We start from the raw sequence: 72089 nt of genomic DNA, 5'->3' as shown, positions 1-72089 counted from the left end.
CTTTGGTTCCCAACATACACGGGAAGAACTAGAACGGCTTTGGTCGCGCACGGCCAAAAACCAGAACAGAACAGGATAGCAGCGAAATATGACATGCTGGCCTGGACCGGGTTAAGTGTGTTGGACCGGGTTAAATGGGATGAACCGTACCGGGTTAGGTGGGCTGAACCGGAACGGGTTTGGTTTTCCCTTCCTGACCTAATTTCCTCTTCCTCATTCCCCGAGGATCCCACAGTTAATCAATCGCCGCACAACACCAAAAAAAAACAATGTACAACAGGCAAGCACAGATTGCAAGAATCTTCACCCACAAACAAACAAAAATGAATGAATATGCTATTTTATCTTTTTTTATGATCACGGTATAGAACAGGGAATTAAAAAAAAAAAGACGAAACAGTTCCAGATTAAATAATTCTTCATCATTACTACATGCCCGATATAGTACGAAAATGAATGGAAAATGAATTCCTCATCAGCAACAATTAATTAAAATAATTCCTTATTTCTGATCAAATCAATTTTCATGGCATATTTAATGTATTCAAAATTCAAATCACAAAACAGGGTAGATTCCAAAAATGAAATCAAAAATAGGGAAAAAGGAGGAAGAAAAATATAATATACGGGATAAAACAGATCCAACTTATCTGATTTGACAATGACGATTCCATTGATTCCAACGCAGTGTATTTGATAGCAACCCAAAAGAAAAAAAAATCAAAATCCATTGCATGGTAGAGCTCGTGCCTGATAACGTTTTGCATTGGATTATGGAGAAGAAGATAAATAGACATTTAAGGAGAAGGATATCTTTTTGATATGAGTAACCCTATTACGTATCTATAGTATCATTTATATACAATAGGAATAGAATCCTAGCTATTATATTGGGTTGCACACCCGTGGGATAAATCCCTACAACAGTACATTAATTTACCTGACAGATAAAACAAACCAATATCCTCTGCGCAGAGATACGCAAGGGAGAGGCCTAGGAAGTGTGATAATCTAAGAGCAATTCCTATGGGATGAACAAACTCAGAGTTTTTTCATTTTTCTCCCACTATGGAATGAACAAACATGAAAAATGGATGTTCAAATCAACAGATCTGTTGGTTTGAACATCGAGTCGTAACATCCGGCGCGCATCTGTGGTAAGGACGCGCGCCATCTCTACTAACGCTGGCGTCAAACAGAAAAACGCCAGCATTTTCTCTACCAACGTGAGTTTTTACGTACAGTGCCAGAGTCCTTACTAGAAATGCCAGCGTCTGACCCAATGGCGCTGACGGCTCCATCTGAACGGCTGAAAAATCTGGTGATCCAACGGCTACATTTTTTGAATTCTATAAATACTTCTCATTTCAACTCTAAATCCACACATTCTTCTCTTCACTCTCAATTCTTGATTGAACATATCTCGGTCCAGGTTAGTTCGGCGAGTTCCGTATGCTAAAGAAGAAGATGAATCTATTTGCAGAAACTATGTTTTTGTATCTACTCATCTTGCTTCGGAAAACTATCCATGGATGAATTTCTGGGCGATTATTCACGATGGGTTCTGCAGTGACACTCGTAATTCGAGTCGTCGTTCAATATGCAACATAGAACATCGTTTTGGTACAATTAAGAAAGAAAGTAAGTGAGTTTGTAGCTTTAACCATACAAGTAAATCGATATCGACTGAGAGGTGAAACTGATGCTAAGATGGTAACAAGATCTTTGGCTGAATGGCGAAGATGGAAAAATGTAGGTTTTCCTTTCGAAAAATGTTTTGAAATCCTTAAGGTGTTGAACAGTTTCAACCCCTTCTTTGTAATACCTAGTACTTCTTCTCATTAGTGAAGTTAATGTAATGTAGTCCGTCGTAATTTAGTGAAGCCAATGTAAAACGCTTACTTTTAAAACATATGTAATTTTATTTAATTAAAGTCTGGCGTACTTTCAAAACTAAAACTACAAATGTAGCAGAATTAAAAATTACAATAATCCCTCTAACGTCGCTCATCTCTAGCTCCCCCATTGTTATTTTCTGGAGCCAATAATTCAGAAAGTCCTGGGGATAGACTTGGAGATAGACCTGGGAAATCACCCAAAGCCAACATAGTTTGTAAATTTTCAAATGGGGATAAACCTGATAGACCTGGATGACCTGGCTTAACAAAATTAGGCGATTGGTAAGCACTCTGTGTACTCGGACCTCGAAGCATATAAGAGGTTTGTTGTTGTGGTGGTGTTGGTGTGTAGCATTCATTTGGGTTGTAGGACGAGAATGATGATGAAATGCGCCTAGGTTTAAGCCGAAGTGCCTGAGCTAGAGATACTGGCACAATTTGTGGTGAAGTAGTTGTAAGGGCCCTCAAGCTCGTCAACGCTATTAGACCAGTCAAGAGACGATTTAGCCGCTAATGACTCGATTAATTAAATACGAACGTTAATTAATATATATTAATCTAACAACGAAATTAGTACAGTTAGATATATCTCGAAAAGTTATGCGGAATGGACTACTCGAACGTGTCATTCGGACGTTGGACGAAGAAGATATATTCTATTTGATGTGACAACCGACCTGGCTGCCCTTAACTTTTGGGTGGGTGCCTTTATCATGGGTCGTTGGACTTCTCACCAAGACGTGTCGAAGAGAAACTCATTCTTTTTTATTCTTTCTCTTTCTTCTCCTCCTCGTTTCTTCTTTCTTTCCCCTGTTCTTCAATGCTGCTGATTCTGAGAGAGATGTGAGAATCAATTTAAGAGGGTTAAGGGATGAAGATATTCTGATGATGTAGTTTTTGGTGGTGTTCTTGTTGTTTGATCGTGATAAGAAGGTGAGATGACGATTTGTAGATAAAGCTGAAAGTTGAGGTTTTCATATGAGTTTATGATATGGAGGAATTGATTAATTGAATGAGGATTTGATTAGTTGGTGATGGAGAATCATGGGTTAAGTCTCAATTGAAATTCTGAACTTGTATTGGAGATGAATTGAGCTAGGGTTTCTGAATCTGGTCTCGAGATTCGATTGAAGATGAATTAGTATTCTATGATGTTGATTAGAGATGGTTTTATTATTAATTTAAGTTTAAATGGGTGAATTGAGTTTGATTTCAGTTGCTATACGAATTGAATCAGAGATAGGGTTTTATCCGAAATTAGGGTTAGTTGATATGGAATTGGATTTTTGGTAAAGAAGAATGGAATTGATGTGCTGATAATTAAAAAGGAGAAGATGAAGATGGGTTGTGCACATCCATTTCAGAGAATATGGTGTAGATAGAAAGAGTGATGAAGATCGAGAAAGTTAGGGTTCTGTGAAGAAGAATTGGGTTTGTTAAATTGGGATTAGAATTTAATTGGAGAAATAGTTGTTCAGAGGAAGCTGATGTTTGGGTAAGACCTCAATTTCATTTAAGTTTGGTAATTCAATTTAAATTATTTAGATTATTGAATTTCTACGTTTGTGGATGAAGCTGAAGTTGAGTTTGAGTTTAGTATAGAGTTCTGGTTGTTGTTTTACTGATTTCAGAGTGTTGGGGTTGTTGGGTTTGAATTATTGTTGGAGTTGTTGAGTTTGGATTATTGTTTGAGATGAATACAGGGTTTGAATATGTTTTCTGGATGGTTGGTATGGTTGAAATGGAACTGTTGTTGTAGAATAGGTTTGTATATGTGACTGGAATGTGAAGTTCTTCTTGAATTGAATGTATGGGTGCTGGAACTGGGAAGGCTATGGATTGCAGTTGTATATGTGAAGTGGCTGCAACTTGTGATGTTGCCGAATTTAGGTCACAATGGATGTGACTGAGATAAATAGAACATAATGGAGATGGTGGTATGCAGTGACAGTGGTGTTGCATGTTGCAGATGTATTGATTTGGTTAATTGGTATGAATATGATGAGTTAAGTAATGCAGAGCCTTATTATAAGGAAGATTGATACAGGGGAGGTTAGAGATTGTGGTTAATATGGTGAATGATGTGGTCTGCCTGAGTTAATGATGATATTGTTGTTGAGAGTGGAGTGATTATGTATGAGTAATTGGGAATGGAATTGTCAGTTGCAGGAAAGAGTTGAGTTGAATCCTTTCAGTAGAAGCTTGTATCTGTAATTGCAGGTAAACTGAGTTTAGTTTTGTAAATGAGTTATGAATCGTTGGTTTGAATGAATGTGTTATGATTATGTTGTAGAAATATAATTTGAGTAACTATGTAAAGAAGAGTATGTTGAAGTTGAACTAAGATGCAGGCTTAAAATAGATTAGTGAGAAATGATGTTGCAATTGTGTTGGCCTGAGCAAAGGCTCATGCCTTGAGATTATGTGACTGATCTGACTTAGCTGACCTAAGTGAGTTGAATCGGTTTGACTCAGTTGACCTTGACTGAGTTGATTTCTTCTACCATTGACCTTGGACCTTGACCATGACTTACGTTGACTGTTAATTGACCTTGTTGACTGTTATAGACCGTTAGCTGACCAGATGGACCAGGCCTTAGTTTATGGAGATGGTTTGTTGGGCTTGTGATTATAGTTAGTTTCCTATTTTGACGTATTGGACCCTTATGGTCTGATTTAGCATTTGATTCCTCTACAAAGTTTTAGATAGTCATAAGACTTAGTTAATGAACTATATAACCAACCTAATTGAATGAGTAAACCTTAGATATGTTAAAGATAGATAATAAAAAGGTGTAAAATCATAAATGGGCTTAGAACCATTAGATAGAACTATGTGATTCTTGTGTGAGCCATTTTGCCTAGATTCTTAGAGTTCTTGTGTGATTAACAGTTAGTCTATATTAACAACGATCGATTCAAAGGATGAACCAGTAGATCGTGGATCTCGAGGTAGGCGTGGCTTGTCATCAAAAGAGGTGGGAATTTATATTTGACTTTTTTGTGAATATTGTTATTTTCTTTACAAAAATTTATATTTAACAAATTCATGCATTGTCTGATTGTGCTTTTCATGCATTGTTTAACTTTGAATTGCGAAAGTTTTGTTATTTCTTTTGATCTTTCCATTGCTTGGAAAGGAATCGTAATGCTTTGTTCGTCTTTATGAATTGTTTGGTGCTTGGAAAATGAGATTTTCCATCTGTGGCATATAGGATACTGCTCCTTCATTTATACCTATTTCCTGCAATAACTAGGTGCGGCTTGAGTCACCATATAGCTATCTAGGTGCAGAACGACCGAACGAGTCACCATATTATATATACTGTTTGGAAGGAGTTAGTTCAATATACATGATTGTTTATCTATATGAATTGGTTGTGTTTAATGTTTAGGGAAAAAAAGAATTGTTTTCAAATAATTTCCAATGATTGCATGAAAGTTAAATGTTATTCCTACGGGGCACCCCTTTTAGGGATGATTTGCTCACCCATTCCCACTTTCAGTTTGAGAGACAGATCAGAGTTGCGGAGCGGAAGCTTCTAGGACTTGAGTCCGCAGTTGGTTAACTTATGTTATGTTTATTATGTTGTTTATCATATTTGTAAACCATATGACTATTGTATATGTATCATTTGAGAGGAGTTTCTTGTATACATATGATTTAGAGTGGGGCTAGTTTTGGGTTAAGTTTTGAAGTAGATTTCTTAATCGAATGATTAAGTGTATGATTTAGATTCTTAGTGCCTCCTTATTTAGTTAATCTCTTGGATTAGTCAGCTGCTAGCTTTGGGGGCGCTACAGTGTTGGTATCAGAGCTCACTATTAGGTCTTAAATGGGAAACAATAGATAATAGCCAGTGCCAGATATATTAATAGAATAGTTTAGAACTGGGTTGGGTATGTGAAATAAATCTTAATCACTAAAAACAATCAAGAACTAAAATATTTTTGAATTGATTTGTTTGATTAGTTCAGCATGATGATTGCTTGTTTCTTGTTTTGTGTGTATATCCTTATGAAGTAAAAATTGTAGGTTGAAACCAGATACTTTATAGTTTAGAAATTTCAAATAGAAAACTAGAGATTTGTTAGTCTTATTGAAATGACATTTAATTAATCTAGCACTGGAGAATAGTGAGGTTGGAAATTCTGCTGTGTTTGTGTTGTCTTTGTTCGTAAGAAACCATCGTCGGGTCTTGCTAACCTGGACAGGCCAACTACAAGCATGGATTACTATTCATATTAGGAAGACTTGCTTCTGTTAGTGAACTGATAGATCCTAAATTTTATTTAGAAACTAATAGAGTACATTTTCCTGTAATTAGGGATGTTAATCTATTAAAGTAGAGATAAAGTTAAATTGTAAAAGTAGTTAAGATAATAGTTCGACCATTAAAATTAGTTATAATAGATGATAATAAGATCACTAATGATCATAACGATAAAAATAATAATTTGGATCAAGTAGCTACGCAAAATTATTAGTAATTACCCACGGTCAGATTTTTTAGACTAATCAAAATTAGAAATACATTCTTTGGCATTGAAACCAGATAGATAATATCGGACTTATTATTAGACCTAAGAACGTGCAGATAGTTTGCATAAAATAGAAAGACTAAATTTCTTAATAATCTTACACTTAAATTATTTTTAGTTCAATAACTGATTTAGTAAATCATTAGAAATTAAATAAATACACATGAAGTAGTAATGATATTTGGATGCTTAGTACAACAATAGACTTGAAAGAAAATAAATTCGTATATTAATAAGATATTTTAGATTAAACACTATTAGAATACATTATAATTTTATGCAGATTCAAATTAAAATAATATTAAGTTACCAACGCTAATATCTAATAAGATACATACAGTATACAAACTCGATATGAATAGGTAAAATCAATTATAGTAATCTTTACGTGAATGTAAAATCATACTTAGGAAATTAAGATTCAGTGTACCAACGGGACTATAAACAAACCTATAAAGATAATAATAAATATATGAAAAATAGTAACACTGCCGATAATAGTATTTCAATAGCTATGCTAATAGAAAATTTAAAGTAGATAATATATGGAAAACTTATAGATTGTATAATAGTAAAGTTAAAATATCAGATATTATAGATTTACGTGAAATCAAATTTGGAATTAGTTATATGGATAAATTACATCAAATTAATAAATTATTAAATACTAGATTATAAATTTTAGCGCAGAGAACTTAGACATACTTATCTGTTAGAATCAAATTTACCATAGTGAACTTAGAGACAATCCTTATGAAATAGGAAAGTTAGTTTATTGAACTTAGAGCTACAAGTTATATAGATTTTAGTTGTAGAGAACCATATAAGTTTGTGTTTTGTTTCTTGTTGTTTGCCCTTAGTTGAGAGATATGATTATTCATAAGGTGGGGAGTTTTGAAGACCAGAAGGATGGTTTGATTTTCGAGGACGAAAATGATATATGGTGGGGAGAATGTAAGGACCCTCAAGCTCGCCAACGCTATTAGACCAGTCAAGAGACGATTTAGCCGCTAATGACTCGATTAATTAAATACGAACGTTAATTAATAGATATTAATCTAACAATGAAATTAGTACAGTTAGATATATCTCGAAAAGTTACGCGGAATGGACTACTCGAACGTGTCATTCGGACGTTGGACGAAAAAGATATCTTCTATTTGATGTGGAAGGTAAATTGAAGCTTGACCGACCTGGCTGCCCTTAAATTTTGGGTGGGTGCCTTTATCATTGGTCGTTGGCCTAGTCACCAAGACGTGTCGAAGAGAAACTCATTCTCTTTCTTCTCCTCCCCGTTTCTTCTTTCTTTCCCCTGTTCTTCACGGCTGCTGATTCTGAGAGAGATGTGAGAATCAATTTAAGAGGGTTAAGCGATGAAGATGTTCTGATGATGTAGTTGTTGGTGGTGTTCTTGTTATTTGATCGTGATAAGGAGAGATGACGATTTGTAGATAAAGCAGAAAGTTGAGGTTTTCATATGAGTTTATGATATGGAGGAATTGATTAATTGAAGGAGGATTTGATTAGTTGGTGATGGAGAATCATGGGTTAAGTCTCAATTGAAGTTCTGAACTTATATTGGAGATGAACTGAGCTAGGGTTTCTGAATCTGGTCTCGAGATTCGATTGAAGATGAAATTAGTGTTCTATGATGTTGATTAGAGATGGGTTTATTATTAATTGAAGTTTAAATGGGTGAATTGGGTTTGATTTCAGTTGTTATACGAATTGAATCAGAGATAGGGTTTCATCCGAAATTAGGGTTAGTTGATATGGAATTGGATTTGTGGTAAAGAAGAATGGAATTGATGTGCTGATAATTAACAAGGAGAAGATGAAGATGGGTTGTGCACATCCATTTCAGAAAATATGGTGTAGATACAAAGAGTGATGAAGATCGAGAAAGTTAGGGTTCTGTGAAGAAGAATTGGGTTTGTGAAATTGGGATCAGAGTTGAATTGGGGAAATAGCTGTTCAGAGGAAGCTGTTGTTTGGATAAGACCTCAATTTCATTTAAGTTTGGTAATTCAATTTAAATTATTTAGATTATTGAATTTCTGCGTTTGTGGATGAAGCTGAGGTTGAGTTTGAGTTTAGTATAGAGCTGTGGTTGTTGTTTTACTGATTTCAGAGTGTTGGGGTTGTTGGGTTTGAATTATTGTTGTAGTTGTTGAGTTTGGATTATTGTTTGAGATGAATACATGGTTTGAATGTGTTTTCTGGATAGTTGGTATGGTTGAAATGGAACTGTTGTTGTAGAATAGGTTTGTATATGTGACTGGAATGTGAAGTTCTTCTTGAATTGAATGTATGGGTGCTGGAACTGGAAGGATATGGATTGCAGTTGTATATGTGAAGTGGCTGCAACTTGTGATGTTGCCGAAGTTAGGTCACAATGGATGTGACTGAGATAAATAGAACATAATGGAGATGGTGGTATGCAGTGACAGTGGTGTTGCAGATGTATTGATTTGGTTAATTGGTATGAATATGATGAGTTAAGTAATGCAGAGCCTTATTATAAGGAAGATTGATACAGGGGAGGTTACAGATTGTGGTTAGTATGGTGAATGATGTGGTCTGCCTGAGTTAATGATGATATTGCTGTTGAGAGTGGAGTGATTATGTATGAGTAATTGGGAATGGAATTGTCAGTTGCAGGAAAGAGTTGAGTTGAATCCTTTCAGTAGAAGCTTGTATCTGCAATTGCAGGTAAACTGAGTTTAGTTTTGTAAATGAGTTATGAATCGTTGCTTTGAATGAATGTGTTATGATAATGTTGTAGAAATAGAATTTGAGTAACTATGTAAAGAAGAGTATGTTGAAGTTGAACTAAGATGCAGGCTTGAAATAGATTAGTGAGAAATGATGTTGCAATTGTGTTGGGCTCATACCTTGAGATTATCTGACTTAGCTGACCTAACTGAGTTGAATCGGTTTGACTCAGTTGACCTTGTCTGAGTTGGTTTCTTTGACCATTGACCTTGGACCATGACTATGACTACGTTGACTGTTAATTGACCTCGTTGACCGTTATAGACCGTTAACTGACCAGATAGACCGGGCCTTAGTTTATGGAGATGGTTTGTTGGGCTTGTGATTATAGTTAGTTTCATATTTTGACGTATTGGACCCTTATGGTCTGATTTAGCATTTAATCTCTCTACAAAGTTGTAGATAGTCATAAGACTTAGTTAATGAACTATATAACCAACCTAATTGAATTAGTAAACCTTAGATATGTTAAAGATAGATAATAAAAAGGTGTAAAATCATAAATGGGCTTAGAACCATTAGATAGAACTATGTGATTCTTGTGTGAGCCATTTTGGCTAGATTCTTAGAGTTCTTGTGTGATTAACAGTTGGTCTATATTAACAACGATCGATTCAAAGGATGAACCAGTGGATCGCGGATCTCGAGGTAGGCGTGGCTTGTCATCAAAAGAGGTGGAAATTTATATTTGACTCTTTTGTGAATATTGTTGTTTTCTTTACAAAAGTTTATGTTTAACAAATTCATGCATTGTCTGGTTGTGCTTTTCATGCATTGTTTAATTTTGAATTGCGAAAGTTCTGTTATTTCTTTTGATCTTTCCATTGCTTGGAAAGGAATCATAATGCTTTGTTCGTTTCTATGAATTGTTTGGGAAAAATAAGAATTTCCATTGATTGCTTGGAAAATGAGATTTTCCATCTGTGGTATATAGGATACTGCTCCTTCATTTATACCTATTTCCTGCAATAACTAGATGCGGCTTGAGTCACCATATAGCTATCTAGGTGCGGAACGACTGAACGAGTCACCATATTATATATATTGTTTGGAAGGAGTTAGTTCCATATACATGATTGTTTACCTATATGAATTGGTTGTGTTTAGTGTTTAGGAAAAACAAGAATTGTTTTCAAATCATTTCCAATGATTGCATGAAAGTTAAATGTTATTCCTACGGGGCACCCTTTTTAGGGATGATGTGCTCACAGAGTTGCGCAGCGGAAGCTTCGAGGAGTTGAGTCCGCAGTTGGTAAACTTATGTTATGTTTATTATGTTGTTTATCATATTTGTAAACCATATGACTATTGTATATGTATCATTTGAGAGAAGTTTCTTGTATACATATGATTCAGAGCGGGGCTAGTTTTGGGTTAAGTTTTGAAGTAGATTTCTGAATCGAATCCTTAAATGTATGATTTAGATTCTTAGTGCCTCCTTATTTAGTTAATCTCTTGGATTAGTCAGCTACTAGTTTTGGGGGCGCTACAGTAGTATTGTGTTGTGTTTCTTGCACCACATTGTGTTGTGTTTCTCGTACCTGTGTTTCTTCACTTTCGTGCCATGATGATCTGTTGCTCCTAGTGGAATCGGAAGAATGTGACCGCTGCCCATCATTTGGACTTACAGTTGGAGTCAATCTAAACATTGTATCTGTATGCCATTTTCGTACTTGTTCCAAGTGCATCGCCTCTACTTGCCGATTCCGCCAATGCAAATCGTTGATTTGAATCCGCAACTCCTCCTCGCTGGCAGGGACATTGGAGTAAGGATTATCACGATCCATACCTTGGGAAACAATGGGGATCGTGGTTGGCTCACCTTGTGAAGTAATACTTTGCAGCTCACAACGAATTTCGGGCATACTGAACGGGGAAGATGAAGAACTTGCACCCGTTCTGGGATAAGTCATAAAGCTTGGATCTTCTGGAGGTGGTTGGCCAGGAACGTTACTTAGATTATGGGACAAGTTTGATAACCCTAAGAAATCAAGCCCATAGACATGCATGTTCTGTGTCCCAATCACAGGCTTCGTAATTGACGTGTACCAGTTGACATACTGCGCTTCACTAACCAACTGTGTATTTAGTTCATACCTCTCCCAACCGGTTATTCCAGCCGATAAAAATCTGATGCAGGGGTTTGCATCTGTTGTAGCGGGTTAATTGCAATTACAAATATACCTTGTATTTGGTACTGCACTCTTTCTCCCAGATACCAAACCCCTCGGTTTGATTCTGGACTGAAAAAAAAAACTTTGCGCTTAGAATAATCAACAATACTTACTCCAGCATCATCACTATACTGAGGTAAACAAGCGTAAGGGCGAACAACTACGTTGTTGTGGCTCCGAGTCATCTGATGTAACCTGTAAACAAAACTGCAACTCAAGACGTCGCTGCCAGTGTTCTTCTCTAAGTTGGTCTTTATATACATGTCCAACATTGGAAATCTTATTGTCCCGTCTTTTAGGATTGGTTTACCAACACGGAAGTAGGTATACCATCAATACTGCAAATTATACTCCATAATTTTAGTATATTAACTAAATAATCTACATTTTTTCATAAAAATTATTTAAATTTAGTAATAATAATAATTTTGATATTTACCTCTATGATGTTCCAGAAACCAGTGAAGTTTTTATCACCCATGAACGTTTTATCCAGCGCACAATACAATTCTGCTAAAATTGCAGATCCTCAGTCATAATATGGTGCTTTGTCGAGATCTTCTAACGCTTCAAGAAGATCCACCTCTCATGATCCTCAGACTGTTTATGATGCCCCGACACATGACCCGGGACTAATAACGGAGCAGCAACTATATTTGGCGAAGCAAATTCTGCTTCTCGATTTTGAGTATAATCTACATTTGTGTGAGGCAACGGTGCCGATTCATTGCTCCGATCTCTTTCTTCTTTATATTATTCACCGCTCTTCTCATTATGTTCATATTGTATAGAATTTTTTGATTCAGAAGAGTTTTAGAAGAAGGAAATGGTAGTGGTGTGACTGAAAATGAAATCAAAACAACGAATTTATAGTGTTGAAATTTGACCGTTGGAAATATAGGCGTTGGAGAGTCGACCGTCATCACACCGAGTGCCCGCATCAGCACACCGAGCGCCCGTGTCGGGCTTTCCAACGCCCGTGTTTTGTCTGCAAACACCGGAGTCTGTTCTTCGGTCGCGCGCCTGGTTCTCCAACGCCCTATGCTTTACCATAGTGGAAAACCCAGTTTGGACATCCACGTGGCTTAACAAATATTTGAGTTTGTCCATTGCCATAGGAATTGCCCTAACGACCAAGTGTTGTTCATCAACTGTATCCGACGGTTGCTAACACTAATATCAGCTTGTGAAGATAAACATGTGACAAACAAAAACAGTTGTAATAAGTATAATCGTTTTCTTCTTTACCATACTCAGGGACGGACCCAGAAATCTTTCATGGATAGGGCTGGAACATCATCGGTTGGCAGTGCGGCCGGAGGTCGCAAATTTCTTTTTGGAACGAATCGAATAATATTCGAGATTTGCCTATCAAATACTAGATAGTTAGGCCGCAATTTTTTTTTTGGAACGGATCGAATAATATTCGAGATTTGCCTATCAAATACTAGATAGATAGGCCAATGAAAGACGAAAATAACTAGAATCCATATAACAACTCAGATGGGATAATAAAAATATGATTTAGCGAAGAAAAATGGAAAATAATTATGTCTTAAAGAAGATATTAGTATTATTTCTTTAATAACATGGACTAAATTTATTTGGGCAAAGAAAATACATTATCTAGGTATAACCATGGGAGGGCTAACCACTAATTTTCAAAAAAATTACATATCTAATTTTTTGTTTGCCAAATATAGGGACGAGCTATAGTCCGGGTTAGTCCCTTACTAGGCCCGTCCCTGACCATACTACTGGTGGTTAATGGTTAGAGTCACAGCCGTTAAATCACTCTTAACCTGGGTCAGTACTGTATAAAATGGAATACTGAATAGTCTCTCACTCTCTCCCAAACACAAACAATTAGCTAGAGAGAGAATCATCGAAACTGATTCCAACTCCAATTATTACTTTCACTAGAGAAGATAACGTATAACGGGAAGGTGAATAAAGAAATCAACAGTAAAAGTAGATGAATAGTTGAGAAATCTCAATATTGATTTTTAATAATAACATGTTTAATACAAATTATTTACCATTTTATTGCAAATATCATTTTTTTTTTGACATTTTTCATTCGGTGGATTTCACTTGCAATTCCTGTAATAAAATATCTAAAATAATGTTGTCAGCAAAATAACGAATCATAAGTGGTAATAAAATTTGCAAGGTTGCTAATGGGGGTACCGTTTTGTTTGGGGTGTACCAATTTACATGTAGGACAAAATAGAAATGCCTTTGGGTTGGTACCCATTAGCAGCGTTGAAAATTTGGGTGCATATTACCCTATTTACGTGCTCATCACCCGTCGATTAAATTGGATACAAAATTAGTCAAATAAAACCAAGGTGACCAAACATGTGGTACAAAAAATCCAGCCATATTATTTTTAATAAATGAAAACCATTTAATTAAAAAGTGACACAAAAACCCCAGGTCAAATAATAATGTGTAAATTTAGTTTTTATTACTTTAAAAAAAGCCAAACATATCCTTTTTACCTTGGCTTGTTCTTCTTCTTCTTCTTCTTCTCTCCTTTCTTTTTTCTATTTTTGCGGTCTTCATCTCCCCACCACCATTAACACCAGCAGCAACAAATATCTCTCCATGAACACCACCGCAACGCCTCCGTCACCACCACCACCAACACCTCCGTCACCACCAGCAGCAACACCTTCGTCTCCTCCACGAAACCTTCGTCTCTTTTTCGTCTATTTCTATTCACATCTATCACCAACAGTAGCTCCGCCACCATCAAACCAACCGATGTGTCCAGATCCGCCACCAACAGAACCTCTGTCTCCTCCATTAACACTATCATCACCTCCCTCTCCTCCATTAGCACCATCATCACCTTCTTCTTCTCCGTCTACTGATTTTCCATCAACAACACCGCCTCCTCTTATTTTTGTTTTTCCCACCAGTACATCAGATCCACCACCAACACTAGTTCTACCTCCTCCTTTTATCATCTAAAACCACCACCAATACCTTCAAATCGGCCACCAACAACACCTCATCTACAATCAACACCAGTACTTGCAGATCCGCTCCCAACAACACCTCCACCTCCTCGTTCAATCCTCTACAATCACCACCACCACCACCACCTTATGATGTTTTCATCACCAGCAAATGATGATACATCTTCAAAGTAGAAATCAATATTGTATTGGGAAATGACAGATTTATGATGAAACCAAAATTGGTTTTATCAAATTCTGACAGTTTTGGTTGGTGAAAACAGTAAACTAATGATGAAACCAAATAAACTTGCCTATTTTCTGTCATGAAATCAAAGATTTCAATGATGAAAATTAAGTTTATGATGAAACCAAATTTTGGTTTCACCTGATTTTTGTCTAGTTTATTCGGCCTGAGTTGGAAGACAGCGTGTTTGGTTTCATCATTGAAGTTATGCTGGTGAAATGACAATATGTGGTTTCGATTATATGTACAATGGTGTTTTTGATTATATGTGTGTATGAATTGGGAGAATGTGTATAACAGGATCGGGTACTGGTACTCCAGGTATTAATGAAGAAGTTCTGTTGGTAGTGGTGGCCTTAACTGAAGTTATAGAAGTGATAAAGAATGGATTAACTGAGTAAGGGTGGTGCTAATGCAATGAGAGTTGTAGTTGAGCTTCAGGTGTTGCATAAAGGACTGGTATGGGTTACAATTAAAGAGGTGTATGTCTGGATTGTTAAAAGTGCAATGAATTGGCTGAAGTTGATGAAACCTAATTAGGTTTCATCGTATTTTTTTCATTTTGTTGAATATTAATATCTGTGAAGCCAATTTTTTATGGTGAGATACAGGTGTATTATTTTTTGTTGAAACTGGTTGTAGTTGAGGGGGTAATGGTAGTTGTGGTGTTGGTGGTTGTGGCAGCGATGGGGGTGGTGCAGTTGACGGTGGTGGTAGGTTTCATCTTATTGTGGATTGTTTTTTGTTGAAAGTAGTCTTAGTTAAGGAGGTAATGGTAGTGGTGGTTGTGGTGATTATGGTTGTGGTGGCGATGGGGCGGTGCAGTTGACGGTAGTGGAAGATTTCATCTTATTGTGTTTCATTTTTTCTTCTTCTTCTTTCTCCTTTCTTTTATGATGAAACCAAAATTTGGTTTCATCTTATTTTGGTGAAACCAATTTTTGGTTTCATCATTTTTCTGGTGGTGACGCGGTGGTTGTCGGTGGAGGCGGCGGTGGTCGGTGGCGGCGACGTCGAAGGTGGTCTGTGGCGGTGGTGGTTGCTCGGTGGTGGTGTTGTTGGTGGTGGGTTGTTGTTCATGGTGATAACATAATAAAATTTAAAGATGGGGTTGATTTTTATTTTTGTTGGGGTGATTTAAATAATAGAAGGGGATAATATAGACAGTTTATGTTAAATGGGGTTTTCGTGAACATTTTATTTTGGTGGAGTTTTTGTGCATGGATGTGACATCTTTGGGGTTATAACTCGCAGACCAAATTGGATAGAACAAAATTTTGAAGCTACAAATAACGTTAAAAGATGAGAGTGGAGCTTTTGGCAAGATTACAGCGGAGAAAAATATTACCGAAGCCTAATCAAATATGGAAATGTCATAAAACCTGTGAGCTTGCATTCACAGCGCACATTCTGATTTACCACTTAACTAGTGCGCAATACTCATTTTAAGCAAATTTGTTCTTATTATGTGTTCTCTGTGTTAACAGGCTAATGCTTCACTTAAGGACCCATATGTCGAGATTTTAGGGATTTACTCATCTCCATCATTCCATCTATGAGCCATATAACTATATACGGACAATACGGTCAAGTCCCTCCTTAGATGATGTCGCTCGCATCTTCATCATCCAGTGGTTGTGATGCTGATCACATTTTCATCCAATGTGTGCATAATACATCGCGGAAAAAAAGAAAATTCGGGCCCTCCGTTGGAAGGCACACCTGTAAATAGGATTGCGGCCTTTTGAATAACTGAGGTCTACTCCGAAATATTTAGGAAAAAAAAACGGTTTAGTCCAAAAACGCATCAAAAAGTACAGATTAGTCCATCCCGAGTTAATTAGGTACAATTTAGTCTAAAAGTCATTTAACATAAAAAAAATACACATATAACCTTCCTCCTTTACAATTTAGTCCAAAAATTTATTATTCAGTCCAAGGTGACTCATGATGATGTCAGCCATTTTAAATAGTGAAAAATACTAGAACCCCATACTATATGGGTTCAAACATATAGAAGGCCCACTAAATGGATCATCCACTGTCAACTCCATACTTTAAGAAAGAATGATTTTTTAGGGACCATGGTTTTTTTGAGGGGACCATGGTTTTATTAGGCCACCTTCCCTATAGTGATAAGGGGTGTCCTAAAACGTTGAAATGACTAACCTACCCTTAACTTAATTTAATTTAAAACCAACCTAATAACCACCTATATATATATAACCACCACCTCCTCCCACACCACCGCCCACCACCGCTGATTACCACCACCACCACCTCCGATTATCACCACCACCAACCACCGATTACCACCACCACCTCCTCCCACCACCACCACCACCGCCTATTTAAGAAATGTAACAACATCAATGCAATCACAATTAAGTTCTGTTACGTGATAATTTTATCGAGTATAAAAGACGCCAGCCGCAGCCTGATTCTGCCATGGGACCACTCCGGAGGTATTTTCCAACAAACCCTTCACTTTAATTTGATTTTGATTGCTTCAATCGAATAGAAATCATCAAAATAGGATTTTAGTAGGAGTTACAGAGCCATGTTCGGTTAGGCCAATTTTCAAAAAAACCCTAATTTACTAACCGAACTTCTTGAAAATGAAGAACACAAAGAACAGTTCGGTTCTATTGGATTTAAAACTAAGTCACCGAACTCTCTGTTCGGTTGTTTCGCAAAAAATTTTAAAACTACAAAGTAACCGAACTCCACCCTTAGAACCGAAAAAAAAACAAATTCAGTCTAACCGAACTGTGTTGTTGTGGCCACTATCTTGAGTTCCAAAATAACCGAACTTAGCCAATAGAGTTCGGTTTTTCGCAAAAAATTATAAAACTACAAAGTAACCGAACTTAGCCAATAGAGTTCGGTTGATTCGCAAAAAATACTTTTAACCGAACTCCTTGTATTAGAACAACAGAAGTCCATAAGTTCGGTTCCTTCGCAAAATAAGGATATCACCGAACTTTAGTTTACGAAAATAATGAGAAGTCCACAAGTTCGGTTCGTTCGCAAAAATGTTAAGTTTTCTTTGTAACCGAACTCTACCTTTGAAACTTCGTAACCGAACTCTACCTAATTCGCCAAGAAATAAATTTCCTAGTAACCGAACGTTTGCCTAATTGCATATATGCATATATAAGCCCAGTTCGGTTGATTCGCAAAATATGTTGAAGTTTGCGAACCAACCGAACTTCTAACACTAGTTTACTTTTAACCTGCAGTTCGGTTGGGAACTTGGTTGCGTTGAAGTTTGCGAACTAACCGAACACACAAGATGTACCCAAATAAATTGTTAAGTTCAAAGTTCGGTTACCTACCATTTTATCCTAGGTAACCGAACATTACACTGTACGACCAAAACCTCCATTAACGAGCGAGTTCGGTAACCTGCGTGTTTGGAAAACGTAACCGAACTACACTTTCAGGTGTGTTCGGTTACATGTTCTTGACATATGGTAACCGAAATGACTCAAATCTACATAAAAAATTTCATTTTTTTTTGAAAGTTTGAAGCAATTCAACCAACATTATCTAAGTTTGAAGCACACCTGGGTACCCGAATACCCTTTCTCCGGTTGTGGTTGGTAAAATCCATCGTTTTTCATGTTTTCCTTCTTCATCTTCTCTAGCTTTACTCTCTCAATAATTCTACTTCTTTAAAAAAAAAACCATCTGATTTTTTAATCTCACTAATTATCTTTAACTTAATCATCTCACTAATCATTACACTAACTATTATTAACACTAACTAATCATCACCCAAAATTAATCAGGAGGGTAATTTAGGTATTAATATAAATATCCAGATAAGGGGTGACCTAGATTTACTTCTAATGTCTTTACCCAAAATAAAACCATGGTCCCCCAAAAAAAACTATGGTCCCCAAAAAAACGTTCTTAAGAAAATGATATTACTAGGCCCAAAAAATCAAATTTTCTTCAGATCTGGCCCATAATTAATTATTACGAATTTTAATAATACCAAGACTACCCTTTAGTATTTATACAAGAGGAATATCAGAAGATATTTTCATTTTCTATTTCATTTTCTCTCTCCGTCTAAAACCAGAGCTGCTCTCATAGATTCATTTTCTAGGGTTTTATCTATTCGGTTGTACAAGATCTAATCTTCTGATTTGATTTCACATCAACAATTTGCAAGAAAATCGATCTGTGATTAGAAAGAATCAATTATGTATAGAGATTTTTGTTCTACTATATCTTCTGCTAAAAGAATTTAGTGATTTTCGATCTATGTCATCTATGGCTTCCGATGTACGACGAAGAGGAAAAAATGACATCGATCTCTATTTCTGTATCTGTATCTACTGATGATGTTTCTAGATCATCAGTTGTTTGTGAATAAGTCGAAATCGAGATGCAGAGACAATGGAATTCGTCATCAACTATTAGATCTGAAGATTCAACAACAAAAAGCTGAGAAAGATAAGTTTCTCCCTTCTAATCCTGTTTAATTCAATTAAAATTCCTAGTTATGTGATTCGAAAATAAAATTGACTCTAATTTGTTGTTTCGAAGCTACTTCAGGTATGGTTTTCTATTTGATTCAATAGGTTTTCCTGATTTAGTAGTTCTACTTTCTTAGTTTGATAAGGTTCTGATTTTTGTTTCGTTGACTTTATTCAGATCGGAGAACAACATTATTTTTATTGAATCAACAGGTTTTGAATCTAGGTATGTTTATGTTTTTTGTTTGTTTCTGCCGATTTGTTGATAATACTAGTTAAATTCTCCATTTAATAAAAACGTTGATCTCTCATAATTCTAACGGAGCTAGTTGTGGACTCTTGTTGGTGTTTTTATGTTGCTTATCTTGACTACACATGTTGAGTTTGGTTAACGAATCTATGGTGGTGTTGATGGTGGAGATGCAGGTTCTGGAGGAGGATGTGGTGGTAGAGGTGGTGGTATTGGAGCAGGTTTGAAGGAGGATTTTGAAGTCAGTGGTGGTGTTTTTCAGAATTGATGAATTGAAGGAGATGATGAGAAGATAAAGGATGAACTATTTTAAGTTTCTACTACTGGTGCTAGTGGTGACAGGTAATTAGCTGATTTCACAAGGTTCTCTTCTTTTTTTAAATGTTTATGTTTTTGTTGTGATCAAGTTTAACTTGTTCTGATAAATTTACTACGGTAGCATCCCTGTCAATGATTGGTTTTTACTGTTGACTTATGCATCCTTATAAAGGTAGTATATGGATTCTGCAATGTATATCAAAGGGGTCAATGCTTTCCGTTGAATGAATGTATATCAAAAGGTAGTATATAGATATAGGTCTGCACATTACATCTGTTTAACTGCACATTAGACAAGCCATATGCATGACAGTTTGCACATTTAACTAGCATCGGCAGACTATATATGTGTAACTAGTAGTTACACATCTAATCAAATGTGTAACTTCTAGGTAAACAAGCTAAATGAATGTGTATCTACTAGTTACACATGCAAATTAGATGTGTAACTTATAGTTACACATGTTAATTTGATGTGATATGCATATGTAACCTAATATGAAACTTCTATCTAACTGTAACATTTTTAATTTTACCTTTTTTTTTGTAGAGTCTGTAACTCTGTAAGGGTGAACTATTAAGTTTTGTATACTTGCTCTAGTTTATTCAGTTATGAGATACATTTGACTATTCTGTGTCCATTCGTTTTTGATTTTTGGATGTCCTGTTTTGTTCATTTGTATGAGAAGTGTTCTAGATGCTATGGTACTGATATCATTTGTTTGTCATGTAGTTACTAAGAAGGCTGACCCCAAGGTGCTGGCTAACAAAGCTTCCAAGGCTGTCAAAGCTGGAGCATCAACCATTAAGACGAAGGCTAAGAACATCTGCACATCAGTCACATTTCACAGGCCAAAGACATTGCAGAAGGAAAGGAATCCCAAGTACCCATGTATTAATGCACTACCAAGGAACAAGCTTGACCATTACCAGATCCTGAAATACCCACTGACCACCGAGTCCGTAATGAAGAAGATTGAAGACAACAACAAGAAGAAAACAAGGATGCTTTCAAGAAGATGTACAACATCCAGACAGATAAAGTGAACACCGTTAACAAGTAAGCCTTCCTGATTACTTACGAATAGCTACTTCTTTTTCTTGAAAGGTAGTATATGGATATAGGTCTGGAATGGTTTCACTTAACTCATACATCTGTTTAACTGCACATTACACAAGCCATATGCATGACAGTTTGCACGTTTAACTAACATTGGCAGACTATGGATGTGTAACTAGTAGTTACACATGCTAATTAAATATGTAACTTCTAGGTACACAAGCCAAATGAATGTGTATCTACTAGTTACACATGCAAATTAGATGTGTAACTTATAGTTACACATCCAATTTGATGGTATATGCATATGTAACCTAATGATGAAACTTCTATCTGTTATAGTGGTTATATTTATGAAATTGAGGAAAGAACATCAAGTCCTAGTAGTAGGGAGTAGTAGTGGATGCAGATTAGACTAATTAGATGCAGGTTATACTTATAGTTACACATGCTAATTAGATGTGTAACTTCTAGTTACACATGATAATTGTATGTGTAACTTATGCTAATATGCATGTGTAACTATTGTTTACATATGACATATGCATGTGTAACTACTGATTACACATGCATTTTGTTTTCCTGGGTTCATATCTATACCCTGCTGAATCAGTTGTGTGATCATTTTTTGTGATATTAATGTGCTAGCACAAGGTTCTCATGTGTTTGTATTATTCTGCCAGTATAATTACTGTCTGAAGCTTTACTTTCTGTTGCTTAAAATGTCCGTCGTCATCGATAATATGAAAATGGCTTAGGTACATCTAGACTAGCGTTGTAAAACGTCTTTCTGTTAATACAGTGCTAACAACGTCTTTCTGCTGAAGCAGTCGTATCTTAATTAAGAGCTTCTCATTCACTTGCAAGGTTAACTGTATTATTTATGACTGGTAATTGCTTGATAGTCACCTCTCGTTTTTGCTAGTGTTATTCATTTAGAGATGGATTTGCTGATTTTATGTTGACATATCCAAGTCTGATGCATGTGTAACTCCTAATTACATAATTCAGATGCATGTGTATTTGCAAGTTACACATGCTAATTAGATGTGTAACTTTTACTTACACATACTGATTTTGGGTACACATACCAATATGCATATGTAACTCCTAGTTACACTAGTCATATGCATGTATAACTTCTAGCTACACTAGCCAGATGAATGTGTATCTCCTAGTTACACATGTTATATGCATGTGTAACTCTCAGTTACACAATTCAGATGCATATGTAACCGCTAGCTACACTAGTCAAATGCTTGTGAAACTAAAATATACATTGTTTTATGTACTGTTCATTTTAATCGTATAAATACTGATTGCTTGTTGTTATATTTCAGGTTTTAGATAACTTCATAAAAGATAATTGCTTAAACGTGGTAATGGTCTCGCTGGAACTGGAGTTGACGCTGAATACACAAGTCAGATGCATGTGTAACTCTCAGTTACACTAGATAGACACATATTTAACTCTCAATTACACTAAACAGATGTGTGTGTAACTTCTAGTTACACATGCTAAGAAATTATTGTAAATGAATATTAAAGTAATAACTGTATTTTTTTTTGTGTGTGTGTTTTTTTTGATGTCTATTTTTTGCATATATATACAAATGTAACTTTGCATTACACATATCATAAGGATGTGTAACTTTTGGTTACACATGCCATATGCATGTGTAACTTCTGTTTACACCTTCGCACTGTATTTTAATAATTTCGGGCCTAGATTTAATAATCTTGGGCCTAGATTTAAATTTTATTTAATTATGGGCTTGACAATATGCATAAGGGTATCAAAGTCTTTTAAAAACTCGGGGCCTAGATTTAAACTTTTTTTAATTAAGGGCCTCATATTATGGGTTATCCGTGGGTTGGGCCTGAGCCTAATTTCCCCTTTTAAATAATATAAAGAAAATTTAAAAACGATTTATCTTTCGAACCGTCTGTCCAAAATTCACAAACTTTATATATTCGGAAAGCTCTTTCTGAGAGCTAGAAAAAGAGTATCCATATGAGCATATAATTTTCATTTTTTTTATAAATCTTACTTTACAGTAGTTGTATACAAAACATATATACCTCTACAAAAGTCCAGAAAATCCAAAGACAAGACAAGGAGCACCAGTTTGTACACCGCATACAACTTGAATCGTCCACCTAAACACCACTAACAAGCATGCTATTAAAATCTAACACATAACAAGTACGTAAACACATAATGCTATTAAAATTAGAAAATCCAGAAAATCTTCCATCTACAAAACCTTCCCATTGTTATTCTCCACTTTCTTGAGCACCCTCGAAAAGTACCTAAACAATAGCAAGCATGTTATTAAAAACGTTTCATAACATCGAAAAACAACAACTTAGGATTTCATCAAGAATTAGTTTTTTTATATTATTGATAGAGCACAATGCAAAAATCTAACATCCATACCCACAAAACAGACCATATATTATTGAGATAGCACAATGGCGTACAACTATGTACACACCTAAAAATCCAAGTAATCCAACATCCATACGCCCAACACAGGTCATATATATTATTGAGATTGTATAATGGTGTACATACCTAAAAAAATCCAACATATATACCTACATAAAAGGCCATATGATCACAAGAGAGCTTAATTGTGTACAACAATGTACATGCTTACGAAAATCCATCATCTGTACCCACAAGATATGCATATATTGTTAGATAATACAGTGGTGTACAACTATGTACACCTATAAAAAAAATCTAAAAAATGAACATCCATACCCACAAAATAAATCATATATGTTATTGAGATTGTACATGGTGTACAACTATGTACACACCTACAAAAACTCAACAAATCCAGCATACATAACAAAAAAAAACCATAAAATAATGAGAGAGCACAATGATGTACAACTAGGTATACACTTACAAAAATCCATCATTTATACCCAAAACATGCATATATGTTATTGAGATAACAATTATATTAGACAGACAAAAGTATAAAGCTAATTTCATGATGATGGCTTATTAAATAACATGGAACTTTGTCTAAGATATTGCATTAGCTAAGTCAATTGTTTTCAATTAAAAAATTATACCCTTCCTTTTGGTACAAATACGGCTATTTGGTTGCCATCCACATTCTCAACCCAATCAATCTCTTTTACATTATGACCTAGTTAGTCTAAACAGTTAAACCTAGCTTATGTCAACATGTATTTCCTCCAGATTATGTCAGTTGACCCACTTTTCTCATTAGGGTATATCAGTGATCCGAACAACATGCCATGATGTACACTTGTACTCCAGGTGCACTAATATGTACACTTGCAATACAGGTGCACCAGTATGTACACCCATAGAAGGATGGTAACCTAATTGCTAAGAGAGACTGTCAAGCTAAATCGGAAACTCTACAAACCATGCACTGCTAGAATAAAACATCCTTTATTGCATTTCGAAGATCACTATGCTTACACATTATCATTCTTCTGAGTATTATGTAAGACTGAACTAAGATCGGACCAAGGAGACCAGCATATTAGAATTACAAAACATACCTCTCTTTGTCAGTGTGGTAAAATATTCAAGTCAGGTTAGACGTGGAAGCTCACCAATTCTTTTGCACGTTTGCTGTCAAACAAAAGTGGAAACAGATTAGAATAGGATTATCTGATCAAAAGCATGACAAGTCTATATAATGATGATACCAAGCATAAGCTTGTGGAGCCATTATTTTCACGTGTACCACTTTGTACACGCCTATAAAACATGCATGAAATCGCTCATTCATACCCACATTTGGACTTACTTTTTTCATGGAAAATACACTGGTGCACAAGTATGTACACACCTACAAAATATGGATGAAATAAAGCATTCTTACCCACAAACAGGCTACTTCTCATAGGAAATAGACTGGTGCACCAGTTTGTACACCAGTTTAGACTCTCCACGTAAAAGAGTCAGACTCCTGACTCCTCATGATAATATCAACCAATTCGACTAAAAGTATCCAAAAGAAAAAAATCCATAACAACCCCCTTGAATGTCATAAGGTCACTGTAGTAGACAAGTCAGAATGCAAATATTAGTTTTATAGTTTCTGGTACATAATCAATGCAGAAACAAAGTGCACAACTTACAACCAGTATGATAAAACTGGTGCACTAAAGAGTACATTACGTAAAAATGGTGTACAAATAACTACACCTCGTATAGTGAAGTAAACTTATTCTATTGTAAACTGGTGCACAAATAAATTTACTACCGCACACTTGTTCTATTATAAATTGTAATCTACATTTTCCATGGCAGTAAAAGAAAAGAACCGCAAAACACTCTATATCATCCTTTCCGTCCTAGTTCCAATCCATTACATAAAATCCAAAATTCAAAACGGCATTCCAATGATCCAATCCATAAAAAATGTACATGACAAAATATCTAGCCAACATTCCGATTGTTTTCTCATTTCCTTTCACTTGCATACTAGCTCCACATACCTAATTTAGATAATTTGAAGTGTTCTAAGAAGTAATATACATTAGTGGAAAACCTTGGAAAACAAATTAAGAAAACAAAACCAAACCATGCCAGGAAAAATGAAAAGACAAAAAGTCTAAATTCTCATATACAAATTCAAGCAAAAATAAAAAATAAAAAATATCTTATTGATATGGAGAGAAATGAGCACAAATTGAAATAAACCTAAGATGTTCAACACAATAGTGTCTCACATCTTGGCTTTCTTTGGTATCCTACATAACTTAGCAAAACATATTTCGTCAGAAAAATATTCCCTTAAATCAAAGTAGAAAACAGAATTCCATGTATTCTTATAAGAAACAAAACATTCGAAAAATTAGAGATCAAAATCCTTACATGGCAGCCGGTGGAGGTGCAATGGCAGCAGGTAACTTCTGAGCAGGCTCATGGAATAAATGATCAAAGTTAGAAATGATCTGCAACGAACATTTTGACTGTTATGCTTAATATCAAAACAGAAAGTCGGTGGACTAATTTAAGATATCTCAATGTTTTTGTAATCAACACAAAGGAAAACTACTACGTGTCAACTCATGTTTTCAGACCAGGTGGCTAAACTTCAAAAAATAGGAAATTAACATACATAAGTCTGTCCCTAATAATCCCTAATAACATGCACACAAATTGCATGTCAAATTTCAGTTGGTTCTCAAACAATCTAAAACTTTAAATATAGAAAATGATTAATCAATTAGTTGGAGTGCAAGACTACAAGTCAAAAGTGACTGTTTAATGTTTACGGCTTGCAAGATGACACTAGCTCGGCTGAAAGGTCTACTACCGTGTTAGAGTACTTTTTCATAGTTTACCAATAGTGACTGTTTAATGTTTTTTTGGTCAAACATTTCCCTTTGATCTGGCATATCGTTTTTTCTTGTTTGTAGGCCGGATACCTACCAATCAATACCAAACTAAAGAGTATACTTTCATTTCTCTTTTAACGACCAAAGCGTCACAATCGCAAACCTAGTAAAGCTTCATATGAATGAGTATATTAAAGAGTTTGGCTGAAAATTAATCTTTCCACTACCCACTACTATGATAGAATAGTGTGTTACTGTGTGCTCAATTCTATGGATTCTTTGAATTAAGCTTAAAATAAAAAAATAAAAAACAAAACTAAATGGCAGATTTATCAAGATCGACAACCTAAAATAGTTCAATAGATCAAACTTACGGCGACAATGATACTGACTGTTGTTGGCTCCATCAATAAACTCCATCTATTCTGAATTCAGCATAGAATCAAAATTAAAAGTGTACAATAATATACAACACGCTATATAAATTAAAGGTTAAATAATCTATCAATTTATCTCCACTGATGAATTTCAGTGTGTTATTAAAGAAAACACAACTGATTAGCAAACATCTCACACGGATGATAATTCTAAGATTTGAATCACGTACAAAAAAACAACATTTATTCTTAAAGTAAAGCTTACAATCAAAATTAAAGAACCACAAATGAAAAATCAAAGCGACAATCAAACGAATTACCTCACCCTATTATTACAATGAATTTTTTTTATGAAGTAATGATCATTAAATCAATCCGTTACAGATTCAAAAGCTTCAATTGAAACAAATGAATCGATCAGATAATCCTCCAACGAAAGAAAAAATCAAACCTCAAAAGTTAAAATATGATGAAACAACAACAATATTGAAGAAGAGGAACGAAATATATGAGAATAAAATGAAAATCCGCAAGAATAAAATTATGAAAATGATTCGAAATTCCCTCTTTTCTCACCTAAAAATCTTAGATCTAAAAATGTTTTCTGAAAACATATTTTCGAAACCACCACCACACCACCACTTGTTAAGCATCCACTGTAACTGGAAATCACCATCACCATCTTCAGCAGATCTAAAAGAGGAAGAAAGACGAGGTTTGCACGATGGATGAAAAGTAGAAAAAACATATCTGGGAAGAATATTAGACTGGGTTTGATATGAGGGTTATTTTAGTCGTCATCAAAATTAGATTTGGACTGAACCTTTAGGATTTGGACTGACTCGTTCAGGATTTGGTAAATTTGGACCTCCTAATATTAGGCCTGAAAGGACATGACTAGAATGTCTAAAGCCAAACAACTTTGGGACTAACACCTTGTTTGTTTGCAGCTGACTCATCTGAGTCATCTGGATCTGAGTCGTCTGGATCTGAGTGAAATCACCTGACTCATCTGGATCTGATTCACTAAGGTCTGAGTCAGAAAATATGTTTGTTTTGTGAGTCAGACCTGACTCAGCTGACTGGATTTTTTTGGACAGGAAATGTCCTTGTGCACGTTTCAAACCATAACATTTATCACTACTGAAACATCACAAATTGTTCCATTCCAGTCTAAACAACTTCCCTTTTTGATGAAATTAAACATATTAAACATCATAAAACAATAAAATCTAAAGATTAAAGTCCTATAAACATAAAAGAAGCAACAAAATCTAAAGGAGACTAGCTATCTCATCACGTAAGTTGTTCACATATATCTGCTCTTGTCGTCCAAACAGACGAGGTGCATTTTCTTCCGTTTCCGCTTCCACTTCGACTTCCACCTGTGTCTCATTCATATCAAATGTCTCATTCTCATATTCTTTAAATAGCCAATCATCCAATGCATTACGACGTAGAAAGTTATGTATTGACATGCAAGCAATAACGATATCTCTTTGAGTCTCAAATGAGTAAGAAGGCATTTTACTTAAGACGGGAAATCTTACTTTCAATACCCCGAATGCTCTCTCAATCACATTCCTCAATCGAGCATGGGCTTGATTAAACTTCTCCTCTTTTGCCGTTGGAGGTACTCTTCGGTAATCACCTATCCAATACCTTATGTTGCGATACGGACACATAAACCCTTGTGTATGAGAGTACGCAGCATCACATAGATAGTATTTGTCTGCAAATTTTCAACAAAAACATTATGAAGTCATGTTGATGAAACTGCAGCAAGAGGTAACATATATGCTAGTCCAAAGTAAGGAAAGAAAAATGAAACTGAAGCGTAAATCAATAAGGTATGACAATGCGAATGACCAAAGTGTAAAACAAGAATCCTTGTCAACTACATTGAGCAATATTATGTGGCAAAAGAGGGGAACCAAGACTTCACACCCTCATATTAACTTATTCATGGCATGGCCAATGCAATGTTTACTGAATTCGAACAATCCAATCTATGCCAAACCCAAAAAGAATGATCCTAATTCCTAAGTAAAGTTCGGTATTGTGATCAATTTCCTAGTTATAATGGCAGCACAATTTATTTTTCCTACAGTTCAAATATATAAGAACGCAGTGCACAAGAATCTAAATAAAATTGAGTAAAGAAAACAAACCCAATGCAGAAAAATGGGACTTAAAATAGAGATATTACCTGGTGGAGGTAAAGGAAACTTGAAATATGGATCACGCACTTCCTCGGTCAACACTCTCGAGTCATGAGCAGTGCCTTCCCATCCAACCACTACATATAAAAAGTACATATCCCAATCACATATCGCAAGCACGTTTTGGGTACATTCTCCTCTTCCCCTTCCTCTATACGGTGTTTGCTTCTCGACTGGAATGCTCGCACTAATTAGAGTGCCATCCAATGCACCAACAACACATTTGAAAGCACCTTCTCGGAGACGTTTATGCCTTTTAGTTATAGCTGGCTTGTCAAATACATTAGACGGAGGAACTAAAACTTCAGCAGACCAAATCTTCATAGCAGCCAACACTTCATGAAAATACTTACTAACCGTTTCACCCGAATGTTGAAAGTGATACAAAATTACACGATTCCTACAGTTGTGCCCAATTGTATATAAGAACATTGCCATCTTCTCCTCTACTTCTATATATTTACTATCCTCTAAAAGTCCTTTGGCTCGGAACTCATTGCATAATAGGGTAAAAGGAACCTTACTCATTCTCAAAAGGTTGTACATATTCCTCGGATTTCCATCTAACAGGTCTTGGGTGAAAGCCTTTCCCGTTAAAATTGACTTCTTGTACTTCGGGCGTACACGCCGTTTAGCCTTCTTAAGTTTCTTCACTAAAAAGCATAAAACTACTAGTTGAGATAATAACGTTTTCATTTTCCTGAAAAGATCAAGTAGATGAAAGAAAATCAATTTTAATACAATATTTAGTAGAGATTGGTGTACTCAAGTAGATGAATGAAACTCAATTTCAATACAATATTTAGTAGAGATTGGTGTACTCAAACAATACCCAATACCCAATTGCACATATACTTTTAAGGAATCCAGCAAACTCAATTTCAATACAATACAAGCATTCATTCACAAACCTATATAAGAAAATGAGTACTTGCCTGTATTTAAGTTCTCCCCTTCTCTAAACCCTCTTCCTTGTAGCCTTTCAATCTGCAATGAAATGAAAGAAAAAGGTTAAAAGCATAAATAAGAAAATAACCAGCAAGCAATTGAATGTAACCAATAAGAAAATACGTATTCATTCATTCAACATTTACTCATTAAGCACAAATAAGCACAAATAATACTGATTCATCCATTAACTTCAAAAATACTCATTCAACATTCAACATAAAATAAAACTCGAGTACGTAAGTAACAAACACGAATGTTTTGCAACCCTAACATCTCTAACTATTTCCTAATTTCTCAACATCTCAGTGGATGAGTATTCAAGATTTCTCAACGTTCTTTTAAAAGTTTGTGTACAAAGGCAACACGACGCTCATCGCTTTTCAAACTGACAAACAATTTCTGCCAACCAGGCATCTCTGAAGCTTTTAGAGTTATGATCAAATACTCATCCATTGTGATGCAATCAGTCTCAAGTAAATTATCCAAAGCTTTCATGAATTCGGCTGCGCTATCCTTTTCTAGAGCAAGTTTCTTATGTTGAAGATGAGTCTCCATCGATGTTACAATAGAACAAACTTTCTCAGTTAATAGATCACTTGATTCTTCCTCCATTTCCTTCTTCCTTTTCCTGCCACTCCCCTTTGCATTGAGACTAGAATCAACCTCGTTGTCATCCTCATGATTTTTTTCTTTTCCATGACTTGTACGAGATTCAGATCCATTATTTGAAACCCCTGCAGTTGTAGAAGTTCCAGCTGAACAAGGCGGTTCCACTCTTCCAGGTGTATCTCTATTAGCTCCAGTGGAGAATTTCCCATCAAATAAATTCTGCAACTTCTCTGCATCTTCCAGCCCCTTGTTCTTGAATTGACTAGCGTTTTTGATTGTCTGCATCAATTAGAAAGTAAAAATCAATAAATATGTTCAGCTTTTTATACAATCAAAGTTATAATTAGATGCACCAAACAGAACATTACCGGTTCATTAAGGTTATGGAAACATTTAACACGGAGGATGCGCAAAATAAAATTAGTACCAAGCAAAGGGGAGTGGCAGGAAAAGATGGAAATTGACTTTACCACAGATAGAACAATATAAATACACATGTTGGTAGTTACAGAGAATGAAATTTTCTAACTTGTATATCTATATCTTTATAATCATGTTGTGCCACACTGCCATCTTGGGTGAGTTGGGTTAATATAATGCATAGCTAAAACATATAAATCGTCTTGCTAGTGAGTAAGGGTGGAACTACCGACGGGTATACCTCTAAGTTATAACCTCACTCTACTGTAGAACTCCATCAACAAATATAGAAGTAGCCACAAAACAGGTAGGGTGTCACACAAAGATTTAATAAAAGTAGACAGTTAAAGAAAAGCACAACTATCCAAGAAATGATAAACTCCAAAGTGAAAATAGCAAGTATGTAAGACCCAACATTCAAAGCTATAATTACCAGATTAAAATGTAGGTACGTGGAGCTGCTACACATATATTAGATTGAATCCTTCCATTTTCTTTTCAAATTGGGACTTGTATTCTTCAACTACCTCTCTGGGTATTCAAGAAGAGCACTAAAGTTCAACAATGTGTGGAATGGCTTATACCTTAACTAATTTAAAAAGGACAACTACAAAGGCAACACATTGCCTTAACTGGCTTAACTTGATGGAAGAGCGGCATTTAAAGAAAAACAACGATAGAAGTAAGCCAGACCAGGGCTTACAAGCATAAATTTAATTCAATCATAAAGTCCAAACAAAACTGAAATAGTCTCTTACCTTGTCTAATTCAATCCATTGCTCTTCGCTCCAATCAAATGTGTTCGTCTCCGCGTTATACCCATGGCCGGTTCTTGCTAAGAGACGGGACCAAGTGACATATTGGGTTCGCAAGTAATCCCAGTGGTTTCTCAACTTTTTTTGTGTGATGGTGCAGTCATACTTCTCAGAAAAGAACTTGCACAAATTTCCCCACGAAGTTTGCTTCAAAGAAGTTCCAGAAAATCCATACTCAGTAGCTTGTACCAAACACTGGTCAATAAATAGCCCTCTAAATTCTGGGACGCTCCTAAAAATTATCTTATTTTCTTTCTCATCTTCCTTTTTCTCCATATAGAACTAGCATAAAGTAAAAAAAATACAAGACGTGGGTAATTTGAAACAAAAAGAGTGTGCTAACTTTTGAGAAATACCATACAAAGTAATTTACCACTAGGCATGATCTTTATGCATTCAGGATATACGGGTTTAAAATGAAGATAGAATATTTGACAGCGAAAAGTAAAAGCAATGGTTGGCACCAGATCCTCATTAATGTCCTAATATCAAAACAGAGATTCGCCAAAAGAATGCAACTAAAATCACAACTGCTGACCATTAACTCAGTTTTTCCTTCCTACTTTGACAGTATATGCCTACTGACATCACTAGCTTGAAAATGTATGAAGAAACTGACATGACAGAAAGCAAAAAAGGTTTTAGCACACCTTTACCCAGCACCCTTTCTTAGATATCATTGACACAACAATTAGATGTTATATTGTGTTCATGCACGAAACCAAATACTATGTAGCAACAAATTAAAATGTTCTTTTATGTTACTGCGAAACACAAACATGTATATTTTAGAGTTTTTCACTCATTCAAGTCCATATACACCTGTATATCAACTAAATAATATAGCAAATACTACTCCAATTGCTTTTAACTTATAACTAGATATAAAAATGTAACAAATCCAATAATGGAAGTCATAAAAAACGACATCAACAATTTCTGGGTAAAGCTAACTGATCTTGATCAAAACTCTCAATAATCTTTGAAAGGTAGGACATGACATCAAAATCCATATAAGATGATATATTCTATCATGCATAATGATCAAGTAAAACAGTCCTCTCTTTGGCATTTTCACAAACAACAAAAAGCTAACAAAAACAACCATCAAATACTCAAATTAGGATATAAAAAAAGAAACCCAATATTCCAAAATCATCAAAAACCCATATGAAAATGATAGAAAGTATATGGATGTCGAAATTATACCTGATGTCGATTCTTCTAAAACAAGTTGATGAGTTGAAAGTGATAAGTTGAGAAATTAGTTGCGAGTGATGAAGCAAACAATCAGTAAACGAGATCTGTTAAGAGAGGATGAAGAAGATAACTCTCTGAGAAGAAGATCTACGTTTTTCCACAATCCTCCATTTCTGCTCTCGAAACGAGAAAGAAAAGACGAGAAAAAATAAATATCTGATTTAAAGGAAAAATGAAATACTCAAATTAGGATATCAAAAAAGAAACCCAATATTCCAAAATCAAACCATATGAAAATGATAGAAAGTATATGGATGTCGAAATTATACCTGATGTCGATTCTTCTAAAACAAGTTGATGAGTTGAAAGTGATAAGTTGAGAAATTAGTTGCGAGTGATGAAGCAAACGATCAATAAACGAGATCTGTTAAGAGAGGATGAAGAAGATAACTCTCTGAGAAGGAGATCTACGTTTTTCCACAATCCTCCATTTCTGCTCTCGAAGGAAAACCACGGAAGAAACGAGAAAGAAAAGACGAGAAAAAATGAATCTTTGATTTAAAGGATCAAGGGTCTTTTTGTACATTCTTACGACTCAGTGGTTTGAGTGATTGAGTCACTTGCCTCTTCACACCTGACTCTATAGATCCTGAGTCAGGGGTTGGCAGCGAGTCAGCTTGTGAATCAGGAGTTATAGAAAATGCAAAACAAACAGTCTGACTGCTGACCCGGCGCGAGTCAGGAATTGACTCAAACCCAAACGCCGAGTCAGCTGCAAACAAACAAGGTGTAAATGTCAATTTCTACAAATATTTACCACTTCATTGAAAGATAAAGCTTTCCATTTCTTTGAATTTATTAATCGAAAAAAGTTTCTAGACGTAATATTATTGAGGACCCACATGTCGGTCTTAGGTCGTGATCTTGTGCGACCACATATGCAAGGGATTTTCAGTGGGACTTCTCAAAAGTGGATCATATAAGCAGCGTTGTTTATCATGGGTTGGTATGAACATGAAGTGAGGTTTATGCCAGTGGGTCCTACTGAATGTTCGATTTTGGACATAAAAGAAAAAAATCAATCAACATATCACACGGTGTTTGGGAAGATTTTACTGAAGGGTGATTAGATGATATGTTTGGGTTTCGTGGGAATGAAGATGGCAGACAAAAGCAACAGGCACATTAATTACCTGACAGATACAACCAATATCCTCGGCTCAGAGATATGCATGGGAGAGGCCTAGGAAGAATGTGAAGTGTGATAATCTAATGGCCAAGTGCTGTTCATCACTTGTATCAGACGGTTGTTAACACTAATATCAGCCTGTGAAGATAAATCTGTAAAAACGCAAAAAAGAACAGCTGTAGTAAGTATATATATATAATAGTTATCTTGTTTACCATACTACTGGTGGTTAATGGTTGGAGTCACAACCGCTAACTCACTCTTAACCTGGGTTACTTAGTACTGTATAAAATGGAACATTGAATAGTCTCATTTTTCTTCCCACACATGTGGGATATTAACTAGTTAACAGTTTTCTTCTCTCATTAGGATAGATTTCTTGATTTTTGTCGTTATGGGATAGATTCCCAAACGGATTAGTGAAAACGGGACATATTCCCAATTTTCCCAAAAAACTGATACTAGATGAATTGTTGAAACTTTTCAATATTGATTTTTAATAATGTGTTCTAATTTAAATGACTTACCCATATTTATAGAGAAGACAATAAACCTCATATTCCTAAAATAAGAGATCCCTAAAATAAATAATGTTCTAAATATTTTATAACTTCTAAAGATAAGTAATTCTAATAATAAAACACTTCCAAAAATAATAAAGTCTAAACATAAAATGTTTTACATCAGGCTCGCCAACTTGAAAAGAACTCGTCCACGAGTGTTATACCAAAAATCAGATCAATTGAAAACGTAATCATCAACATCGCCGACTTCGCAATAAGTGTGAATTTCTTCAAGATCAGGAGGATCTCAGTTAAAGAATTATCACTTGATTGAATCACGGCGGTACGATATTGATTGCCACGACACTCGTGAGATTGATGACCTGGTTGCCTGCACTTGTTACATCTACCGGTAGTCGGACGAGCATATGGATTTGACTTGGATGTGTCAACTTGAAGTGGAGGATTGGTAGTAGGTGTCGATGACATACGAGCATTACTTGATTTGAGACGAATTCGCAATAATGGAAGGAGTAAGTGGAGGTGTAAGTAAAAGGGGTGGAAGAGATTTAGTTTTCATAGGTTATGGAGTTGATTATAGTTGGAAGTTGGGGTGTATTCCATGTTTTTTGAAGACGCCATCGAAACATAATGGTTATCCACAACGGAATCCGCTTTTATTGTCAAACACACAACATCATTCAGAGTATCGATAGGTTGTAAGACTAAGCATTCTTGTTATATTTTTTCGCAAACCATTGATGAAATGTGCAGCTTGTTGGGAGTCATTTTCAAGCAAACCATTACGAGCAGATTAACGGTAAAATCCAGTTGCATAAACCGAGACAATACGATTACCTCGTATGCAGTTATGGTACTCAAGGAATAAGACTTGATCGTAATCATCAGGAATGAAGTGAGCCTTTAACAAATGACGCATCTTTTGCCAAGAACGAATAGGTTGCTTTCCAACACGAGTGCGAGTAAATTACACATGTTCCCACCATGCAGAAGCAACACTTTTGAGTTTAGAAGCGACACAAATAACCTGTTGACTTTCTGGAATATTTTAGAATTTCAAAAGATTATCAACTTTAGTTATCAAATCAAGAAAACCTTCAATAATATCACGGTTGCCATTAAATTGAGGAAGAGCATTCGCCATTCGATAATTAACCTAATTATTAATTGGGACTTGAACAGCTTCGTCATCACTATCTTGATGTTCTTGATGTTGAACAATATGACCATTCAGATTAGCTTTATCGTTGCGAGGTTGATGGTTATTATTTTCACCCTTATGTGGTTGATGGTTATTATTTTCACCATTACGATTAATAACAAGAGCAGCCAAATTGATTGAAATTAATTGAAGTTGACGTTGAGTCTCGAGTTGAGATTCCGTAAGCTGACGTTGGGTCTCAACTTGAGCATCCATAAGTTTCTATTGGGACTCTGCAATAACACATACAATACCTTCAAGGCTAGTACGATTGTCTTTTCCACCGTCTTTCTCTTTGCCAGTCATGATTAAATAATTGATTAATACGGTTGATTTGGATGGATAATAAAATTACAGTTGATTGAGGGCTTAAGGTTACTGATAATATGAAAATAAATAAGACATAAGTGGAAAACATGGGTACCGGATAGAAAAGAAAGTAGTATAAGAAAATCAGAACGTAGAAAGTGTAGAACGAACAAAAATATTGGAGGAGGGAAAGGGAATAGATTGGATTAACTAATTAACAAGATAAGTGGGAGTAGTGTACTTAACAAACAAAGATGGAAAAGAAATAAAGTGGGACGGGGTGATGTGATACCGTGGTGTAACAAAGAGAAAACAAGAAAAACAGTAAATTGGACGATGTTTTTTTTTGGAAATTGGAAAATAAAAAGATAATAGGGCTTAGAATAAAAGATATGGAGATCTTAATAGGTAGAGAAAAGACGAAAGGGTAAAGAAGAATTAGATGAAAAAAATAAGAGAATCGTAGGCCGAAGCTCTGATACCACTTAACGCAGAACCGAAACGTGAATAAAGAATTTGATAGTAAAAGTAGATAAATAGTTGAGAAATCTCAATATTGGTTTTTAATAATAATGTGTTCTAATACAAATGTCCCCTATTTATAGAGAAGAAAATAAAACTCATATTACTAAAATAATTCTAAGACTCAAACTTGAAAAATGAGAAATTCCTAAAATAAATAATGTTCTAGAATTTTATAACTTCTAAAGATAAGTACTTCTAATAATAAAACACTTCCAAAAATAATAAATCCTAAACATAGAATGTTCTACATCAGAAGAAAGAATCGGTAATGGTAGAGCAAGAATTTATGAATTTAATATTGCTGACCAAGTAGTAACCACCACTGCTACTAGCAGCGCAAGAATTGTGAATCGATGGATTTCATGTAGAAATTTTCATGATCGACAGAGCCTTGTGGTGATTGGAATTGGTGTTCAATATTCTGTTGGAGAAGTGAATGTTATCCAGATTGGTTACAACAAAAGAGTCCTGATCCATTTAAGTCTTGGAGAAGCAGTGCTTCCGGTGAAGCTCTTAGAAATTCTTACACATCATAACGTCAGATTTGTTGGTATAAGAAGCATCAATGATAAAGATCTAGTTTTGGGAGTTACTGGTAATATTGTGGTTAATCAATTCATAACCTTACCGCAGATCAAGTTCAGTATTCAACAACTGACGCTTATTTTTCATGGAAGTTGGGTAAGGAATTGATCATGCCTGAGGTTTTATTACTCTGTTTCTGGTATCCTCTGGTTTGTTGTTGTTTCTGTCAGTTAGTGTTTTTTATGTGGGTTTAGTTTTAGTGGATTTGATCTAGTAACTCTCAATTCCATTTCTTACTTGTTTTTTTTACTTTTCTCGTCTAGTTATTGTTCTTTTCTCACTTAGATGTGCTTACACATTTAGTTTTTCATGAAACAAAGGAGAGGACATAGCTTTTGTTATCTTTCTTTTAGTTTTTTTTTTTTTTTTTTTTGGTTTAAGAATTTCTCGTTGGTTATTGTACTCTCAGGCATATGTGATTGCACGTTCAGACTAATGAAACAGAGGAATATCTTTTTTCATTTTTATGGTTTTGTGTATTATTTTTATTGATACTATGGTTCTGTGTATATCGGTGTTTTTTTGTTTCTGATTGTTTACAAAAGTGACGTACTTACGTGTTTTTCACCGGTCGATTAAATTAGATATAACAAGAGTAAAAAAAAAATTGTTGAAAATCTTGCTAGAAACTACGAACAATCCTTTAAAGATAAGAGTGGAGTTTTTGACAAGATTTGGACGGATAATAAAAAAATTACCAAAGCCTAACTAAATATGGAAATGTCATAATGCTTGTGAGCTTGCATTCACAGTGTACATCCTGATTCACCACTTGAACTAGTCTTTGGCTTTCTAATGTAGTTGCAGTAAAACAGTAATAAGTGGTTTCATGTATCTATTTTCTAAACTAAATGGAAAACACATATGATGGAAAACACATTTTTTAAGCGGAAATAAGGTAAATGTGTAACATATGATGGAAGTCCATATGTAGATCCATTAAGCAAATTTATTCATGTTTTTTTGTTCATATAATACTTCCCTGAAGGCCCGGTGTGGTCGAAATTATGGGGATTTACTCATCTCTATCATTCATCTATTAGCTATAGTGCTATACTATACACGGTGAAGTCCTTCGTTTGATGGTGTCGCATCTCCATTATCCAGCTGTTGTGATGCTGTCCCGGTATCACATTTTCATCCGATGTGTGCATAATACATCTCGGGAAAAAAATAAAAAAGTTTGGGCCCTCTGTTGGAAGTCACACCTGTAAATAGGATTGCGGCCTTGTGAGGTCTACTGGGAATTTACCACTTCATTGAAAGATCATTGAAAGATAAAGCTTTCCATTTCTTTGAATTTATAAAACCAAAAATCGTTTCCGGACGTGCTATTATTTGAGGACCCACAGCTCGGTTTTTGGTCGTGATCTTGTGGGACCAAAGATGCTACGAACTATACGAAGTATGAAGTGAGGTTTATGCCAGTGGGCCCTACTAAAAGTCCGGTTTTGGACGTCCATAAGAAGAAAATCAATCACCGCATCACACGCTGTTTGGGATAATTTTCCTGCCATTTTTAGGGGCGTTAGGGGCGATTTTTTTTATTTCAATTAACTAGATTATACCTTCGATTAAGCGCTTGGTACCTGGACTGGACGTTGACCTAAATTGACCAGTTAAGTATAGACTTCTGTTTAGTAATTATTAAAAAATAAAGAAAAAAAGAAAAATTACTTAACACCGTTTACATGTCCGTTAAGCCAATGTTCTTCCCCAAATGGAAGAACCCTAGCTAGTTTCAGAAATTACCAATCTGATTTCAATTCAGTCAATTTAACAAAACAATAAAATTGTGGAATTTGTCAAATTTACTTCTCTCGTATCAACAACAGATCGATCCCCTTATTAAATGGGAGCATCATCATCAACTGACCTTGATTTCTCTCACTTTCCCCAAATGGAATCTCGGATAAATTTTGAAAATCACCTGCAACTACCACCCTTTCTTTGATTGATTTATTGCTCAAGCACTCTACCTCAACTCCAACAGATCGTATACCACCTGTATTTAGCTATTTGATTCAATCCCTGATTCAATCTTCAAATCAATACTTGAAAGATAACCTGCTCCTAACCTGCCATTCTAGAAAAAAAATTCACCCTAATTACAGCAAATCACCTTCTCTTATTCTTCATCACAATCAAAATCACAAACCCATTTTTTCAAATCAAAATCAAACACACCTATATTAAGATCTAATCAAAAGATATTAAAAAAAAACTTCCTGTTGAATTGGTAAACACTCTGACCCTCCTCCCTTAATCACTTTAATCACTCCCAAACCAGGAGAACGAAAACATATAAATCTTTGAATTTACGGATTAAATTGAAAAGCATAAGTAGCAAGAGCACTGTATGATATTTCAGAAGAAAAAAGAGAAAACGAGAGAAGTTGGAGAAGCTTATTCTCGTGAAACAGCGAGGAAAGCTTTGGATTTTAGTAAAGTTAGGGACATGTCCGTCATTATTAGCAAAGTTATATATATTCTAGTAATTAACAATTTACTTAACATAAAATAATACACATGACCACTTAAACGGGTTAACGTGGGTCAACGTGAGGTCCAGGTACCAAGCCCTAACGTTGGACAAATGTTAGACCAAAACCTAGTGTTGGTCATAATCTGAGTACTAAACTGTATTATCCCAATCCATATACCTTCAGATTATGACTACATCCAAAACACGAACCGAATGGCTATGGTCGGCTATATACCCTCGAAATCTATGGAATTTGGCAGTGGTTCGATTTGGGGATTCCTATAATCGGTAGGTATATAAGTAACAAACACTAAAGATTTTGGGCTACTCAACAATCGGTAGCTTATGATGTGGTAATGCCTACCAATTATTAACCGTTTGACAGATAAAATCAAAGTCAACCTGAATTCATTTCATTTCTTTTCAACTTCAACTTCAACTCCTCTTCTCCTCTTTCCTTCCGATTGCAGAGAGGAAAACTCTCCCCCTCTCCTCACTATACATCGTTAATCCTCGAATCGAATCATCGTCGATTATTCTCTATAAAGATGAAAGAAAAGGAACCCCAGAAAACTAAAACCAAAAATGTTTGTTGCGGTAAGGATCCAAACATTGGATTGTATGCCCGTAATAAAGAGGTTTTAACTCACGAACGCGAAGAAGATGCGACCCCTGATGTAGGCGATACTCAAAGCCAAACTCTCCAGTAACTTGAAATGGCGCCTATTAGGTAAGATTCTACCATTAATTTGCTTTATATTGCTTCAATTCGTCGAATCCGTGATTTTTTTTAGGGTTTTCGGTTATTACCCATATTCGGTAGGTTAGTAATTGTTTTAAACTCCCGATTGTTGTCGATTTCTTCATTTCACAAGAACATTCGTTATATTCGGGTGCTAAATATTTAGGTTTCCTACCGATTATTGAACATTTTTCATTACTGAGGCCTAAATCGATCATAATCGGAATGTAATTGTGTTTTTGACTTCCGAATATACTAGGGAAGAACAAGTGTTGGAGACATATTAAGCGGTTGATATGTTGTGTAATTTGCTTCCGATTGTTTAGGCTGAACCATATTAGTAGTTTTTGGACACAAAGTGATGCATATTCGGTAGACATTAGTTTTGTGAGACTTCCGATTGAGATTTATTCGGAAGGTTATACTTTTAATTACTTTCGATTATTCCTATTCGGAAGGTTGTGTTGAAATTTAGTTTTCGATTATTTGGTGTAGATAAACATATTCGAACACCAAAAATTTCTTTTGTTTCCGATTATTTGTATTCGGTAGGGTTTAGTGAACTGGGGATTCCGATTGTTCGTAATCGGAAGCTAGTGGTTTACTCAACCAATCGAATATGGATATTCGGGAACGGTGTATTTAGATTAACTTACGATTATATAGTTTACTAACCTGTTGTACTTTCTTCGGGTTGTTTAGCGATAGGCGAGGTAGAAAAGTCGAAGATGCAATTGTCTCAGATAGTGCAAGGAAGCAAAGGCGTCAGAACTTGACATCTAGTGAAAGGAGAGCTAGGACTGCTAAAGCCGCTTCAAGTGCTCAAGATGGAACTCAACAAGCAAGTCAAGATGGTGTTCCACCAAGTGCCCCTCAATCAGAACCAGTTCAAGAAGGTGTTCAAACATGTGCCTCTCAATCACAACCAGTTCAAGAAGGTGTTCAACCAAGTGCTCCACAATCACAAGCAGAAATTCAACTAGAAGCACCCGAAGATAGAGTACCATAAGTAGGACAACCTAGTGGTGCGCAAGAAGAAGGAGAAGCCGAAAAAAAAAAATCCTCCTTGAAAGAAAGCGCAACACCTTGTCCCAAATGAAGTAAAGGTGAAGGATATTCCAGAAGTTGTAATCCTTGGGCTGCCGGAGGATGAAGGACAATTGTTATTTGGATACAAAGACTCTTGGGCCAAAGAAATATATGAAACCGAGGTAATGATCGTATCCATTTTATTTACCTATTATGTTTTTCTTCGTAATACTTTAGGTTATTCTAATTTTTTATGTAACTTGTCATGTGTTTAATAGTATCATTCTGATGCGGTTCGGTTGCTCAAACCGACGCCGCACCAACTAAAATGCTGGATTGGCCTTTGAAGGATGAATGTGAAAGGTTCGAGACCATTATTGCAAATACCGGGTGGCTATATCGGCGTTTGTGGAGAGACTTTATCCTGAGACCGACACCTTCCATATGTCGTTTGGGGAGATGACGATTACCCCAGATGATGTTGTGCAGATTGTTAGACTCCCTGTCCATGGCAAAGGTGTTAGGGCTGAGTTCACAAAGCAGTTGGAATGGACCAAACTTTATGATCTAACTAAAAAGTGTTTGGGTTGGGATGAAGAAACATCTATACTGAGTTCAAGAGATGCATGAAGTATAGAACTAGACAGTTCAACATTAGTACTCTGATGGATATGTTCAAGGGAACCAAGGAAAAAGAAGAGAAAGGAACCTTAACCGATGAGCAAGTCTAACCACGCGGCCACCGCATATCTCCTATGTGTATTGGGATGTGTCATTTTCCCCAATACCAGTGGCAATCGGGTAGACGCCAACCTTTTACAACTTCTGGATCCTCTCGAGAAAGTGCATGAGTACTCTTGGGGCACGGTATGCCATGCATGGTTGATGGAAGAGTTGAGAAAGGCGTCGAGGGTTGGAATTAACCAAGTGTCCGGGAACGTGAGTCTACTACATGTATTGTTTATGAACTCTACATAGTTTTTTTTTTTTTTGGTTTTTCTACCATTGAAGATTCAATTGCCTAATAATTGTAAAAATGACAATATAGGCATGGATCTACGACTATTTCCCTATCTTGAATTTGGACATTGAAAACCCGGCGTGGAAGAAAGGCGATCCTAGAGGAACAAAGTACGTCTTCGATGACAACCATTCTAGGACGAAGGAGCAGCAGCTGATTCGTTTGAGGGAGGTCTTAGACTCACTGACAGCCCAAGACGTATGCTTTGATCCGTACAAGGAAGACCGAGCTGGTGGACATATCGCGGGTCGATCCGATTTGGCCCTTTATTTTGGACCGTTGTGGCACCCCACAGGATATGTGATGTACAATGCCTCAAGGGTGATGTGATAGACGCATTTATGTGTCTAATTTGTCCCAATTGTTTATATTGTTAGTGCTCGATTTTGTACTTATTTGGTTATTTTATGTCTTTGTAGGTGTTTTTGGAGAAATAAGCTTTTGCGGCGAAATTGGCTCAAAATGTGGCATTTGAACCTCCGTAGATAACGTACCAGAAGCACCCCAGAAGTATGTTGGAAGCACCCCAGAAATACCCCGGAGGAACCCTGAAAAAGTGCTGAAAATATCCCAGAAAAATTACTATTTGCACCCAAGGGGAAAGTGTTATTCGGACTCTCACTATGGATAAGGGGTAACCCAATTCGGACATGTGCTAAAGGGACACCAGAACTGGATAAGGGGGAGGTCACCTTCACCGTTTGAAAACAAATTTTGGCGGGAAAATTTTCTTTCACCAGACAGATTTAGGGTTGGATTTTCGGACGAGTTTTAATGAGATTAAATCACTGATTCTCATGGGCTGGACGTGATATGGATATACAATTCTAGTATGGATGATTTCATGGGCTTAATTGGGCTAGAATATCCGGGAGAAGCAATCAAAGTTAAAACAGAGAGACGTGTCCTGTTGTGCACTTTCAAAGATTTTGTGGAGATTTTGGGAGAGTTTTACGCTGGATAATCATGTATTTGGTCCTATTCAAGTCATAGGAAGATTTTGGTGGCTATTTTATAGCTAACAGACGCGTACAAACACTGACAGAGGTGATTATTGTTTCAACGACAGAGAAGAAAAAAAAGAGATTCTATCGGGATTTCTTTGAGCTGTGAAGTATATAAGAGGTGGAGAGAAGTTAGAAAAGGTTTTATCAAGAGTTAGGGGTCCATTGGGAGGCCAGCAGAGAGGCGCAAGAGGAGTTGCAGGAATTGTACCTGCTGCTGCTGCTGCCATTAACAAAGCTCGAAGAACACGAAGAACACACCTGCAAAGACAGTCGTTTATCAACAGTGACAACGACTAGCATCTGAGGGTCTTAAAACAACAGCGTCAACAGCAGCAGTGAGGTATCGTTATTTACAGCAGTGGTATTCTATCGTTCTTCTCTGGACGCTCAAAGAGGGTCGTAGTTTCACTGTATTATATTTTTCACTCTTTTAATCATATTTTGAGCATCAGGTATGTATTTTGAGAATATGATTATTATGAGTAGCTAAACCCCAATACTGGGATGATGGAGGAAGCTGTTTTTCAGCCATGTGGTTATTTAAATAATTCTTAATTCACTTTTTGCACCGATTTTAATTGATTTATGATTTCAATTAATTACTTGTGATTTTGTTTGATGGAACATGCTTAGTCCTAGGGATTCTTGATGTGCCATGCTTATCATATACAAGTAATATTTTATGGAATCTAATTTGGCAAAGATAGAGTTAATACTTGTTTTATTTTGAGCTATAATCGCCTAGAATTATTTTCTGAGCCACTTGAATATGAAACACATTGGAATCCTGAGTCCTGGTTCCTCTTGATCTTGTGACATATTGTGTATATATTTTTGTTTTAAAAATCTTTTCAAGTCCGAATAACGAACTCTTATTTACCGCAATCGAAGTACCACAACAAAATGGCGCCGCCGACGCGGACTTGTATATAGATTTGTTTTTAGGTTTAATTATTTATTTATTTATTATTATTTGTTCCTTTTTACGTTTCTTTTTGTGTCTTTGATTTACAGGTTCGAAGTGGAATACTAAGGACTTGGTAACAAAAAGCTTAAAGCTAAAAGCTAAAAGAGAAGAAAAAAAAGACATAATTTTTTTTTTAGGATTTAATTTTATTTTTATTATTATTTTTATTTTTTTTGTATATAGCTTTTATATATTTTTTTTAGAATTTGTAAATAGGCTTTATTTTTCATAATTTTTGTAATTTTTGGACTTTTTATTTGGACTTTATTCTGGACTTTGGACATTATTTTTAGAAACCCTACGGAAGGGTTATAAATTAAAAAAAAATTAAATACAAACTGTTTGCAGGGAAGGACGACGATTACTATATCGTCTCGGCCCCTCGGGTTCGCACACGGCATAGGAGTCGTGGCCCGAGTCGACAACAACGGTTCATCGCCCGTCTGGTACGGGAGGTAAGTCCAATCGAAACACCCGCGAATCTCCTGCAAGCGGGTTACTGTCTGCCTTAAGGTGATAATTGTTTGAGGACGAACCAGACTGTTTTTAATTTCCTAGTAAAGGGCAAGGCCTGGCCAAATCAAGATAAGGACTCGGATTTCATCACCGTTTCCTTCTTGCCCGCCTTAGGAAAACGAAACCAAACGCGAACCTAAGCCTAAAATTTTGAATAGAACGAGACCAATAGGGTAACGAGCTTAATAGGAAACTCGTTCGAAAAATATTGGTTGCTCTTTAAGCATATTTCAAAGTTCATGATGGTTTCTGTGAGTTGAATGCGTGACTGCGCCGCCTTGTGATAGCGGTGAGGCCTTGGGTATCAAATCTCCACTGAGCTTCCCTCGCCTCGATTCAACTTACATTAGCTCGGATTGATTCCAGAGGGGTGTGCTCAAATTGTAACGAATTCCTTTTCGAAGGAATAGAAGCTGGTCTAGAAAACAATTTAAGTGGAGCCATCATGCTTTTTGTTTGCTAGAAATCTTTAGGTTTGTTTTGGTGGAGTCGAGTCGGCCTTGTTTGTGGTTGTGTAAAATTCCCTTGCAATTAAGAATGTCGAACTGGTATGATAGAATCCAATACAATGAGTATCGACCTGAATTTGAATATGGACATCATCATTTTTATGACCATGTTGGGAATAGTGGTTGGGAACGCCATCCTTTGGAAGGATATGGGTCATACCCTGGTGAGCCCAATTACTATCCACACATGCATCAGTCTTACGAGCAAGAAGATTATAGTACTAGTTCTTCGTCTCTAGAGGATACAATCAAACTATTGAAAAGTAGTCATTTTTATGATCCTTATGATAATTCCTCTTTACTAGAGTCAACACGTAAATTAGCTGAGTCAACACGTAAGTTAGCAGAAATGAATAACTTAGTTTTTGACGAAAGAGAACTTTCTATAGAGGAATCCCTCAAGTTGATGGCTGAGACGAACGAAAGACTTGCTCGAAATAATCTAAATTTCCAAAATAGTGTTTCTAATTTTACCCTTGATATCAATAGTGAATATTTGCCTAATTTAGAGGACGAGGTTAGAATAAAAGACACTACTTATTTAGATAAGGTTCAATCATTTTCGTACTATGATGATGAGGATAGCAGTAATGAAGAATCTGAAATATGTAGGCATAGTGATCAGGAGTCTAGTAATCCAATTGAGCTGTATAGTGATTATATTATTTCTAGTTCAAATCCAAATAATTTTTATGATTATTCACCTATTCAAAAGGACGAGGATTTGATTAGGGATACCACCGTTTTAGACGATGTAGTATTTCCTGTTTACGAAGCCGATAGTGGTTTAGAGGAACGGGTTCATTTCGAAAATACTGTTTTAGAGTCTAGCGACTTAGAAACAATAGTCTTGGAAGAAGAAGATAGACCCGTAGAGATGAGTAAAGATGCACTACCTGATAATAACTTAGAAGAATCTCTTGAATATTTTAAGGACTCTGAAGATACGGAAATTCAAGAAATAATTAGAGGTCTATCTAGAGACACTGAAAACTCTAAGTTTGGGGGTGATTATCACTTCCCTAGTGCCTTACCTTTAACTCTCAGAAAGTCCCCACACTTAGGACTTGATATCTGTGCCTCAACCATCTTACAAGATTATCTTCATACTAGGTTTCCCGAACCTAATGATGTCATGAAAAAAGTTCAGTCGTTTGAAACCCATCCTCTGGTTGATGTGGTTTGCCCAGGCTATGATACCCAGATTGACTTTGTTTTCCCACCAAATAGTTTTCTTCCAATTGTGGGAACGTATAGATTTCAAATGTGTCACTTATTAAGTTCTGAGACTAAGCCTAAGTACTTTAGGAAATTAAATCGACACATTTGCTTCAGAATGACCACTACTCTGACTGTGGTCAACTATGTAAGTCATACCTAATTGACTTAGAGGATCCTAAATTATTTAGGTTATTTTGTGATTCCAGGTTCTTATCTGAGTTTTTCCAGACTCTAGGACCTAATAATTTGGATCCTACCTATGAGGAAATGCATCCGAGGAAAATAGTCTATTTAGACCCCTTCATAGAACCTGAACCTGAACCGCAATTAGCGATAGTTATCCAGAAACTAGGTAAGGGCATGCCAGTATTGTACATTTTCTTGGTTTACTGCAGTTTCCTTTTGTCAGCTCTTTTTGGTTTTAAAGACCCTCAGTTATTCCGGCTACTGTTATACGGTTCGAGTTGACTAAACCTTTTCTATGTCTGGCTGAAGACTTTAAACTTAGCACTTCTTGGGAGGTAACCCAAACTCATGCGACACGGTAATATCTTTCCTTATCTCTTTTGCTTCAAATGGTAACAGTTTCTCCTTGTTCATGCTTTTAATTTCATCTTTAGAACATTGAGGACAATGTTAGATTTAAGTTTGGGGGTATGGGAGAAACTTTTTAGTTGCAATAAATAAACTCCAGAGCTTAGAAATTATGCCTATTGAGGATTGCACTAACTAATCTAAGTGGATGGAAGCATTTTGATTGTAGGAGTTTGAGGAACCAATCTGATTAGATGGAAACATCTAAAGAGTCTATTCATAAAAGCACAGAGCTCAGGTGTTAGAAATAACATGATAGTTTCACCATATCTCGTTGAGTCCTTTTCACTTATATTTTTATTTTATTTTGTTTTTAAACTATGTTCTCTAAGTGATAGGTGGGGCCCACGATTCAAGTTGTTACCAATGCTAGGGTGAATTAGAGTGATTGAGATACCATGAAAAAAAAAAAAAGTTGAAAAAGAAAAAGAGATGAAAAAAAAAAGATGAAAAAAAAATGGTAGTTACCAAAAAGTAAAAAAAAAAAAAAAAAAAAAAAAGAAATTGAGACCAGACCATTTGACCAAAAGGAATAAATTCAATAAAGTCGACCACTGGTACCCTTGTATATGCCAGTTGTGTTGACCTAGAGTTAGGTTATCGACCACTGGTACCCTTGTATATGCCAGTGTGTTGATATTAGTCAGACTAGTATCTCAATCCATTAGGATAGGTTCATTTTGGCGGAGGCCTTCAGACAGATATGGGAAACGCCGTTCACTTAGTAAACATCAAAACCATCTATGTTTTTCTATATCCATCTCTTAATCTTTCCATGTGATTAGTTTGACTCCGAATATGATGTCCATAGTGCAACTATCTGAGTAGAGCTCTGTCACTTTATATGAATTTTAGTATGCTTGAGTGCAAACTCGTGTACAACAATTGGAATTTCGCATCAGGGTACTTCTTCCTGTAGTCAATAAGTATACCAACCAAGGAGATTCTTTAGTGCTTTCCAAGGTTCTGCGTAGATAGCTAAGGTATGGAGTACAGGTTTTGTGGGTGTATCTCTGGTAAGCCCTCCCGAGACTATAACTCGGCCACTAGGGCCACCTAGGGGTTTAAAGGCTTATTGCATACGCTAAATGCAATCGACGATGCCTGCGACAGTGAGTTAGGATTTTATTTTGTAGTTTTGATTTGCTCGGGACTAGCAAATAATAAGTTTGGGGGTATTTGATAGACGCATTTATGTGTCTAATTTGTCCCAATTGTTTATATTGTTAGTGCTCGATTTTGTACTTATTTGGTTATTTTATGTCTTTGTAGGTGTTTTTGGAGAAATAAGCTTTTGCGGCGAAATTGGCTCAAAATGTGGCATTTGAACCTCCGTAGATAACGTACCAGAAGCACCCCAGAAGTATGTTGGAAGCACCCCAGAAATACCCCGGAGGAACCCTGAAAAAGTGCTGAAAATATCCCAGAAAAATTACTATTTGCACCCAAGGGGAAAGTGTTATTCGGACTCTCACTATGGATAAGGGGTAACCCAATTCGGACATGTGCTAAAGGGACACCAGAACTGGATAAGGGGGAGGTCACCTTCACCGTTTGAAAACAAATTTTGGCGGGAAAATTTTCTTTCACCAGACAGATTTAGGGTTGGATTTTCGGACGAGTTTTAATGAGATTAAATCACTGATTCTCATGTGATGGACGTGATATGGATATACAATTCTAGTATGGATGATTTCATGGGCTTAATTGGGCTAGAATATCCGGGAGAAGCAATCAAAGTTAAAACAGAGAGACGTGTCCTGTTGTGCACTTTCAAAGATTTTGTGGAGATTTTGGGAGAGTTTTACGCTGGATAATCATGTATTTGGTCCTATTCAAGTCATAGGAAGATTTTGGTGGCTATTTTATAGCTAACAGACGCGTACAAACACTGACAGAGGTGATTATTGTTTCAACGACAGAGAAGAAAAAAAAGAGATTCTATCGGGATTTCTTTGAGCTGTGAAGTATATAAGAGGTGGAGAGAAGTTAGAAAAGGTTTTATCAAGAGTTAGGGGTCGATTGGGAGGCCAGCAGAGAGGCGCAGGAGGATTTGCAGGAATTGTACCTGCTGCTGCTGCTGCCATTAACAAAGCTCGAAGAACACGAAGAACACACCTGCAAAGACAGTCGTTTATCAACAGTGACAACGACTAGCATCTGAGGGTCTTAAAACAACAGCGTCAACAGCAGCAGTGAGGTATCGTTATTTACAGCAGTGGTATTCTATCGTTCTTCTCTGGACGCTCAAAGAGGGTCGTAGTTTCACTGTATTATATTTTTCACTCTTTTAATCATATTTTGAGCATCAGGTATGTATTTTGAGAACATGATTATTATGAGTAGCTAAACCCCAATACTGGGATGATGGAGGAAGCTGTTTTTCAGCCATGTGGTTATTTAAATAATTCTTAATTCACTTTTTGCACCGATTTTAATTGATTTATGATTTCAATTAATTACTTGTGATTTTGTTTGATGGAACATGCTTAGTCCTAGGGATTCTTGATGTGCCATGCTTATCATATACAAGTAATATTTTATGGAATCTAATTTGGCAAAGATAAAGTTAATACTTGTTTTATTTTGAGCTATAATCGCCTAGAATTATTTTCTGAGCCACTTGAATATGAAACACATTGGAATCCTGAGTCCTGGTTCCTCTTGATCTTGTGACATATTGTGTATATATTTTTGTTTTAAAAATCTTTTCAAGTCCGAGTAACGAACTCTTATTTACCGCAATCGAAGTACCACAACATGATGCGACAACACGGTTTTGTACAAGGTATACCCAAGGAGGAAATCCATGGAAATTTTCTTTGGTTCTAGAGGAGTGCACGTCTGATAAGGATTCTATCACGGTCGTTCACAAGAATAAACCATCCTGTAAATTGCATGGGGATAGAAGGGCGAATTACTTGATCAACCTAGGAAGGCCAGCCAACAAAGGTTTTGAAAATGCTCCCAACTATATGGAATAGTACCTGAGTGTTTCTCACATTCGTTGTGATCTTAAACCAAAGCCAGCTTCGTACAAGAGTATCCTCAAAGAAAAACCCGTGGGTTATGAAAGATTGGTACATATTTTTTTCTTAGTTTAGTTTAATATTATGGGTCCAAATAGAGTAATAATCGTTTGATGGTATGCTATGTTTTAAAACAGAAGGGCAGGTTCAAGAGTTTGTCCAAATGGTGCACTAATTGCATAAAATCCGGAGAGCCTGTGCCACTTGATAAGATAAGAAAGCACCAAGAGTTGATTGATAACATTGACAATGAAGATTATGCATCTCAGTTTGGGGAAAAAGCCAAGCAACCTAAAAAGATTGTGAAAAAAAGAACTTGGGCGTCATCGAGCACTCAAGTTGATGAAACCAATGATAATGCTGGTCCAACTCGTCGCAAATTCAAAGGAAAGAAATAGTAAACTCTCGATGTCGTAAACTCTCGATGTTTTTCGTTCACTTTATGGATAACTTTGTTTATGTCGGATTGTGTCATTTTCAAACAATGTGTCGGATTATGTCGTTTTTAAACAACGTGTCGGACTTTTAGTTGTTACGTTATGTTTATGGACTGTGAATGGTTCCTTGTATGGATTATGAATCATTATGTTGCTATGTTTATGCATTTAACGATGACTCGCAAGCGAATCACATGAAGAGACATGAAACTGTTGAATTTTGGAACACAATCGGAAGCTAAGTTTATATATTAACCTACCGATTCAAAATTCAATACATGAAGGATTTAAAAAAAAAAAACTCATTTTGGGTCAACTTATAATCGGTAGGTTTTGTAATATATTTAACTCCCGATTAACGCTGCATCCAAAACACGAACCAAGTGGTTATGGCTGGGTGTGTACACTCAAAACCTATGAAATATGGAAAGGGTTCGATCTGTGGCTCCTTATAATCGGTAGGTTGTTAATTTGTATTCCCTTCCGATTATAACAGGTTTCAAAATTCAAAACATGAAGGATTTTAGAAAAAACTCATTTTGGGGCAGCTTATAATCGGTAGGTTTTGTAATATATTTAACTTCCGATTAACGCTGCTTCCAAAACACGAACCAAGTGGTTATGACTGGTTGTGTACACTCAAAACCTATGGAATATGGCAAGGGTTCGATCTGTGGCTCCTTATAATCGGTAGGTTGTTAAGTTGTATTCCCTTCCGATTATAGCAGGTTTCAAAATTTAATACATGAAGGATTTTAGAAAAACTCATTTTGGGGCAACTTATAATCGGTAGGTTTTGTAATATATTTAACTCCCGATTAACGCTGCATCCAAAACACGAACCACGTGGTTATGGATGGCTGTGTACACTCAAAACCTAGGGAATATGGCAAGGGTTCAATCTGGGACTCCTTATAATCGGTAGATTGTTAAGTTGTATTCCCTTCCGATTATACCAAGTTTCAAAATTCAATATATGAAGGATTTTAGAAAAAACTCATTTTGGGGCAACTTATAATCGGTATTCATATATGTTGGATAACCTACCAATTATAAAAGGGATTATTAGCCGAAGTATCTACACTATAATCGGTAGGTACAGTTTCAATTTAACCTACCGATTCACCTCTAACCTACCGATTATGGTGTAGGCTCCCGATTATATAAGGGCATATTGGCCATTTCGAAAAATAAGGGGTAGCTTAGAATTACGTTTGGGTGACCTTTTTTGTCTTTTAGTGTCGCCCCTAATTCCTTTTGGATCGCCCCTAAAAATGCCAGGATAATTTTTCTGGCACTGAAGGTAAGAAAATCAATCAACGTATTAGATGACATGTTGAGTTCAGGGGCCATAGAAAAATGTAAAATACGCGCCTTATATACTAGAACATCGCTGCCACGGTGGGGAGGGTCAGCCGAAAAAAAAAAACCCGAAAGAAATAACAATTTCCACCGGGTAGGTATATACTATCTCCGTTTCAAGAAACATGATGTTTTATAAGTTCATTTTTGCCTAAAAATAGGCTAAAATTTAAAAGTGAAAAGTATCATTTCTCTTGAAGAGGAGGGAAAATTAAAAAAGTGAAAGGAACCTTTTTTCCTGAAACAGAATGAAAGTATCGTTTTTCCTTAAACGGAGTGATAGTACCACTTTTTTTGAAACATAATGAAAGTATCACTTTTCCAGAAATAAAAGTATCACTTTTCCAGAAATGGAAAATTAGTCCATCCATAAACCAAAATATGGTTGCATGATATGCATCCTTTGGTGGTTTGCATAATGGATATGCATTTAATTTTCGAGAATTGTGCCTAAAATGAAGATTACTTTTCTTAAAACGGATGGAGTATATCGTTTTATTAGTTGCAACGGAAAATTAGTTGATGAATAAACCAAATATGGCTACACAAAGTATTACTCCCTCCGTTTCTAAAAAATAAGCAAGTTTGGTCGTCACAAAAATTAAGAAAAAACCAATCGTTGTAGCCACTTTTTCATGTTTTTTCCTAAACTATCCTTTGGTCCCACTCATTCGTTATTAGAGAAAGAGGAGAGAGAAGTTGTCCCTTTTTTGTATTATGAGAGAAAAAGGAGAGAGAGAAGTGGTCCCTTTATGGGTATAGTAGTAAAATCATAACATTTGACTTTCCACATATGAAAACAAGCCTATTTTTTTGACATACCCAAATAAGGAAACCTGCCTATATTTTAGAAACGGAGGGAGTATGTATCCTTTGTGGTGGTTTGCATAATGAATATACATTTAATTTTCTAAAATTGTGCCTAAAATGATAAATACCTCCGAATTTTTTGTAAGAACACTAAATTTGATATTGTTGTTTGTACTCATTGCGTAGATTTTTTTATAACCTTTCCGACGAGATAAAATTCCAAGACACAGATTTTTAGATATGTTATATTAAAGTTTGCTTTCTAAATATACCCCTGAAAAATAGGATACACATGAAGTTATAATAATTGGACTAGAAGGGAGGGGCATTTTCGGATTTAAGGTACACTCCAAAAAGAAGTGACTACCTAAAAGAAATCCATGTGTCAATTGGTCACTTAGACTTTACAAAAAAATGGCCATAAGGTCTTCCCTCACTTGGCTGGGTTGGCCCAATTAACAAAATAACAAATCCTAACAGGTATGAATATGGGCGCAATTATATCACATTTACCTACTTATCACCCACGAGTCAAATTGGATAGAACAAGAGCCAAATAAACAGTTAAAAATTAGAAGCTACTAACAAACGTTAAAAGATAAGAGTGGAGCATTTGAGCATTTGTAATAACAATTTAGTTGGCTTTTTGTTTAATATATGCATGCTTCAAAAAATAAATAAAATGGAAATGTAATATTACTTGTGACCTTGCAATCACAGTACACATGCCTAATTTACCACTTGAACTAGTGCGCTATACTCATATTCTGCAAATTTATTCTTATTATGTTTTCTTTGTGTTATGAGGCTTATCCATATAATGCTTCACTTAAGGAACGATGTGGTCGAGATTATGCGCATTTACTCATCTCGGTCATTCCTCTATGAGCTATATACGGTGAAGTCCTTCGTTTGATGATGCCGCATCTCCATCATCCAGCGGTTGTGATGCTGCTGCATCACATTTTTATACGATTTGTGCATAATACTTGCGGCGTTTTTATCCTCGGATGGAAGGAAGTCACACCTGTAAATATGATTGCCGACTTTTGGACAGCTGAATAGGTCTTCTGGGAATTTACCACTTGATTAGTAAAAACTAAAAAGGAGAAAAGAATCAAGATAAAGCTTTCCATTTCTTTGAATCCAGAAAAGTTTATGGGCGTGATCTTGTGGGACCACAATTTCAAAGGATTTTCAATGGAACTTCTCAAAATAGGATCGTATAAGCAGCGTGACTTATCGTGACGAGGGTTGGTATGAAGTGAGGTTTATGCCAGTGGCCCCAACAGAAAGTTCGGTTTTGGACGTCCATAAGGAAAATCAACAAATCATACGGTGTTTGGGATAATTTTCCTGACACGTGTTGAACTGAAGGATGTTGATTTTGATATCAGGCGCTACAGAAATGCTCCGGATGTATGACGCCCGCCTTATATGTAACAAAATGTATGCTCTCTCCCGTTTCCCTTTTCCTGAAAAGTTTTATCAAGCAAGCGATTTTCGAGTTCATGGTATTTTTATTGAACTTCAATAATTGAAGATAATTAGAGATTATTAATTCGTAAAACAACACAAATTTAGACTTCCACTCCCACTCGTGATTCCTCAACAACAAATATTTCATGGCAAATATCTTCTTTGTTTTCGTGGGGCTGGAGAATTTGTTGATAGACAAAAGCACATAGTCAATAATTACTAACTAACAGACTGAAAAAGCAACTCAATATCTTCTGCTAAGAGATCCGCAAGGAAAACTTCCTCAAAATCCAACGGTTAATTTTAGTTCATCATCTTTCTCAACGGTTGGTATAGATGAAGGGGAAAAAAACAAAAACAGATAATAACTCAGGTCCGGTAATCAGACCATGGTTAAAATCCCAGTGGTATAAATTAGAGTTCAGTCGTCTCTACAACACAAAGAAAGAAAATTCATCTCTCAAAAACAGAGAGATAACTACACAGAGAGAGGTTAATTCAGAGAGTTTCAGTGATGTCTGATTTTATTCCTCAACCTCAGATCGTCATTCCTCAGCCTCCGATCGTGGTACTCAATAGGTCTTCAATAATAAGTGGTGGTAGAGCTTGTTTATATGAATTCACCATTGCAGAAGAACGTGTTGCCGTTACCGTCACCAGAAGCAGAAAAGTGGTTAACAAATGGATTACCGGAAGATTACTTCACAACCGCGTCAATCCAGTGGTAGTAGGAATTGGAGTTCAATGGTCGTCAGAAACCGGTGAAGCTCATGTCATTTGGATTGGCTATAATTAAGAGGGTTTTGCTATTTCAGATCAGAGGAGTTGAAATACCAGCTAGATTGAGAAGTATGTTATGTCATGCAAAGGTTAAGCTCGTCGGAATCTGCAACACCAATCACCAGGGTATTATTTCTGCTGCTGTTGGAGATAACTTCGTAGTTAATGAAATTAAGAATGTTGGAGTGATGGCACAAGAGAGTTTGTTGTATGAGAATGTTTCTGCAGAATCCGTTGGATATTTTCGATAACATAGAAAATAAAATGTTTTCGTTTTTGGTTTGCCGCTATGGCGGGGAGTTTCCTGTGTTGAATAAACATAATGGATGTTAGTTGGAGACGAAGAGACACCTCTAAAGGGTGTGATGGTTCATAAAAGACACAAACATTCTCAATAAACACCTTATGTGTGTTTTGGAAGTGAAGAGGCATCTCCAATAGGCATGAGTTCCCAATAAGTAGTGATGATTTGTTTTCATTCAAACAATGGAAAAACATATCTAAAACATCTGATTTCTTTTCTCTCTAAGCATCATCACAATCTAAATACTGTGTGTTCTTGGTTGGGTCAAGGGAAGTACAACTCTTGAACCCAATTACGTTGTTAGGGCTTCATTGTATCCTGAAAGCAATATTTCGCTAACCGGTTGTACTCGCCAATTATTCGGGAATGGTCGAAATAATTGCTGAAAAGAATCGCAAGGCCTTGAAGCTCCAGTGATACAACATTCCTTTTTGTTCTTAGATTTTTCATCCTCTATATTTTTAGCCGAATTTTCCAAGAGTTTTCAGCAATTAGCTTCGATAAAAGAGGATGAAACTTCATTTGAGTTTTTTTGAAGTACGGCTTCAGGGAAGAAGAGTCTTGGATAAGTAAAACGGAGAGTTGGATTTTTCCTGAAATACTCTGAATCGTTGGAGGCGTGGACAAGTCAAATTTGGGCCTTCATCGTATCTCCAGAAATTGGGCCTTTTGTTGAGAGATCATATTTGCCGAGTTTTTTTTCTTTTTTTGAAGAAGGGTGATTTGGGTTTCGTCGTTGATTTGCTATCTGATCAGTTGTTTCCTGCAAACCAGAATTCCTGGTAATGAAAAGCAAGATGGAAATCGCAATTGTACCCATCATCAGGCCATCGCAAAATCAATTTCCATGAAATGTCGATTTCCGAACATTGGTGCGTAGACGAAAAGGCTATTGCCAGGGGAACTGTCGCCAACCAGATAAGTACCGAATCTAGTTTTCTTTTATAAAGATTCTAAGATTGCATGTTGAGTTAGGAGTCTAGTTTTTCGATACATAAATCAGTATGATTAGACTAGTATCCTTAAAAGTCATAAACGTGAATAACTATTCCCTTTGAAATGGTGTTATCTTCTTGATTGCATAAAACGATCATTATGTATCCTTCCATGAAACGACTTGTTGTTTGAAACTTTACCGTAGCATCTGTTTGAGACCAAATGAATGGGTCGTAACTCTTATCAAGAGATACAACTGTAACGAAGTTTCTGTTGGAAAGCAGTGTACCAGAGAGGGTAGATTGGGTTAATTTAATCTACCAAGCGGTTAGCACTGATTGGGTAATCGCCATAAATTTGATACTATCTATCAGTATTTGGGATGATGATATTTGGTCTTAACAAGGGAGGCGAAAACTAGATGATCAGACTGTATGGTGCATTCTGAAACTGTATCCAGAATTGGGGGCAATTTTATGGGAGCCCACACTCACTGATCGAAATGATTATTTTGTATCTATTATGGAACTAGTTCATATACAAAACTGACAAAACTTTGGTAATTCTTTTCTTAATTTTATTCATGATACTTTCATAGATATTTATACATTACGGTTCTCAAAACTTACCTAAGACACTGATTTGAGACTTTCCTTATAAGTCTCACAATCATGACTTACATAAACAATCCTTTCCTAATATATACCACTTACCTTATCAGTCTCAAGTTCGTGACTGATATGGACAATACTTTCCATATATATACCACTTACCTTATCAGTCTCAAGTCCGTGACTGATATGGACAATACTTTCCATAGACTGACCATTACGGTCTTGGAAAGTATTACCACTTTCCTTAATACCCCCCCTCAAGACGGAGCATGCAGGTCACAAATGCCCATCTTGGACAAAAGACCTTGAAACTGAACTCGGCCTAATGCTTTGGTGAAGATATCCGCCAACTGTATTCCTGTGGGCGTATACGAGGGAGAAATAATTTTCTGTACTATCGCATCCCTGATGATATGACAATCCACTTCTATATGTTTAGTTCTTTCGTGAAATACGGGATTCTGAGCAATATACAATGCCGACTGACTATCACAAAGAAGACTCATTCCCTGTGTATGACGAATTCCCAAATCACCTAGTAATTGCTTCAACCACTTCAATTCACAAGTAGCTGCAGCCATAGATCTGTATTCTGCTTCAGCTGAACTCCGAGAAACTGTGTACTGCTTTTTAGTCTTCCAAGACACTGGTGAATCTCCAAGAAGCACAAACCATCCTGTCAACGATCGTCTAGTCAAAGGACAGCTTGCCCAATCTGAATCACACCATCCTTTCAAACTTAAACTACTATCAGAGCGCAACAAAATTCCTTGCCCAGGATTCTTTTTCAAATATCTTACTACCCGAAGTGCAGCTTCCCAATGTTCTTGTCTTGGATGCTGCATAAACTGTGACAAAATATGCACAGAATAAGCTAGATCCGGTCTAGTCACAGCCAGATAAATCAATCTTCCGATCAATCGTCGATACCTTTCTGCATCACTCAATAACGGCCCTGTTGCTAAAGCCAAACGATGATTAGTTTCCATTGGAAACTCTGCCGGTTTTGCTCCTAATAACCCCGTCTCCATAATAATGTCTAATGCATATTTCCGCTGACAAACATAAATGCCTTGTTTACTGCGAGCTATCTCCAAGCCCAGAAAATATTTTAATTTTCCCAAATCTTTCATCTTGAAACACTGTCCCAAGTATGTTTTAAATTTATTTAGCTCCACTATATTATCTCCTGCAACAATCAAATCATCCACATACACCAAGACATTAAGTTGCACCTTTGCTTTTATCATAGTGAAGAGAGAATAGTCTGAATAAGATTGCCGAAAACCATAATTCTTCAAAGCTGTTGATAGTTTCGCAAACCAACAACGTGGAGCCTGTTTCAAACCATACAATGATTTCTTCATTCTACATACCATATTAGGATTGCCTTTCGCAAATCCAGGTGGTATTTTCATATACACCTCTTCCTCCAAATCTCCATGTAGAAACGCATTGTGTACATCCATCTGATGTACTTCCCAATTTTTAACAGCTGCAACAGCTAGAAAAGTGCGCACTGTTGTCATTTTTGCTACCGGTGCGAAGGTCTCTTTGTAGTCTAAGCCTTCCACCTGATGATTTCCAAAGATCACCAATCTTGCTTTTAAGCGAACCAAATTCCCATTTTCATCATACTTCTCTGTATATATCCATTTACTTCCTAGTGCTCTCTTGCCCTCCGGCAATTCTTGCAAAACCCAGGTATCTTGTTCTTCTAGTGCTCGTATTTCTTCTTCCATTGCTTTCCGCCATCCTGGATGTCTCATTGCTTCTTTAAAATTGCGAGGTGCTGAACTCGCAGTTATAGCTGCAAGAAATTTCTTATATGGTGTAGAAAATTTTTCACAACTAACATAATATGTCAAAGGATACGGCGTACCTGAGGAGGATTATTGTGATGTATGAAGATGATATGGACCATTTTCTCTAGTGGTGTGCGTCACAAAACCCTTAAGCCTACTCGATGGAATTTTCATACGCTTTCCTTTACCCATATCACCTTCTACAGCAACACTATTACCCGGACTGACTGCTTCAGCAGATCTCTCTTGGACTGCTGCACGTTCTTCTTCCGTCGCAGTCATATCTTGAACTCTTTCACCATCTCCGTTTGTCGCAGTTGCATCAGGTATACCTACAGCGTCTCCTGCTGTTGATGTTATGCCTACAGCGTCTCCTGCTGTTGCTGTTACGCTTGGTACTGCCACACTCTCACTTGCTGTCGCTGTTGCTGTCACCTCTTCATCATCGCTCCAGTCACACGCTGGATTCAACTGAGCAGTCTCAGCTGATACACCAATCCCCTCGGTCTCAATATAATGACCAGGCTGATCACTCTCAGTGCGAGTTGCAACTGTTGACTGCTGCACCACAGACGTTGCATTCTTATATGGGAAACTATTCTCATAAAACTGGACATCTCTTGACACTAAGAATTTTCTTTCATCCAAGTCATATACTTGCCATGCCTTTTTACCAAATGGATATCCAAGAAAAACACACCGCCTTCCTCTACTTGCAAATTTATCCCCTTTGTTATTTTGATCATGCACATAACACAGGCATCCAAACACTTTCAACTGATTATACGGAGGTTGCTTTCCAAACAATATTTCATACGGCGTTTTATTTTCCAGAATAGGTGTAGGAGTACGATTAATCAAATACGCAGCTGTCAATGCGCATTCTCCCCAAAACCGTATTGGCAAGTTGGCTTGAAATCTCAAAGCCCTTGCCACATTCAATATATGTTGATGCTTTCTCTCAACTCTTCCATTTTGTTGCGGAGTGCCTACACACGATGTTTCAAACACTATCCCATTAGTCTTAAAATATCCACGCAATGAATTAAACTCAGTACCATTATCACTTCTAACAATTTTGATATCTTTATCAAATTGTCGTTTCACAAGAGCTATGAAATCAAGAAACGTTCGTTCAACTGCAGTTTTATTTTGAAGCAAATGAATCCACACACCTCTTGAAAAATCATCTACTATTGTTAAAAAATACTGTGCTCCACAAGACGATGTAGCCCTATAAGGACCCCATAGATCTATATGAATCAATTCAAAAATACAACTGGCTTTACTTAGACTACTAGCAAAACTACTTCTATGTTGTTTCGCTCTTGGGCAAATATCACAAACTTCATTATGCTTCTTCAATCTACTTATACCCGGCAACCTTTGCAATACTTTTTCTGATGGATGTCCCATTCGTCGATGCCACAGCTCGTATGATGCTCCACTGACTGCCATAACTTCAACTTGAGGCACACCACAGAAAATGTATAGTCCACCTTGTCGTTCACCCATTCCAATCACCTTCCTCGTCAACCGGTCCTGTATAAGACATAAACTGTTAGTACATTGTACCGTACAAACTAATTCATCAATAAGTTGTGTGACAGAAATTAGGTTACAGGTTATTTGAGGCACATAAAGCACATTATCAAGTCTCAAACCGCCCTGCAGAATAATAGTCCCTATTTTCTCAGATTGTGCATATTTCCCATCTGGGAGTCCAACAGTACACTTCACAATATCTTTCACATCAATCATGTCATCTCTTCTACACGTGACATGATTTGTAGCTCCCGTGTCAATAATCCAATTCGGTTTAGTTTGCTTACCTTGCAGTTGGGACGTATTTTTCTTTGCATTCAAAAACTCAAGCACCTGTCTGAGCTGTGTTGCGGTTACTCCCATCAAATCTGAGCCGTCTGAGGAATATGTGTTATTTGACTGCTTTGTCTCTGCTATATTTAGATTATGTGCTCGAACCTGATTTCCCGTTCCTTGTCCTCTACCTCCTCTTCCATTCGCAAAACCACCACGTCCTCTACCACCAGTTCTTCCACCTCTACCATATCCTCTTCCACTTCTCGGTTTATCTCCCCACCATTCAGGGTATCCAATAAGCTGAAAACAACCTTCATCCGAGTGTCCTTGTCTGCTACAGTGCTTGCAATATTTATTTGGATCATAAGTGTTATTGAGAGGACGTTGATCAGATTGTACCTTGAACGCCATCACATTGTCATGAACTTCCGGTGTGGCGGCTACATCTCCTTTCCTAAGACGTTCCGAGTTTATCATTGTTTGATATGCTACATCTATTGAAGGCAGTGGATCTCTTGCCAACAATTGTTCACGCAAGGAACCATAGACAGCATCTAGTCCAATTAAGAAATAATGTAATAAATCTTCTTCTCTCAAAGTACTAACCTGTGTTGCAATATCACATTCGCACTTGCCACACTTGCACGTTGGTACCTTCATATATGTGATCATCTCATCCCATATCTTATTCAATCTTCCAAAATAAGCAACCACACTTTCTGTTTGCTTTTGTTTACATTCACTTAAAGATGTCTTCAGCTGGCATGTCCGTGTTCCACTTACAACACAAAACCGTCTCTTCAAGTGGTTCCATAACAAGTTTGCATCATCAAAGTCTCCCAAACTGGATCTAAGTGACGGCTCCAATGTGTTGCTGATCCAAGAAACAAGCATCGACTGAATTGCCACCCATTCTTCCAACTGTTCACTTTCTTTCGGTTCTTTGATTGTTCCATCAATGAAACCAAACTTCCTCTTAGCTATTAATGATCTTCTTATGGCTCTAGCCCATTCATCATAGTTATGTCCTTTTAGAACAACCGGTGTGATAATTATACCTGGACCATCACTTGATCCTAGATGATATACTGGATTCTTCTTTTGCGTATCATATTCTATATTCTTGTCTTTGCTTGATTCTCATCACCACCCATTCTTCTTTTTTTTTTTTTTTTTTCAATCAACTGGCTCGTGATGCCATGACAAAACTTTGGTAATTCTTTTCTTAATTTTATTCATGATACTTTCATAGATATTTATACATTACGGTTCTCAAAACTTACCTAAGACACTGATTTGAGACTTTCCTTATAAGTCTCACAATCATGACTTACATAAACAATCCTTTCCTAATATATACCACTTACCTTATCAGTCTCAAGTTCGTGACTGATATGGACAATACTTTCCATATATATACCACTTACCTTATCAGTCTCAAGTCCGTGACTGATATGGACAATACTTTCCATAGACTGACCATTACGGTCTTGGAAAGTATTACCACTTTCCTTAATAAAAACCACACGCCTTGAGGAGTTGCAATATGATCCATTTGTGTTAATTCAAATGATGTGTATTCAATTCTCGGAATTCAGCAGTACTTCGTTACATAGAGCTATGTCACGAAATGGGGGAGAATTGATATGACAATGTCATACAAATTTTTTTAGTGTGGGAATTCGTTGATGAATGTTGAGTACAGTGGAAGGCCAACTTCTGTAGCCATCATTGTAGTGCTCAAAGAGACCCAAATCCAAAAGGACGGTACCCGTACCAGTGCATTGGATTTGAAGTTTTATTTCTATTCAGAAATGTTCTGAGCTGTGTTTCGGAAGAAATTGACACACACGGTACTTGGAAAAGAAGTGTCGTTAAATGACATATGATTGGTTACGTGACATTAGGGGAGTATTGTCATGAGTGCTCTAAGATTAGAGAACCAATAGAGATCACCAATGATTGTTGAGACTACAATTCTTTGGTACAGGTATAACTCTTGCGATAGGAATTATAAATTTAGAAGTCTGAAATCATCAATAAATGTCGAGAAACATTTAGATGTGAACATAATTCTTGCATTAAGAGTTATATGGTTCCAAATCTGGAAATTGGCATGTCTTAAATGACATCGAAAGGAAAGTGGAACACCGGCTAATATGTAACGTATTGGAAGATTGGGCGGCCGACCAAATATCCAACGATGAGGTGTTACGATATTACCGATGAATAAATTATGAACATTTGCATTACATAATGTAAAATGTTAAATAGACATTGTCCATATTTTTGGGCATAAATTTGTAGAAGATTGGGCATGAGTAGAGGAGTTACTCATCGTAATAATGTGCTTGTTGAAATAGCAAGTAAGTTGCCTACAAATTTTCTATGCCTCTAGCGTATGCAAGTCTATGACGACTTCTTGTGAATTAACAGTAAATGTTAATTAGGATCACTAGAGAAGTTACAATTGTTTTGTGAAATTAAAGAGGAACATTTTTAATAATGTTTCCAAAATTGATTGCATGAGTAGATGCAATTAATGAAGAGGAATGGCTTGGAAACAAACTTGTAGAAATCCCATTTTGAAAGAAGTCATTTCAAGCGGTCTTGATTAATTGTGGGAATCAAGATATGAATCTATAATGTCTCTAATGAGAGTTATAATGAAAAAGTCAAGATATGCAAGTCTTGGAAATTGAACTGTAAGTCAATTACTCAAGAAAGGAGTAATTGCAGTTAGCGATTGAAACAGACTAGAACTTGGAAGACCAATTATGAAGAGTCTCCCAAAGGAAATAATTTCAATGAAGTATACAGAAATGGGACTAAGGTTTGTGAATGGAAGTTCGATCATCCATAGCAGAAACCCAACCTATGTTTTGAAAAAGATAAACAAGGTTCAATGTGGTACGAACAAGTTATGGAAGTGATTATGGTGCACTAAGTATAAAACTTCTCATTTCTGTTTAGTGCAGGTTCTGCAAGAAAATAGGATGGATGAAAATCCTTAATAAGTCTAACTTTTATCACAAGGTGTCTCGCAGAAACACCTTCGAGACTTACCTATATGAGTATGGAAATCAGGCCGTTTCCTAAGAGAAGAAGACCGTTCTCTAAAGCAGACTCATGAATCCAGGATAAGCACAGGGCCATTAATGTGCTGAGCTACATAACACACAATCTATGAAATCAATATGTGTGGAGATTCGGTTTTATCACATGGGGTATTTGGTTCAAGACTGGTTTCACCACTGAACCCCGATAAGGCTTTGAATTTTTTACACTAAGTGAAGGTTCAAATCCAAAAGATACCTATCATTTATGTATTGATTTCAACGATGATGCTTATTTCCCAATTGAGATTGAACTACGTTGGCTTGATCCCACTCGGGTACGTAGGCAGTCACTTGAGTGATGCAGCCACTCCGGTTTTGTAAGTTTTACTTTATTTTCTGTTTTGGTTTTTGAAAATAGGGGGAGATTGTTGGATATTTTCAATAACATAGAAAATAAAATGTTTTCGTTTTTGGTTTGCCGCTATGACGGGGGAGCTTCCTGTGTTGAATAAACACAATGGATGTTAGTTAGATATGAAGAGACACCTCTAAAGGGTGTGATGGTTCATAAAAGACACAACCATTCTCAATAGACACCTTATGTGTATTTTGGAAGTGAAGAGGCATCTCCAATAGGCATGAGTTCCCAATAAGTAGTGATGATTTGTTTTCATTCAAACAATGGAAAAACATATCTAAAACATCTGATTTCTTTTCTCTCTAAGCATCATCAGAATCTAAATACTGTGTGTTCTTGGTTGGGTCAAGGGAAGTACAACTCTTGAACCCAATTACGTTGTTAGGGCTTCATTGTATCCTGAAAGCAATATTTCGCTGACCGGTTGTACTCGCCAATTATTTGGGAATGGTCGAAATAATTGCTGAAAATAATCGCAAGGCCTTGAAGCTCCAGTGATACAACATTCCTTTTCGTTCTTAGATTTTTCATCCTCTATATTTGTAGCCTAATTTTCCAACATAATCTCATTTAAGGTCATTGGTTAGTAAGGTGTTAGGGTTGAAGGATTTAGGATATGATCCATTGATTGCATCACCGGATTGGGCTGCTCTAAACCTCAATGCAGATCAGGTAAAATATGAAACTCTCAATGCCTATTTCTCATAGAAAATGGGGAAGCAATTTCTTATCCGAGTCTTCCTTTTGGCTATCTTTGATTCTGGAGTTTAAGTACTACTTTCTTCTTATATGTTGAATGATAACTCTTATTTAAGTTATAGGATGACTATATCTTCAATATCTTGTCTCTATTTTTTTTTGGGTTTGGATCGGAATATTTTGATCTATTTATCTCATGCAATTTTATTATATTTTCTCTTGTATGGATTGAGGATTATTTATGGAAGTTTATTATGGCTTTTACTGTTACCAGCTTTTGGTGATGTTGTAGACAATGATTCATGACTTCTTTCTTTCACAAAGTTTTGCTTGATTTTAACAATTCATCGAGTATAGAACTTCACAGATATATCTATTAGTTCATCATCTAGGCTAAATATTTAGAATTAACCATTATTTTATCCGGAATCTATTGAAAATTAGGATCATCTTCATCGTCACACATGACTGGAAATACAGAATAGGAATAGAGGTTGACTGCAGCGGAACAGATTTTGTTCAAGAAGGCCTTATGTCTATTCTGTAATTTGATCTTACTTCTATAGGATGATGAATAACTGTACAAAAAGTGATCTCAAGTTTGATATGCCTAGAATTATTCCTTGACTTGGATTCAGACGGAGGTTAAATCAATGGCGGGCTAAAACCATTCTTCGATGTAGTTAAATAGAACAGTGAACCAGGAAAAGTAGATGTACTTATCTAGTACCCTTAGTTTGGACCTTTTTTTTTCTAAAGAAAACTTAGGCAGAGCCTAAGGGAATAGATTGATAGAAGTGCTAGTGGCGTCATTGTTTAGAAAAACATCAGACTCACTGCTAAGGTTTTTACAAGTAATAGCCAAATTTAGAGCTCAGAGATTTTGGTTTTATGAAGTAGTTTAAGACCCATTAAAAAAAGGGGAAATTAGGCGCAGGCCCAAAAAAAATAATATTCTTATTGTCAGGCCCACAATTAATTTTAGATACCGTGACATCCAAAATTATCCGAAATTATTAAGAATCAATACATAACTCGTTATGCATACTATTTTTTGAGGCATAACTCGTTATGCAACCTAATTTTTCAGGGGTATAATTGGCAACGCAACTTGGATATAACATATCTAAAAATCCGCGCCTTGAAATTTTACAAATTTTATATCGTTGGAAATATTTTTAAGAGAGCTACACAACGAGTACAAACAACAATATCAAATTTTTGTTTTTCATGAAAAAATCGGAGGTCATCATCATTTTATGCAAAATTTTCGAAAATTTGATACATAACTATTATGCAACCACCAAAAAAGATGCATAACACATTCTGCAGACGCATAACGAATTATGCAGCCATTTTCTCCGCTGCATAACATATTATGCATCTGCATAACAAAGTTATGCATCTATAACAAGTTATGTAGCCATTGTATTAGTGCGTACATAAAAAATTGATGCATAATGCATTATGCATATATTTTCTCGATGCATAAAAGATTGTGCAACAATTTTCTCGATGCATAATGCATTATGCAGCCATATTTTTGGATGCATAACATGTTATGCAGATATTATTGTAGGTGCATGACAAGTTATCCGGTGTTCGTTTTTGTTGGTTTTAATAGTGACAAAAAAGTTGATGCATAACGTGTTATGCAACCGTTTTCTGGACTGCATAACAAGTTATGCATTAACTTTTGTAGATGGATAACAGCTTATGCATCCATTTTCACAGCTGTATAACAAATTATTCAACAAATTTTTTAGATGTATAATAGATTATGCATCCATTACAACAAAGAAAACACTTACAAAATGAAAATTGAATTTGTCATTCCTAGGCATCGTCTTTTGTACCATTTGAGAAAAGCCAGTGATTTAAGCATTTTTACAAACACCCTGTTTGCGTGACTTGATATTGGCTCACCTAAATCAGTTGATCGCCGGTAATGAATTGCTCTTCGGAGTAAAAATACGACAGAGTCTCCTTTGTTTCTCCGACATTTCCAGGACGATTTCTGGTCGACTAGTCCCTGTAAAAACCTAATCATACATCTAATTCATCACTTTTATTCATAGTTTTTCAATCTTCACCATCTCTTCAGCTAACTTGCAGCTTAACCTCACCATTAAACTCCAATCTCTCCCTATATTTTATCTTCAACCATCACCAGCACAATTCAACAACGGCAAACCCCAATTTCCACTCATTGTTCTTCTGCAATTCAAGCATCAACAGAAACAATAACTCAACACAATAGGGCACCTACATACATCAGCTCTAGGTTTTCATGTCACCACCAATTTCATTTCTTCATACACGGACACACACCCCTGGAAGCAACAGACTCAACCCCATCGCGTCACCACTTAATTCAATTTCAGTTTTACTTATCATCCACAAAACCCATCTCAAATTCAATTCAGAAGCTAACCCATTAATTTAATTTCCAATTCCCGTTCTTTGATCGCAGATAAATCGAAACCCTAACAGCAAAATACATATCACAGCAGAAACATTAAGTCGACATCCTCCTTCTATTCCCATCTTTCTCTTTTTTTTTTTCTCTAAATCTTCTTAAATCAGGTTATACCATTAGTTTTTTTCATGAAGCTAACCCATTACTTTTGTTCAGGTTGTACCACAAAGACCTAAAATCACTTCGAATCTTCTCAATTAATGGCATCAACATATCATCCTCGACTGGTTTCTCCTCTTTCTCTCGGTAAACAAAGGAAGAAGGAAATCACAGAAAAAAATAGAAGCGAAGGAATGACAAGAAGCAAACAACTAATTTTAATAAATATGAGTTTGTGGGAAATTTTTCCTCAGATAATGGGTGCGCGCCTGAACTTTTCTGAGCGTGGGTTTCTCAGTGTAAAAAATCTGAAGAATGGGTGTGGTGGTAGTTTTCACTTAAAACAAAAGTTACAGGTTTAACATTTAAGACTGTTTCTTCACTCAATGTCTGTTTTTCCCTGTGATAGTTCCTGCTGAATCTTCCCTTTATAGCTTTAATATAGAGAGCATTGGAATGTTCCAGAATTTCATTGGTTTCAACATGTATTTCAATGTTCATGTGATGCTTTTCCTCTGCCCACCCTAATGCTAAATCTGCTTCTCATGTGGCTCATCCTGCTCCCCAGTGACCTGTGTGTCCTCTGCTATCAACATAGTTGCCTGCAAAATCAGTGATAGTTAGTGTTGAGAAGAACTGATAAGTGTTAGGATCCTAAATAGTGCAGATTTTGATTAAGAAACCAAAAGGCTTCTTTTGAGGAGGGATACCAACATGAATTCATGTTGTTGTTATATGGGGATCAGTATCATAAGTATGCCTCTGAGTATTCAGGACATGGTGGGGAAAATTGTGGATTCTGTTATGATCACATAGATGTTGTTGTATGCTGAGAGTAGTATTCGTAGCATTTGGAGTAATGTTTTGGAATACTAGATCACATCTAGTCTTCCATATGAACCAGCAAGTGGTTGCATAAGTGCAGGTATTGTCACTGCTGCTTTCATTGTGAAACCAACTATTGAACCAATCCATAAAAGGAGTTTGATGGTTAAAAAGACCATGATTTCCACCTAACATGTGCTTCAAAACCTCTGTGGCAGCAGGGCAGTTGAGGAATATATGTGTCATTGTCTCCTCCCTACTATTGATATTTTGCATATGGGATCAATATAGTGGAGAATGCTTGCAGTTTTAGCATTAGTTGGGAGAATTTCATGAGCACATTTCCAGAGGAAGATTTTAATGGCTGGTGCCACTTCCAAGTTCCATATAGCTCCTCAGTTTCTTGTTGTATGATCATTTCTATACAGGTTCTCTATTTTTGCTTTGTACAAAGCTTTAACAGAGAATTTTCCTGTGTTCTTAAGATTCCAGTGCATGCTGTCTTCTTCTCTGGAGTGAATAACAAGATCAGTGATGACTTGAGCAGTAACTGGACTGAAGATTTGCTGAATGAGTTGGAAATTCCATTCCTTTTGATCTGTCATTAATTGAGCTAGCAGCTGTATATCATTGGGGAAGTTTGCAGGTTTTGTGAGCTTGTCAGTTGAGTCAGGTATCCATAGGTCCTCCCAGATTTTGATTTTGTTACCATTGCCTATTCTCCAGACACATTGTTGTTGAATATTCTGAATTCCTTCTAGAACCCCTTTCCAAATCCAAGAGTCTCCATCTTTGGCTTTGATATTCATGTTTTGAACATTTCTCCCCAATAAGTATTTGGAATCCATAAATTTGTACCAGAGAGAGTCCTTATCCTGTTCCAGCCTCCATCCTATTTTTGGTATCATGGAACTATTGAAAAGTTTCATATTCATGAACCCTAATCCACCAAGATCCTTTGGTTTGCATATAGCTGTCCAAGTTTTTGGGTAATACCCAGTGGGGTGTTCCAGATTTTCCCCCCAAAAGAAATCTCTTTGTAAGTTGTTCATATCTTGACAGGTTTGCTTAGGTATTCTGAAGCAGTTCATTTGATAAATGCTGGCTGTGGAAGTGACAGATTTTATTATAACTTCTCTTCCAGCTGGATTTAGAGGGGAGTTCTTCCAACTTGACAGATTTCTTTTCATCTTATCCACTCCTGGTTTGAAAGATTGGATTTTGCTTATGTGAATAAATAGAGGAGAGCCTAAGTACTTGTCTTTTAGAGGTAGAGCTTGAACTCCTAGCAGATTGCAGATATGATGCATTAAAGCTGGGTCAGTGTCCTTGCTGAAGAAGATACCAGATTTCCTGAAGTTGATGAGTTGACCAGAAGTATCTCCAAAGATGTTGAGGATGTCCTTGAAGTTTTGGGCTTCAGTAGGATTGGCTTTGCAGAGTACCATACAGTCATCAGCAAAAAGCAGATGGTTTATAGATAGGGCATTCTTGCAGATTTTTACTCCAGAGATAATGCCCTTAGTTTGGACCAGAGTAGTCTATTGGGGTTTCATGACTATTAGACAGAGTGAAATTTGTCCAACATTGAGTATGTGATTTGGTATATCCAAACAAATTAGATTAAATTATCCTCTAGAATTTTCGAGGAAAACATATTGATCCTTGCTCTTTCCCGGTCGGAAAATTGTGTGGTCTATCATTGTCGAAATGCCAAGATTTAGTGTGTGCCATAAATCTCTTTTTTTTTGATCGATCACAGGAGTACACGTACCGTTGTGCAATATTCAGATGACTCACAAATGGTGTACTGTATAATTTGTGAAGTCAATGACTCAATAGATCATTGTAGTGTATACTCGGATAGAAGGGATTAAACTCAGAAGTCCACTAGTATCTGTCTCAGATTTGCAGTCTTAATGGAAATTATGAGATAATATTTCTCAAATATTTAACACAAAATTGGTTAAAAAGATCAAAATCAACAATTTCTAGGTGAAAAAGATATTTAGATTTTGATACTGTTTAAATGGACAAAAATGTAAAAATAACAAGGATGTAAACGGTTTCATCCTACCCATTTTCAAATATTTTTTTTATTTTTAATTTACATCAGGATGCATCCAATTTCATCCTTTCTATTTTTTAAGTTTAAATAAGGATGAATCCAGTTTCATCTTTGCTATTTTTTTGGTGTCCATTTCACTCATACTAATTTTTACTCGTCCATTTGACCCATGTTTCAAAAATATTTGGACAAATGACCCATTTTTCGCTGTGAAGAGCCTTGTTAATTTGTAGCTTATCTTGCCATCATTTATGACAAAACAAATTGAAGTTATCTATTCATCACCACTCATAATGTTACTCTTAGCTTTTGGATGGAATTCATTTCCAAATTTGGCCTATCCTGTCATTCTGCCATTCCAACAATAATTTCGTCAAATCAATATTCCTTATCCAAAGAGTTTCACTTTTGCAGGATTTTTTGATCTGCTCTTTAATTCAATATAATTGTTCACATAAACTTATCATGGAATAATGTGTTTGTGTATTTGCTTTCAACGCGGAGTTGAATCCATTGTGCTCCTATTTCATTTAGAAGGGTATTATTTTTGTTACTGGATCTATAGCCAGAGAAAAGATATTTTGTTCCACCAACAACAATAATAAAAAAATAAAAAAATAAAAAAAAGGAAGAAAAAAGAATTTAATTTGAAAACTAAAGAAAACTGATGATGATGGGTCTTCCAAAAAAAAAAAACACGCAAGGAATATTGATTTATTTATTTTTTGCTAAGTCAAAATTTTTATTAAAATGGCAAAACTTACAACATAGGTACAAAAGATATTATATTAGTTGAATTTCCAGGGCTTCGGAAACCTGACACCAAAAATAGTCTATAGAACCAAATTAGAAGTCAAAATCCAGATGTTATATTTCTATGTGAAATCAAAAATGATTCTACAAAAATGAGACAATTCTTAAAGAGATTCAACTATCCTAATAATTGGATATGTCCTTCTGTGGGTCTCTCTGGTGGAATTGCTCTCATGTAGAAGAGTGGATTCACTTTGGATATTGTCCAGTCTATTGATAAAATGGTTAATACTATTATTTCTTCTAATCAAAGTAAACCAGAATTCCTAACTACTTTTCTCTATGGTTCTACATATGATAATGAGAGAGTGGAGTAATGGGAATATATTAATCCGGACGACCGAAGGGAGCTTCTATACTGTCTAAAAATGCATTGCTTGCAACGTTGTTTTTTTTTCATTTTTAATCGATTCAATTGAATGGGTATTGGTCGTTTTTTCTCGAAATTGAGTCAACAATCGGAGAGTTATCGTCCCCGACTACGGTTAGGAGCGATGAAAACGAATGGAAGTTGACCCAATTGACGGCTAATACGGCATGAAAATTATCAAAAAAGCGTCACCTAAACTTTCAATTTTAATCTTGATCGTTGATTGCCAACAAAATTCAACCATCAGATCTAAAACTGTTACATAAGTATTACAAAATATGTTACACAATTGTTACAATATATGTGTTACACAAATATAACGCTTATAAATGTTATAGAATCCCTGTTACATATATTTTTGCAAAAGTTGTTACAAATTGTGTCACCAAAAAGAAGCCCCCTACTTTGGTCGTCCTAGCACTGCTGAAGCAGTCATCTAGTAGTATCAGAGCTAGAGCTAATTTTCCATGGGTACTCATTGGTGATTTAAATATCACAATGTTCGTTTATGGAAGATCTTCCAACGCTAGACCAACTACTTCTGAGTTCCCAATTATCCAGCAAGTCATTGATAGATCTGATCTCAGTGACTTGGGCTTTATAGGGTCTCAGTTTACTCGGTCCAATAAGCAATCTGGGATAGATAACGTTAGAGCTAGACTTGATAGGGCCCTTGTAAATGGTCATTGGCTGCATCATTATAATTATTCAAAATTATTTCACATTGATGCCATAGGCTCTAACCATTTACCGATTCTCTTGGTTACCAATACCAATTCACACCAAGGGAAAAAAGCC

The 72089-nt window shown here is 36.2% G+C and overlaps 3 protein-coding genes across 3 annotated transcripts; 1 reads left to right on the top strand and 2 right to left on the bottom strand.

The window, feature by feature from the left end:
- The first annotated feature begins 20362 nt into the window (after positions 1-20362).
- LOC113330477 (60S ribosomal protein L23A-like) lies at positions 20363-20707 on the top strand. The gene has a single exon (XM_026577308.1). The coding sequence runs from the start codon at positions 20363-20365 to the stop codon at positions 20705-20707; it is 345 nt and encodes a 114-aa protein (XP_026433093.1).
- Positions 20708-27717: 7010 nt separating this feature from the next.
- LOC113330407 lies at positions 27718-29801 on the bottom strand. The gene is made up of 4 exons (XM_026577246.1): positions 29790-29801; positions 29597-29652; positions 28653-29365; positions 27718-28175 (listed from the first exon to the last, which is right to left on the bottom strand). The coding sequence occupies exons 1-4, from the start codon at positions 29799-29801 to the stop codon at positions 27718-27720; spliced, it is 1239 nt and encodes a 412-aa protein (XP_026433031.1).
- A 44-nt stretch (positions 29802-29845) lies between these two features.
- Positions 29846-31736, bottom strand: LOC113330329 (L10-interacting MYB domain-containing protein-like). The gene is made up of 2 exons (XM_026577170.1): positions 31404-31736; positions 29846-30504 (listed from the first exon to the last, which is right to left on the bottom strand). The coding sequence occupies exons 1-2, from the start codon at positions 31734-31736 to the stop codon at positions 29944-29946; spliced, it is 894 nt and encodes a 297-aa protein (XP_026432955.1). The 3' UTR covers positions 29846-29943.
- Positions 31737-72089: the final 40353 nt, after the last annotated feature.

This window comes from Papaver somniferum, chromosome 1 (genome assembly GCF_003573695.1).
Source record: "Papaver somniferum cultivar HN1 chromosome 1, ASM357369v1, whole genome shotgun sequence".
NCBI classification, from domain to species: domain Eukaryota; kingdom Viridiplantae; phylum Streptophyta; class Magnoliopsida; order Ranunculales; family Papaveraceae; genus Papaver; species Papaver somniferum.
The sequence above is the reverse complement of the archived record's forward strand: the minus strand, read 5'-3'. Positions and strand labels throughout refer to the sequence as shown.

Excerpts from the sequence above, each read along its gene's own strand:
- LOC113330477 (XM_026577308.1), top strand. The coding sequence starts at position 20,363 with ATGGTACTGATATCATTTGTTTGTCATGTAGTTACTAAGAAGGCTGAC.
- LOC113330407 (XM_026577246.1), bottom strand. Across the intron at positions 29,366-29,596 it reads GAGAACTTAAATACAGGCAA|GAAAATGAAAACGTTATTAT; the intron begins GTACTCATTTTC and ends TGATCTTTTCAG. Across the intron at positions 28,176-28,652 it reads GTTTCCTTTACCTCCACCAG|ACAAATACTATCTATGTGAT; the intron begins GTAATATCTCTA and ends GAAAATTTGCAG.
- LOC113330329 (XM_026577170.1), bottom strand. The coding sequence starts at position 31,736 with ATGGAGAAAAAGGAAGATGAGAAAGAAAATAAGATAATTTTTAGGAGC. Across the intron at positions 30,505-31,403 it reads AATGGATTGAATTAGACAAG|ACAATCAAAAACGCTAGTCA; the intron begins GTAAGAGACTAT and ends TAATTGATGCAG.